This window comes from Rhinichthys klamathensis, unplaced genomic scaffold, assembly GCF_029890125.1.
Source record: "Rhinichthys klamathensis goyatoka isolate OS25496 unplaced genomic scaffold, OSU_Roscu_1.1 h1tg000229l_1, whole genome shotgun sequence".
NCBI classification, from domain to species: Eukaryota; Metazoa; Chordata; class Actinopteri; order Cypriniformes; family Leuciscidae; genus Rhinichthys; species Rhinichthys klamathensis.
Genome location: NW_026606753.1, coordinates 3386194 through 3445906, shown reverse-complemented (window position 1 = coordinate 3445906; position 59713 = coordinate 3386194). Strand labels below are relative to the sequence as shown.

General features: G+C 36.4%; 4 protein-coding genes across 4 annotated transcripts in view; 2 read left to right on the top strand and 2 right to left on the bottom strand.

Annotated features, from left to right (window-relative positions):
* Positions 1-1739: 1739 nt before the first annotated feature.
* On the bottom strand, positions 1740-16564 carry g3bp2a (G3BP stress granule assembly factor 2a). Its single transcript, XM_056265135.1, has 13 exons — positions 16160-16564; positions 15565-15682; positions 15395-15476; positions 15127-15300; positions 12075-12165; positions 10460-10562; positions 10105-10291; positions 9819-9920; positions 9598-9700; positions 9429-9488; positions 9158-9283; positions 8933-9051; positions 1740-2939 (listed from the first exon to the last, which is right to left on the bottom strand). Exons 2-13 carry the CDS (start codon positions 15657-15659, stop codon positions 2658-2660), a joined length of 1524 nt encoding a protein of 507 aa, XP_056121110.1. The 5' UTR covers positions 15660-15682; positions 16160-16564; the 3' UTR covers positions 1740-2657.
* Positions 16565-17383: 819 nt separating this feature from the next.
* Positions 17384-26891, top strand: ints12 (integrator complex subunit 12). The gene is made up of 6 exons (XM_056265133.1): positions 17384-17863; positions 17946-18107; positions 18190-18374; positions 24291-24450; positions 24694-24846; positions 26104-26891. The coding sequence occupies exons 1-6, from the start codon at positions 17708-17710 to the stop codon at positions 26710-26712; spliced, it is 1425 nt and encodes a 474-aa protein (XP_056121108.1). The 5' UTR covers positions 17384-17707; the 3' UTR covers positions 26713-26891.
* Positions 26892-26994: 103 nt separating this feature from the next.
* Positions 26995-43521, bottom strand: arhgef38 (Rho guanine nucleotide exchange factor (GEF) 38). The gene is made up of 14 exons (XM_056265134.1): positions 43012-43521; positions 39746-39930; positions 39296-39413; positions 38622-38769; positions 38517-38534; positions 38023-38222; positions 37681-37814; positions 37479-37583; positions 33266-33388; positions 32532-32843; positions 31743-31874; positions 31465-31666; positions 29855-30066; positions 26995-27445 (listed from the first exon to the last, which is right to left on the bottom strand). The coding sequence occupies exons 1-14, from the start codon at positions 43235-43237 to the stop codon at positions 27263-27265; spliced, it is 2298 nt and encodes a 765-aa protein (XP_056121109.1). The 5' UTR covers positions 43238-43521; the 3' UTR covers positions 26995-27262.
* Positions 43522-58053: 14532 nt separating this feature from the next.
* The window catches only part of ppa2 (inorganic pyrophosphatase 2), a 4437-nt gene continuing 2777 nt past the window's right edge, over positions 58054-59713 (top strand). Inside the window, exons 1-6 of the mRNA XM_056265046.1 lie at positions 58054-58288; positions 58702-58766; positions 58924-58962; positions 59042-59095; positions 59324-59443; positions 59604-59690. Of these exons, the coding sequence (XP_056121021.1) occupies positions 58114-58288; positions 58702-58766; positions 58924-58962; positions 59042-59095; positions 59324-59443; positions 59604-59690 (540 nt within the window). The 5' untranslated portion in view covers positions 58054-58113. The remainder of the gene's footprint in view (positions 58289-58701; positions 58767-58923; positions 58963-59041; positions 59096-59323; positions 59444-59603; positions 59691-59713) is intronic.

Sequence of the window (59713 nt, the reverse complement as noted above, 5' to 3'; positions counted from 1 at the left end):
GACAGAATGGAAATAATATGGCTTTTTTTCACAAAATTTCTGCTCAACAAAGTTGGTGAAGTTCCTACTTATTCAGAATTGTTACCCAGAAAATAATCGCAGTGTTTTGGATTGACCTCTAATTTAGTAAAAAAAAAAAAAAGTAAGTAAAGAAATCAAATTCTGTATTTGCCAAAAGATAGATAGACCCATTTTACATTATGTTTATAGTTATTTTATTGCTGCTAATTGCACAATTTTACAATCATAAATGTAATTTGTCAAAGAAAACACATTCTTTTGTTATCATTTTCAAGAAAGATATTGATATTTGAAGTACTTGAACTCTAAAAATCACTTCATTCATTTCAGAATTGTATGTATTGTAACCACCAAAGAATATTTTATTGTATAAATGTTTCTAAATTTGCCAAAATCGGCAATTTGTTACAAAAAAACCATGCTGATAATTCTTTCTTTTATGAGTCTAAATAAACAGACTGCAAGTGCTGCAAGATTTTGCACGGCACAGATTTCTGTTTATTGTATGTCAAGTTTAACACATTGAAATCTAATGAAAGTGAAATAAAAATACAAAAAAAAATCCCAGTAAAAATAAACACTCAGTTGCAACATATTTTACTCATACAAATATGCAGTCCAAAGAAAATAATTTGGTAACCACCTGATAATACAAAACCATGTTCATGTTCCACCAAAATAAACTACATCTATAAACAGAGCATCTATAAATGTCACAATAACTGCAAGGAAACCAAAGAAAATATTTCGCATTAGGATTAGAGGGTTAAAAGAATGATTAAATGATATGAACAGATAAAATAAATCAAAGTCTGATGCATATTTTTTTTGGGTTGAAAAGCACAGTTATTTGACCAAGCCCTATGGTGTAATGTCTTCTTTTTTCTCTCTTGTGATCCAAACATTTAAAGTATTTGGCTGATTGAAGTGCTTGAAGCCTAAATAGAAAGGCCATTGTGGCATTTATTTACACAGTAATCAAAACGTTCCAGGTCCCAAACTCCGAACACATAAGAACTAGGTAGAGTGGATGGGGAAAGAAGGCTCTATAGGCAGGACATATTGGCATACTTTCTTCCAAAATCTTCTAAAAGTAAATGCATCTGCAACCAAAATTTCTTTTTATAGAGAACAAGTTGTCCCCCAAGAAATGAACAAATAAAAAAAGAAATGCAATGTCCCTGATGAGGATTGTCCTAGAAATACTGCAAATAGTGCAATCTACCTGACACGGAAGACATTAAACATCAAAAATAGCGCTACATCAAACTGTACTTACAAAATCAGTGCAAATTTTAGACTAACACTGCAAAATGAAAACAGTGCCTACTGTACTTATGGTTCCTCCAATTCACGAAGAACGGCATTCACATGTTCCTCATTATGACCAAGGCGAAAATGGGTGTGGATATCAATCATATATATATATATATATATATATATATATATATATATATATATATATATATATATAAAAAAACAAAAAAAAAAAAAACTACTACCGGTAAATGGAAGGATTTTTTTTTTTACAAAATGTTCAGAAAATGAAGTCTCTTACTTTGTGCGTGTGTCTGAAAAAAAAAAAGATTTACAATAAGCATTTTGACAAACAGTTGTTCCAATCAGTGATATTTAAAATGTTATTTATTATAATAATTTCAATAAAAAATGTATGCAAAACTAGTCAGTTTGGGAAAGTGAGAAATACACCAGCCATGTTTCTCGGTACCCTGTATAAATCTGTCATGTTTTAATTAAAAAAAGAAGAACAATGCCTAGGATGTAAACTGAAACTCATGTCACAAAATGAGATTAAAGTTATGAAAACTGGGCAAAAAAAAAAAAAAAAAAAAAAAAAAAAAAAAATTTGATAAAGTGCCTCTGCCTTAAGAAAAACATTCAGCATAAATCCAAAACACCTTTACACAAAAATCCTGGTACCTTTACACTTTACAGTTGCTTCTATTGGTGCTCCATTCACTTATTCAGGCAGAACCAGAACATAAAATGCTGTCAAACATGTACATAAAAAAGACAAACACATAAACAGAATAGGAGAGCGGACACCGTCTTGTCTGCACTCTCACTGTCTTTCAGAACACAATTAAAGCCTTTCTTTTTCTTCTTTCTTGACAGTTCAATACAATTAAATGAAATACTGTTAGTTCACAATTGCGCCTTCATGTAGCCTTTACCTTATTAATGAGCTGATTAGTGTAATTTCCGAAATAATATGTATTAAAATATTTAAAAAATAATAATTCTTTCAATCTGCATATTTTACACCAATAGCAACTGGAGGGTAATTAGTATGAAATGTCAAAGAAATTCTAACGGCACTGAATACACCTGACTTGTTTCCCCATCAAGTTTGTAATTTTTACCATTTGATAAATGACAAACCAGAGGATTTGCAGCACAATTCCAATTTAAAGTGACTCGAGTGTTTTGAGTCATTAGGTTGTTCAAGTTGTTGATCTGTTTCACATGAAACAGCTGACATTCCTAAGGCAAAAATCCAAGTGTACAACATAAGGAGTAAGGAAATAAAAAGTATGTATATGTTTTAACATAGACTTCTCAATATCATAATAAATGAACATTGTACTACATCCGAACTACAAGGGGAGCTCCTCTCAACGCCTCTGGGGAGCAAACCGGCCCTCACTTGAAGCCGTGCCCCTCCCAGAGGCTATGCCTTGTTTAGGTATGGTGGCGACACGTGAAGGTGGGCCTCTGCCATCACGGTCTCGCATCATGCTGCTTCCGGCAATGCCACGCGGACCTCCTGGACCACGATCACTACGTCTTGCTTCCCGACGATCTTCTCCACCTCCACCACGGGTTTCCCTCTCACGCATTGCCCTCGTCTTTTTCTCCTCCACATTCAGACGTACCTCACCACGGAACATGATTGGCTAATCAACACAAAATGACATGGAGTCAGTTATGAAATATTCTCTCAATACCACATATTTACACCTGAAGAAATGTATTACAAAGAAAAGTATAGGGATGCCCTAGCCTGGTTAAAAACCAGACCATTCTCAGTTGTAACTGAGTTATGGTCTGGGAAAGCGTCATAGACAAATCATTTCCAGAGGGGCGTCACCAACGGACGTCGCGGATAGACCTAAAACCAATCAGAGCGATGAAGGAGATGATGTATGCAGAGCGGCGGAGAAACATCTGAGTGTTGTTCTTTGCTCGGTTTTTAACAAAAAGGAAACGTTCAAAGCGCTTAAAACAGACGTGATAGCTGATTCGAACGAGTGATGTTCGACGGCGGCATCCATCTTTGTAATGTAGGCTACAAAATCTGCTTCAAAATCCCAGCGCCGTCGTCATCGAGTAAAGCCCGCCCCGTCGTTTCTGATTGGTGCCGCGATTTCGACGGATTGGAAATGGGCTTGAATGAGCTCTTTGCCAGACTAACTTTCAGAGCAAATCTAAATTTGCCGGAAGTTGCCTGGGTTTTCCCAGGCTGGGGATGCCCGATTTATCAGTACCATTCAGCAATGCCAAAACTAGAGGTTTTTTTCCATTTATCATATCGACTTTTTATGGATATTATACAGTTGTGGTCAAAAATGATGTCCGGAAGGGATATTTGCACAATATTTGTTTTTAATGACCCTACAAGTTTGATTATGCTATTAAAGAGCATATTGCAGGTAAAAAAAAAAATCTAAATTAATATATAACCTTGTATGAAAATACCATATGAAAAGGTAATGCAGGATTTAAAATGTTTTAAAACGACATAAGGGCACTAATTTAGTAGATAAAGTGAGCGTTTCTTGGACTGCTCGTAAAAACGGCTTTTTTTTCAACATCGCGTCATTATACGTCACGCTAGGGAGCCTCAGCCTCGCCTCAGTGCAGAGTAGGCTGGCATTCAGTGAGAGCGGCCGTGAGTCAGTGTGTTTTCGGTAGTTTTTGTATTTCAATCTATCATCGTCATGGTAAATTATTGTGTTTGTGGAGGTTGCAAAAACTCCGCCCTGTCAGGACATCGAGTCCACAGGTTTCCATAACAAGAAAAAGGACGGTGCTGTATATCTTTCGTGCCTGGTGCGGTTTGTGCAGGTGAAGAGACGGGATTTCTCTTCCGCATCGGCTTCGAGAAACGCGGTCGTGTGTAGCGTTCACTTCAGATCGGAGGATTATCATCCCGGCGATATGATGGAGTTTAACATGGGATGCCGAAGCAAGAATATTGATCGTCGTATACTGTACCAATGGCATCAAATAGTGTGATATATAGGTAGTCATGCCCTAAATAGAGGCAACTTGTAATTGAAAAACAAAATTACTAGGTTGATTAAATATTCAAATCTTTAATTTTCTGTTTATGTTATAACCCAGATGAAAAATATGTTTTAAAAATGTACTTGAGTATGTTTTTAGTAACTTACAATAGAAATATACTCAAGTATAGTTTTTATACATTTAAAGGCACACTGTGGAATTTTTGGCCACTAGGGTGCGCTCGACCTGTAATTTTCACGTCTAGTGCCCCTAGTGGCCACAAGCGCCGCAGCATTGTCGCAAAAGTCAACAAACAGTCAACCGGTCAACCTCCCGTGTCTTTATGTGTGTGCAGACGGCATTTGATTTGTATGTTGGAGAAAGTTAATCGATTCACTACTGACCAAAATAATAATATAAATATAAAATTAATAATATAAATCCTATAAAGAAAACAAATTGAATAAAAGTAGCATACGCAGAAAACAATGTCTGATCAGGTAAGTCGCATTGACAAGGGTTGCCCAATCCTGCTCCTGCCGATCGTCTGTCCTGCACAGTTCATCTCCAACCCTAATCAAACACACCTGAAGCAAACAATTAACGTCTTCAGGATCTCTTTGCAATGGGTTGGAGATGAAATCGAGTAGTAGGGAAATCGTGTAACAAAACTGATATAACTCACTACATATTTCCGTTATTTGTAGTCTTCAGTTTGTTTTTCCTTTTACACAAATACAAACATATATGAGCTGAAAGGAAAAAAAACATTTACATTTACATTTGTATACGGCAGTATGTTGTGACTTATATCAGTTTTGTTACACGAATTCGCAGTAAATATTACATACACTTCTATGCCGATGTTTATTTTAAACTCTCCCTTTTTCTTTTTTTGGTCTCCTCTGACAAAATCTTTGCTTTCTTCGCTTTCTTCCGAGTAGCTGTTGATTCAGCCATGACGACAACATACAGACGCCGGCAATCAAACGCGAGTTGAGCTCTCACGCTAGAATTTGAGGAAGTTGGGGTGGTGGGGGAAGTGACGTATGCCGTAAAACGGTCGAATTTTGTAGTTCTTTTTGTGCTCGGGTTCCTACCCGAAACCCGAAGTTACATAGTGCTGGTAAAAGCGATACAGACACCTTCAGGCTTCGGCAGACGTGTCATTCAACCTATTGTAAGTCGATGTACCATCTCAATGGGTTTTGGTAATATATTATAAAGGTTGAAAAGTTCCACAGTGTGCCTTAATAGTATACATCTACCCTAAACATACTAATGTTTGCTGGCCTGATATACGATGGTAATAATCTGTACAATATTGTGAGCACAGTGTATCGTTAGCGAACGTGTATCTATAAGCACGTCTCTCACCAAGACACCTGTCCTGTTCTCCACTGGTTCTCCTCACACCACAACTCAAGTTGTCTCTGACCGTTCTGTCTAACATTAATCCTGGCCTGTCCCTACTCTCTTGGCAGCATAGCAGGCTCATAATTGTATGGCTGTAGTCCGTCATACGAGTAAGTATTTCCTCAGCGTCCGAAATGTCATTGCGATCCATTGTTTTCCTGTTGTTTGAATCGACCGCTCTCCCGCCCGTTACGTCACGCCCGCCACACCCATTTTCAGACGCGGAAGTAAAATTTTCTCACAAAAACGACTCCAGAAGCTTCTGTAGCGTATTTATAAGAATATTTTAAAGAAAATCTAGTTCCTACATTATTTTTCTATACATTGACTCGTTGGGTCCTCTAACCTGCAATATGCCCTTTAAATATGTGGAGTTAAACTGGAAAGAAGAAAACGCTAAAGTTGATCAAGATATTAAACTGACAAAATTATTTGGCATAAAAGGCAAACTACAGCTTATTATATAGGAATATAGGTTTTATTTTACAAAGCAAAAAAAAAAATGCATAGAAAGACAAAAAGCTTACAGGAAATAAAGCATACATTGACCAGTATTATTTTAGTATAATTTGTATACTATTATTGGTTTTGTTTATATTCAGAATTTTATTTTAATTTATGCTTTTATATTATAGTTTTAATTTTCAGTTCAAATTCCAGTAATTTAGTTTTGTTTTGTCATTTTTATTGTTGTTTTGAATGTCTATATAGTTTTATTAAGTTTTCGTTTTTAATTTATTTTAGTACTTTAGCTGAAATTAAAATGAGCATCTACGTTTTTTTTTGTATATTTTATTACAAGTAATGAAGTTTTTTTAATGGTTTTAGTTTTAATTAACAATAATAACCCTAACGTTGACTAAAATATAATCAATAACTAATTTAATTCTTCCTTTTTTTCTTTTTTTTTTTACAGCAGCCAGTCTGAGCATTGCTCAATAAGTTTTGCACATTGTGTTTTGTGTAATTTCTAATATTTAGGACCCTTTCATTGCTGCTTGCAGCTTTAAATCAAGTTATTTTTTGTTTAAGCTTTTGTTGTATGCGTGTTGTTTGGGATCTTTATTGTGTTAAAAATTAGTCAATATCCAGACAGATCCTTCAAACTTGCCTTGCAGTGCAAAATTAAATTGGAGGTTCCTCACAAGTGTATATCTGAAGTAGTCACATATAGTGGTAATGCTCAACCTAGTGACAAAACGCTCTGTAGTCTTCTTTGACCAGCCCAGAGCTTTACATTCTGGACAGTACCCGTCTCACGGACGGTGCTTTGCAATAATTCAATTGACAAAATTTATAAACTATAAACCATTTATATGTCATCAGCCAAAACACAAAATTGTGATATCTTATTATGTATAAAATACATCTTATTGTGACGGACAGAATTTTAAAATCAGTGCATCCCTTTAAAGGGCATATTGCAGGTTAGAGGACCCAACGAGTCAATGTATAGAAAAACAATGTAGTAATTAGATTTTCGTTAAAATATACTTATAAATACGTTACATTGGCTTCTGGAGTCGTTTTTGTGAGAGAATTTTACTTCCGCATCTGAAAATGGGCGTGACGTAACGGGCGGGAGAGCGGTCGATTCAAACCATTCAAACAACAGGAAAACAATGGATCGCAATGACATTTCGGACTTACTCGTATGACAGACCACGGATGACAGCCTTACAATTATGAGCCTGCTATGCTGCCGAACGAGCAGGGACAGACCAGGATTAATGTTAGACAGAACAACGGTCAGAGGAGACACACATTATTGCAAAAGTATTATTATAAAAAAACTTGTGTGGAGTGAGTGTACGCAGCCGCAGTTTATTGCATCACTTAATCGCGCATATTTTTGATTAGCCTAGCTGTCAGATACTGAGTAAATGTTAAAAGAACAGGCCTATTCAATCTTCCCTGGATGTTTTTTTAACGAAGAAATTAAATAATAGCAATCAGGACAGGAGAATGGAAGCAGCAATAAAAAATGAGGACTGTAGTGCTGTTGGCAAAACATTATACCACTGCAATAAAAACTGCACTGCAACAAAAAGGTAAGGCATATGTGTTTTTATATTTAATGCTGTTCCCTGTGAGTTTTAATTAATAGTGTAATAGTTAATAGTGCATCGTTCATTCTGTTTGGTAAAATGTGAGGTGTATATCGATTATTACCATCGTATATCAGTTAATAGCAAAGCTATTATTGGTTATCTAGGAGTATTGGAATTTACCAATAACAGAATAAACTATATTGATCAGGCGCATATGTCATGCTCATTAATATCCGTCCAGACTAACGTTACGTGATATAACTTAGCGGTTTCTCATCGAGAGACAGATAGATATTTTTATTCCTGATATACACGTTTTTGTTCCTCAGATCTGGTGTACGCTACACACGATCGCGTTTTTCGAAGCCGATGCGGAAGAGAAATCCTGTCTCTACAGCTGCACTAACCGCACACAGGCACGATAGACAACACCGTCCCTTTTCTTGTTAGGAAACCTGACTCGATGTCCTGACAGGCCGGAGTTTTTGCAACCTCCACAAACACAATAATTTACCATGATGACGATGATAAATTAAAATACAAAAACTACCGAAAACACTGATTCACGACCGCTCTTACTGACTTTTTTTTTAAATTCCATGCCACAAGAACATGTACATATTCACAATATCACATTAACATTAGCTGCCAGGAAATAAAAAATACAAAAAAAGTTTTGAATAAAATCCAGTGCTTTCAAAGCATTACATGTTTTCATTGCTTTTTGTTTTTGTTTGTTCCAAAAGATGTACATATAATGTGAAGTCATTTATAAAACGTGAAAAAAAGCCCAATTCTTTTTATGTATAATGGTATTTTCCTAATAAAACAAATAACTGTATATGTTGTTCTTTACATTCCAAATTGTCATTCTGAGTATAAAAAAGCAAATTTACCCGCTTGTACTGAATACAAACCTATCTGCGCTGCTGATGCTCCCTCCCTCTGGTGACGTAAAATGACGCGATGTTGAAAAAAAAAACGGTTTTTACGAGCAGTCAAAGAAACGCTCACTTTATCTACTAAATTTGTGCCCTTATGTCGTTTTAAAACATTTTAAATCCTGCATTACCTTTTCATATGGTATTTTCATACAAGGTTATATATTAATTTAGATTTTTTTTTAACCTGCAATATGCTCTTTAAAATAACGCTTGAAATACATTTACCATAAGACAAATAGCTTTCCTTACTTTGACTCCTAAAATTCTTTGCACCGGCTCAGAATCATCAAAGACAACAAAGCCAAAGTTGGGAATCTTTCCTCCAGTGCCTTTGGTGTTGATTCGTAACTCAACAACATTTCCAAATGCTAGTTTGGAGAGACAAAGAACAATTAAATGTGAAGATGATTGATTAATAAATATGAGAGAACAAGGATCAATGCAATGGTTACCATGACAATTTAAACAACTTACTCATGAAGAAGTCTTTGAGTTCAATCTCATCAATGTCATGAGGGAGATTTCCAACAAACAGCTGATGACTGTCTGGATACCGGACAACCCTTCTGCTGTCCATTTCACTCGACTCTTCGCCCCTTCCTAAGCAACATACAATATATTGCATCAGCTGTCGTTATTCATGACTATACAGGGACCAACAACACCAGTCTTTCGTTATCAACAAACAGCAGCATTGCCCAAACAAAACAGCTACAACATATTCACAATGGAAAGGCATATTTACCTTTATTTACAAAGCTGAAATGTGGTTTCCCAGTTTGAGATTCGGAAGATGAGATGCCATCTAATGAGAAATAAAAAAAATAGTGTGATTGAATCACATCAATCCCTAAATAAAATGATTAAGTTGTATGGAAGCATTGCTTTATAAGTATTCTATTCTAGATTCATACCAGATCTAAGCCCTCTTGAGGTTACTGAAGGTCTGTCACGGATGCGCTGGTCACGTGGACGGATTGTAGCTGACGACACCTCTGGCTTGGTCTCAACTCTGGGCTGATAACAGAAAAAAATCAAGATAGCATGCAAATGAAACATGGTTCAAGTAATGCTGGGTCAACAGCATTCTAGTAAAATAAGAAAGAAAGATATGAATGTATTCATAAGGGGCTACCTGTGAGTTTGGTGCTTTAACAACATGTGGTTGACCTCCAGAGGATGGAACAGTCCCACAGAGAGGCAAATTTTTGCTGGTCACAGAGGCCCAAGAAGAAGTCTGCCAGAGACAAGATCATTTTGCCCCAGCATGACTTATCAGGAATAGTAAAAATATACTACTAGTACAAATTGTACTGTGCATTCTTAAATAAACAACGTTAACTATCAAATTATCAAAATACCTAACAATTTTAACTTAAATTACCTACATTTTAGAAATGGCACTAAACGTCAAAATTTACTTTAGGTGGTTCTTGTATGTGAGGTGGTGATTCCATAGGAACAGGAGACGGTGCTTTCTCCTCAAACTCCTCTACAACCTTCTCTTCTGCCTGGAGCTTCGGCTCCTCAATCTTGGGTTCTGGGGCAACTTCAGAATCTAGTTCCATAGCTGCTTCCTCATGAGCTTCTTCCACACCATTGTTACAGCTGAAGGTGAAAGAGAGAAGGATAAAAACCATTAGACAACTCCTAAAATTCAAACAGAGCTTCGATTTACAATTTTCAAGATATTTACCCAACAGTACCATACTGGACTGAGAATCATCTACAGTTATAGTCCAAGTAGGCTTTCATTTTAAGTGAAATGTGGCTTACCTCACAGGATGGGGTTCATAGCAGTTTGCATTACTGGGGCTGTCCTGGAGGGGTTCAGGTGATGGCTGCCTGTCTTCTGGCTCATCGGTCTCTTCTTCTGACTCTGCAAAACATTTGTTTAGGTAAATCGTTAAAAAAAAGGAAAAAAAAAACTGAATGAGCAAGTACCATCCCCTTGCTTTAAAACATCTTAATTACTCTAGCTCTAAAGGAACCAATTCACAAAATACAGCTGCAAGATATAGGAATTTACCAGTGAAAAGCTCGTAGGTGACTTCTGCAGTAGTAATTGAGTCTTTTATGCCTGTCAGAACTGAAGTGCCTGAAGTGTTTTGTGTGGTTGAGTTTCGTCTATAAAAAGCATAAAGTTATATCCCAAATTGTATATAGTTACAAACAATTTGAGATGGGTTATAAGGAATGTCCTTGTTAAAGGTTTTTATTTGTATTTTTTTTAGATGTAGTGTGACTTTTTGTGCATGAGGGAAAATGCTGCAACAATTTGTGCATTGCTATGGCTACTGTTATAAATGGCAGTTTTAAATAATTAAGAGTAAACTTTTGAGGGATAAAAACACACATTGGGTTTCCATGTTTTATGGAAACTTTCGATAGACATAATGATTGTTATACTTTATAAACCATATATTCTATACCCTAAACCTACCCATCACAGAAAACTTTCTGCAGTTTTACATTTTCAAAAATCATAATCTTATATGATTTATAAGCTATTTTTCCTCATGAACACTAACAAATTTCCCCACAAGGACAAGGATTTCGAATACTGCCATCTTTGTGGAGACATTTTGCCATAGAGTTTACCAGGCCACACATGTCACGCACACACGTACACACACACAGAGACACGCACGCAAACACAAAGACATTCGGGATGTGTAACATTAAGTGCTTTCCATTGATAAACTTTCACCACACTTTAAAACATATCTAACAAAATTATTTTGGTTTTGCAAAACACATAAAACCATGTCCAGACAGACAACAAATTCAGATTTATTGGCCAAGCGGTTCATCAGAAGATTTGTAAAGGTTTGAGCTAATATGTATGTATAATTCATAAAAAAATGAAAACATTTTCAAGGTTGGAGTGGACTTATGGGTAATTGAAGCTAATTTGTTCCTGATGTGGAGAGAGATTTTCATGCAAAATGTTACGTTTCTAGTTCCAAGCTCAAATGGGGTAGCAGGGCTGATGTTCGGAATATTGCAAATGTGATTGCTTGTTGCTAGGCAACTACATATCACATCCATCTCAAAACTACACAAAATATTAATAACCACAGACCATTTATGCGCACAAAGGTGAATTTTCACTAAATGCAGATAAAGTTCAGAATCAGATTGACCAAGAATAATAAATGTAGCTGCAATTGGAAATCATTGGGGGCCAAGCAGATTGTAAAAGTGGAGAAAATGACTTCAAGCGTAACGGAGCCAGAGCAGCTTAGCCAAAAACAATTGGGAAGAAATACCAAAGTTAAGACATGTACCGCTAATACTTTTGGATATGAGGGGCTGTAGTCTTTTTAAAGATGCTGTAATGTAAGAACTGTATACCGGTGCATGTAATCATCTTTAATTCTCAACTAACCTTCATCAAGCTCAGCCTCAGAGTCACCAAAGACCTCATCTTCATATCGGAAGATGTCGTTGTGAACATAAAACTTGTTTGCCACAGAACCCTAGACACCAATTAAAAAGAAAAAGACTTTCAGATTAGCTCACCCACTGGCTATACAGGTGAAGTAAATATTATGCATGTCAAATATTATGACCATACTAGCAAACAAAAGATCAACTTTGTTCTTAGCATCATGGAGAAAAATTAACAGTAGATGCTTAACAATAAACATTAATGAAATGTATATATGATGCTGTTTTTTAAATACAGATTAAATGTCTTATGCTACAGTGAAAGGTTTCTTGTTGCTTTTTAATAAATGTTTTCACCATTATATTAGGCTTATATTTGTCACTTACATTTTCTTAAAGTCACCATGAATTCAAAATGGACAAATCTTATTTTTTATGGCACTACTTTATATATTGTATATTTTATAATATAAATGATTTATCCATGAAAATCTTTTTGTATATTATTTACATGCTCTCCTCTTTTTTCTGATGACATGTGAACTAGATTGAGGGCAGGACAATAACTGCTCCCCTCTGACAACCTGTCACTCACATGATATCACCACAGTAGCAAATGACAATAATCCAATCAATTCCAGATCGCCAAAATTAAGTCCCAGCCTACATTTTGTATCATTCGAGAAGCAGTTTCACTCAGGTATACGTCACAACAGGGAACAAAGCCAACTTAAAATAAATGTATACAGATTGAATCCAGTGTCTGTAACTTATCTGTGAAAACAAACTTCCCTGCCACTTTATCACAAATTCAGGGTCTTTCATGAATAACGTATAAATGTGGTGGTGTATAAATGTTGTGCTTCTTAACTAATAGAATATGTGACCACTTTTCTTTACATTGGCAAACTTGAGTAAATTTTCAAACACAAATTTTCTTAAATAAATAATAAAATAACGTATTTGTTACAGGTGGCTATAAACCATTCAATGCCTTTCCAGGAAGACAATGAACCCACTGAGCTGGAAAGCCAGAGAAACAACATGTTTAAAGGTGTAGTAAGCGATTTCTGAGAACCGCTATTAAATATTCAAATCAACACTGAAAAAAACTATTTTGTGAATATTTTGTTTGATGCCTGTTCTCTGTGTGTGCTAAAAAAATGTGTTTGTACATTGTCCTGGCTGTGTAAACAAGAGAAAAAACTAAGTGGATTGGATTGATCCACCGAGCACCAAAACACTCCTCAAACTTGCGTTAATACTGGAAAAGCTTTCCAGCACTGGAGAGGTTGCACTGTATCTGCTCAATACATGAGTAACATTGGTTTTTGCGATTTCACAGAACCAAGATATGCTGTTGCTATTGAATCACAGCTGATTTATCCATATTTGCGCGAGCTGTCTGATGCGCCGACTGCCTGTGTTGCATAGCGTGTTTGTTATTTTTTGGGTGTTGATTTTAAAATATCAACAGTGTTTCTCAGAAATCGCTTACTGCACATTTAATGTCCTGGTGTGGCCGAGTCCAGAATATCTGGGTGTATTATTTGAATAAAGGCTGTTCCACTCATGATCTCTAATCAACTTGATTGAGCTTGAAAAATTTCAGTGACCATATGTGACCCTGGATCACAAAACCAGTCACAGGTTGCGCGGGTATATTTGTAGCAATTGCCAAAAATATATGGGCCAAAATTGACCCAGCCCTCCCTAGTTACTGTTGCTACGCCTGTCAAGCTTTCGTGCCTGACACGTATTACAGTGTGTATGCACCGGTGTCAGACATTCCCAATGAGATAATTAGTCATTTTTGGCGAACATGTGAAATATCTGAGAGAGCAAGACAAAAGGGACTGCAGTATGCATTCGAGGGATATATCCATGACATAATATGCAACCAATTAGAGAATAATTTCATAAAAATTTAAGCTAAAGCCTATAGTCCCAGCGCAAGGCCTCATACGCTGACCATTCAAATGGGAAACACACAAATTGAGGAACAGCTATGTTCGTGCACAGCAGGGTAAGTGATGTGAAAATAATCTACTAATTATAAATCAAACAGGAAATAAATCTTGTGGAACAACACCGGGAGAGCCGCGGTCGGATTGGGTTAAAGTTAACGTTTCTCAGTCAGGGGTAGTAGGCTGTCGATTAAAAAAATGCAGAAATATATTTTAAAGTATGTCAGTGAGCCTCCATCTTGTCTTTAATCGTCTTATTTTACGTTAAAATATATGCATTATGAACAAAGAACCGTCATTATTTCCAACTTCCAAGCAATAGGTGTTTTTGTTAATCCTGTGGACATGTAGTTGTGAATGGGGTCTCACACACTGCTTGATCCACGCCCGGCATTTCTCCCCTCGGCTTTTAGATTTTCGGGAAGGAAAAAAATTCCACTCCCCCGTCCAAACTTTTAGGATACCGGGTATCAGATTTGCACAATCCATACGCACAACGCTTCGGCATGTTTCCCTCGCTCGAAAGCTGGCCAGACCTCCCGTGCTTAGTTACGGTTGCTAAGACACGGTTGGCCAGTGGCGGTTTTCGGCCGTGGCTTAGCGAAGGGTCAATTATAGATTTTTCTTTTCTGCCAAAAATCATTAGGAAATTAAGTCAAGATCATGTTCCATGAAGATATTTTTTACATTTCCTACCGTAAATATATAAAACATTTATTTTTGTGAGTGAATGCAGCACAATCGCGAACATAAATGGACAATTTAAAAAAAAATTACCTATGTGACTGGTTTTGTGGTCCAGGGTCACATATGTGCAAATCTGTATCTATCTACACAAATGCTATAATTGCATACCTACTACATATGGACTTGGGGTGAATACCTATACAAATGTTTATTTGGTGTTTACACCAATACATTTTGAACAAATCTGTAGAAATGTATCTGCAGTAATCAATTGTAAAAAAAAAAATCCTATGAGGTTTAATGAAAAACTTTCAAGGAGTCAATACCTTTTATGGGTACTGTATAATGCATTTGATTGTATGACGGCTACATATGGCACGTTATTATTATACACACCTCTGGAGCCAGCACAAATGTCTGTAGGAACTTCCTCATGGGCTGTCCATTATTGGAAAGTTCTCCCATGACCTGGACAACCACACCATCACTCAGAGTGGCATGGGCATCCACATGCCGGATTTTTGTGTGGCACTCACTGAATTGCAGGGACATTACCTTCTTATGTATCTCCTACAGATGAGGAAAACAGATGCTGGTGAATATCTTTATAATTTGGATGTGTTCACAGGTTATACATAAACAAATGACTAACATTAAGACTTACAGCTTGCCCATAGACTGCTTCTGAAAGCTTTCCATTCGAATCCAGTCCACCATGGACATAGGATGAGTTTCGTCCATAAAATCTGAATTATGCGAGTTTTGAATAATTTTAATGTTCAGATAAAAATGCAATGACATATGAAGTGATAAAACTATTTTTATGGAGCATACCTGTGCAGAAAGTCTGGCGCTTTATTGAGAAGTGTGTAATACTGTCTTACAAACTCCCGCCCTACCAGCAGGGGACTGGGCTTCTCCATCACCATTTCTTTGCTAAAAAAGTCAGAATCTGAAGAGGGAAAAAAATATTGTTAATAATAATAATAATAGCTAATCATCATCAACCTTTTTTTACTGACTCGGGGTCCAAATATATGAGAAAACAAGACAATAGACACAATAAACTAATAATAACAATAAAGAAAAAAATAAAACCCTTGAACATCATTGAAAACATTTTTTTATTTATCATCATTTGTACTATCATTAACATTCCAATAATGCTTTAAATGTATCTCATGTAATTTATTATAATGATGCTTACATGAGGGCTGTATACAATTCGTTTAAAAAAATGACAAAAAAATCTTTCAACTTTACTCTCTGATATCTGTCAATAATGTCACAATCAACATTATCTATACGAAATAATAAAAAAAGATATAGAATTAGAACATCTCTGATCGATTTCTGTTAGACTAGAGAGAAATGAAGCAGGTCGAAATTAACTGAAATGGTTTAGGGTTTATATATTTGAGACACTTACCTTTTCTGGGATTTATTTGATTTATCTACGTGATTAAATAAATAAGAATAATTATTAAGTCGTTTCATATAATTATAACAGTTGTGTGTGTATGTCAGCGCCAGCTGCTTGAAATCACAGAGAGAAAAATTCCATCTATGCTGTGTTATTAATGGAAATGCTGCTGTTTGGATCCTTATTGTCTAACCCCTGCGATCTGGAACAAGAACCCCCGTCACACTGGCAACAGCCAATCAGCTTCTTACACTCGACAGCACAATTATGACGCTCCAACAACGCATTCCTCCGACCCCTGTCAACAACGCTATAATCGACACGATTTGTCTTTAAATAAATAGCCTTAGATGGCTATATGAGAACAGGGTTTTAAGAATTCACCATAAGACTTTACTGACCCATTTCATCGAGGATATGACAATTCTACGCACTACGTAGCATTTCCTTGTGTTACAATTATTATTGTCCGACTCATTTGATTTTTAAATTCACTGACACGATCCCATTTTTGGTGTTGTTTTTATTTGTTAATAACTGTTTATACAGTGCTATTTATAAATCACTTGGAAGGTGATATCTTTTGTGTGGGGTGGTGTGGCTGAATATGATAGTTGAAACGCATCTCTTATATCGGTATGTTTTAAAAGAAACACAACGCGTCATCAGAGAGAAATAGGAGACTAGACTGCAAATATCACTATAAAATGGATCGTCCTATAGGGGGCACTTGACGGCTCAGAAAGCAGGATACTCCACATTCAGATCTCAGGAGTTGGTTGTCTTGTTAGAGAAATTTCTACACTGAAGTATAATAATTGAACTCAGTTTATTCCAAGTAATATTGTCTGACCCCCTCGCGAGTTCTCTCTCTCTCTCTCTCTCTCTCTCTCTCTCTCTCTCTCTCTCTCTCTCTCTCTCTCTCTCTCTCTCTCTCTCTCTCTCTCTCTCTCTCTCATAAATAATCCCAATCTGGTAAACGGTCATCGGTAAGAAAAGTTACAACTATCATGTGACAAAACCGTGCACGTGTTGCTTCAGCATTTATGTGGACAATAATTGTGTCAGTAATAATTTTCTAAATATTGTCTTGAATTAAAAATACTGAAGAAATGTGTTTATTAGAAGATAGAAGAACTGAAAATTGATCCATCTGACCAATTAGAGACAACAGTCTTGCTGCTAAGCCCCTCCCATTTAAGCTTCCTTATTTTATCAAGCGATTTCTACTCGTTCTATTTCTATTAGGTATAGGTAGGCAGTCAGACCATTTCAAGCAGCAAATTACTCATTGTAAACTTAATTAATCAGTGCTAAGAATAATATTTTCTACTGTTTATAAAACGTGTTTTAGTCAAAAGCTGGAAGACGTTAATCTCGAGTCAATCGTTTCAGGTTGCTTAGTTTATCTTAAAAATCCTAGAGATTGTACGAGACAGAAATGCGGGTTATCTAACGTTAGTGTTGTTCGTGTAAGTTATACACCACATTCATTTCCATAGGAAGAGGGCTGATTCGTTGTCTTATGTAAAGTCTTATAATAACTGCTAAGCAATGGCTGGAACAGTAAGTCTAGAGCTAGACCCCATCTTTCTGAAGGGACTGGGGTACCTTCACTCCAAGAGCAAAGACTCAGCAGAGAAACTTAAGGCCCTGCTGGATGAGTCTTTAGCCAGGGGCAGTGACTCCATCTATAGGACATCACTGAAGGTGATCAAATCACAAAGGTATTTTTATGTTTGAAATATAATTGTTAGATGTTTTAATTTGTGTCTCATTTTCCATTCATTAGGAAGCCGAAGTGAGCAAAGTGTCATTACCAAAAATGACCAAACAAGACTCCAAATCCTCCTCCAGTTCATCATCATCATCATCCATCACCAGCAGCAGCAGCAGTAAATCAAGCAGCTCAGAGAAGACCAAGAAAGAGAGCGAGAAAAGATCTTTGGAAAAGGTTTTTTGCACTATTGTTTATTATTGTAAATATGATATAACTTGAAAAGCTCATCCTAATAAAAGATCATAATGATATTTAGATTAGGGTTGATCCTGGAGAAGGAGCGGAGCCACCTAAAAAACCTCGTGTGGAAAAGCAGGACAGTCATCCCGCTCCGATTGCTTTTCAGACCAAGGACATTCCCATCCCAGATTTCACAGACATTGATGAAACCAACGCTGATGACTTTGCCATGGAAATGGGTCTTGCTTGTGTGGTTTGTCGGTGAGTAATGTAGAATATCACACCGGCCTAAACTAATGCCTGGTTACCACCAGATTACTGGTTTGCAAGGGCATAGATTTGGTTTGAACATTGGGGGGGGTTGAAGTTTGGGTATGCCTCCTGATATTGTTATGATGCACATCAGCAATGTTTTTTCTAAGGCACGTTTTTGAAAAAAAGAAGAAGCTATTTATATGTCTTAATTTAACTAAGGCCTAATCCTGGTTTAATCTAAGCCCTGTCTGTGAAACCGGGTCTTAAACTAGCTACTCCTGCTTAACTGAGCCTGTAAAGTCATTTTGGATAAAATATGTTAAATTACCATTTACTTTCTTACTCTAAATAAATGCATTTCAAAATAAGTACAACAAATTTACTAAAACCAAAACCAAACGGCAACCTGCCTGTCTCTCTCTTGAAACCAACACGGAAGTGACTTAAACTGCAATTCATCGACTGGCCGCTAGAGGCTGGATGCAAAAGACTATGGGATGATTTTAGTATCAAAATGATTAACACGTGCAAGCACACTTATCAATGAACTTGATACATGTTGCAGAAATGTTTTATCCATGCCTTTCAACTTGTGTGTGCAAAATTCAAAATTGAATGAATGTGAAGCAATTTGTACAAATAGAGACATTTTTGTGAATACAAATGTTTTCCTTTGTATTAGTGTATCATAATTTGCACATGCAACACAGAAGACGTGCATGTGTGGATCAGGTGACGCGCGTGCATTCATTGACTCGATTCATTGAGTCGATCCTATTTGATTCATTTGGATTTTGAGACTTTCATTTCGCGGGTTTCGCCTTGCACGATCCACACACAGCTGTCTGAGAAAAGCTGCTACCACTAGATGGCAGTATTCTGCTAAAACAGACAACGGCAGCATAATCAAGCGTTCTTCCGCATTTAAGACGCTTAATGAGAGTGATATTGAAGCACCAAATTTAGTACACAATAATATAGGCCTACCCTATTAATAAAGCATACTTTATAGAGGCAAACATTACGTCAGATTATGAACAACACCCATAGAAAACCATTATAAAACGCTTAACGTGCAATCGCGCGTTGCATGTTCAGTAAGGTGTATTGGCTACTGAGTTTAAATATCACCGTCTTACTGCATTGACGTTAAGCTTTTTCTTTATAATATGCTCTATGGGAGGAAAACTATATAGCCTACAGACAAGAGACTACATGAACGCAACGCACGGCGTTTCAAGTTAATACAATTTTCCTTCCTGTTAAAAAAAGGTGAAATTTCGCAGTTGCGTTCATATTATATGCTTATTTTTATCTGACTACACATTGTGTACATAGTATACAAGCAGGAATTTGAAAATGTCTGTTTTTAAATATTAAAGACGATTTTCGAAGTAGGCTACATTTGTTTTCCCTTGACCCTTAAGCCATAGGCTATAGTCTTACTATAGCACGATGAGTTTTAACAATATGCAACCATTGTATATCGACATGAAATATTAATTGAAAATCAACTGGCGTAGCGGGCCTGTAGCTGCATATTTCTACATGAGAATGCTTTGACGCGCTAACCACAGCTCATGATGCACAAGGGAACGTCTGCCAATTCCACTAACTGCGTTAAAACCACTGATCTATATAATGTCATTCTATATAGATCAGTGGTTAAAACGTATAGTTTGTTTTAATTCAAATTACTTTTTAAATTTAATAACAGACATTTTCAAATTCCAAAGCTCGTAGAAGGTTTCTGTAAGACTGACTTACAAGTAAAATTTGGACAATAGCCTACTTCCCTTCATGTAGCCTGTATTCTGCAGAAAAATACTGTAATTCACCAAAAGGGTTTTTTCATGTTCAAAATGGTTGTAGTATGTTCAGTGACTAGACTGGCTTACTACAGGTGAAATTGCCCCAATAACTCCCTTCATGTAGCCTATTTAGTAAACAATTATTATTTTATAAAAAAATTACTGTAATTAACCAAACGGGTTTTTGGTGACTTACTACAAGTGAATAATGTAAAATTTCACCTGACTTGTCACTAGGAACGTACTACAACCTTTGGAACATGAATAGAAAAACAATTTACAGTAAATTAAAAAATTGTAGGCTACTGTTCAATCGAGATATTGGCTGGACATAGTACAGTAACAGTAGGCTAAGTCAGTCTGCCCACTAGACTTCCAAGGTTATAATATAACCTTGGAAATATGTTCATTTGAATGAATGACTGGACGTTTATATTTTTTTGACTGTGAGTGGAGTTTGCAGATGGTCCCTTTATAAAATGAGGCGAATATCAAACTTTACTGCACTCTCGGACCGGTTGCTCTCCCATTCACATGCAAAGTTAAACGCAACTGCAGAATTTTTATTTCATGTTAAGCTTTTTCTTTTTAACAGGCTCGGGAAGGAAAATGTTATTAACTTGAAACGCCGTACATTGCGTTCATGTAGTCTCTTGTCTGTAGGCTATATAGTTTTCCTCCCATAGAGCATATTATAAAGAAAAAGCTTAACGTCAATGCAGTAAGACGGTGATATTTAAACTCAGTAGCCAATACACCTTACTGAACATGCAACGCGCGATTGCACGTTAAGCGTTTTATAATGGTTTTCTATGGGTGTTGTTCATAATCTGACGTAATGTTTGCCTCTATAAAGTATGCTTTATTAATAGGGTAGGCCTATATTATTGTGTACTAAATTTGGTGCTTCAATATCACTCTCATTAAGCGTCTTAAATGCGGAAGAACGCTTGATTATGCTGCCGTTGTCTATTTTAGCAGAATACTGCCATCTAGTGGTAGCAGCTTTTCTCAGACAGCTGTGTGTGGATCGTGCAAGGCGAAACCCGCGAAATGAAAGTCTCAAAATCCAAATGAATCAAATAGGATCGACTCAATGAATCGAGTCAATGAATGCACGCGCGTCACCTGATCCACACATGCACGTCTTCTGTGTTGCATGTGCAAATTATGATACACTAATACAAAGGAAAACATTTGTATTCACAAAAATGTCTCTATTTGTACAAATTGCTTCACATTCATTCAATTTTGAATTTTGCACACGCAAGTTGAAAGGCATGGATAAAACATTTCTGCAACATGTATCAAGTTCATTGATAAGTGTGCTTGCACGTGTTAATCATTTTGATACTATAATCATCCCATAAGTCAATCCATATATCCCCATGTTAAAATGCCCAACTTCACAGCAGAAATAAATGTGTTTACAGCCTGGTGCAAAAAGTGGTTTTGGACTATATAGCTATATTTGCCCTTCATGACAACTGTGAGGGGGGTGAATTATTTTATATCTCATCCGTTTAAATGATATTAAGCCCTAAAGTTCTGCCTAATTAAGGGTGTGGCCACTTGAGTGACAGGTGGATTTCTGCTGCTATCACTACTAGCCGTTTGTCTGCTGTCTGTTAGCGTCACGTCACCTCAGGTAATCCCGCCGTTTTGCCCATTTTCGTTTATCTGGGAGTGACGCACAGTGACGTGCTACCAAGGATGGCCACGGCTGGCTCCGCCTACTTTGGGCTTCAAAAATGCTCTTCATAAACCTACGGGTAGGGGTGTGCGATATCACGGTTTTTGATCGTGGACGATTAAAATGTCTCCACGATCTGCTTTTGAAGAAATATCGTAGTATCGTGCATTTTATCAGTTGCAGTTCTGGCGCCGAGCTCCGTCTCAACATACAACAAATGTTAACGCAGAGGAACGGGACACTGCAGTTCACAGAAGTTCATTATTTGCATGTGCTTTAAAGCCTTGCTGGTTAAACATGTAATTCACGTGCTGATGAGCTGTTCTGACGTGTGCTTTCTGAGCGCATACACCCGAAGCACACGGGCACTAAAAGCCTGTCTAACAGCGTCTGTTTACTGGACTACGTTATAAGTTATCTTTCGAGTCTTATTGCGCTAATATTGTCAAATACACACAAGGTTTACATAAACAAAGTTGGTTATGTCTAAAGTGAAAGCAAACAGAAAAAAAATGAGAGAAAATCGGCTTGTCAAATGCGTGTATATTAGACGCATCGCGTGCAGCTCTTAAAGCGACAGTAGCCAGTTAGTAAACAAGCTGCCTCTTGTCCTTAAAGAGATAGTTCACCCAAAAATAAAAATTCTGTCATTATTTACTCACTCTAATGTTGTTCCAAACCTGTATTAATTTCTTTCTTCTGTTGAAAATAAAAGTTATTTAGAAGAATGTGGCTAACCAAACAGTTGCTGGTCCCCATTGACTTCCATAGTAGGAAAACATATACTATGGAAGTCACTGGAGTACAGCAACTGTTTGGTTAGCCACATTCTAACAAATAACTTTTATTTTCAACAGAAGAAAGAAACGTATTCGGGTTTAAAACAACTTGAGAGAGTAAATGATGACAATTAAAATGTTTGGGAAAACTATCCCTTTAATGTTAATAAAACAACAAAACACAAAGAGGAAATCACTCACTGCTCTTGACTGAGAACTTTAGTAGTAGCTTTAATAATAATCAATGTATAATTTATACAGTGAAGTCTATGTTGTGTTTTATTTTCGTATTTGTTCATTTAGCCTAATTACTTTCTTCAATGCTAGGCTACTGTTAAATACCCCTACTGTAGCTGAAAAAATAAAGCACTGTTTATTTCATTTGTATATTAATTTGTGTATGCTTAATGTGTATCTTTGTTCCTAATTCTTAATAACAAAGAAAATAATGATAAAGATTTTTATTTTCGCCACTTTGGCCTAAATGTCTGCCATTCTTTTTTCTTTTGTTACCTATAAGGCTTTTTTTTTAAATAGGGACATTAGTTTGGCTGTAATGCTCAGTCACTTGCAAAATAGTAAAACCAACATGAAAAAGAATCGTGATAAAATCGTTAATCGTGATTTTCCTGAAAAAAATCGTGATATGATATTTTTGCCATATCGCTCACCCCTACCTACGGGTGACTTCACGGACACTACGTCCGTATTTTTCAGTCTCTGACCAAAACTGAAATAAAAAGTACAAAATTACTAAAACTTACCCTACAATTAAAATGAAAGCTAAAAATAAAAGCTAATTCAAAATTATAATACATACTATAATAGTATATAAAACAATATATAGAAAAGTATATCAATATTAAATAATATTAGTGTTATTTTGTTTTTTGACATTGCTTTGCCAGTATATTTGATAAACTTTTTTTGGAAATGTATTTGTCTCATGTCACTGTTGATGAGCCATGGACAGTCATGTGAAAAAGAAAGTAAACCTTTTTAAATTATTTGGTTTTATGTATCACAGCAGGACATAATAAAAAAAATCATCTGGTCCTTGGCAGGTCTCAAAATTAGGTAAATACAATCCCAGATGAACAACAACACATGACATATTACACCGTGTCTTCGTTTATTTAACAAAAACTAGGCCGTAATGTGTGACAAACTAAGTACACACTTACTGCTTCCATAGGAATTAAGAGGGTAAGTAAGTAGTAGTCAGGCGCTGCTAATCAAATGTATTTGATTAATTGATCCTCAGCAAACGTGATCACCTCTATAAAAGCAGAAGTTTTGGCAGTTTGCTGCTGTAGAGCATTCAGATGTGTGCTAACAATGCCAAGGAGGAAAGACATCAGCAATGATCCAAATAATTAAGTCCATCATTCTACAGCGAGGAAGATTCATTATTCACAACGATGGGAGAGACTGATAAAGTCATATAGAAAATTATTACTTCAAGTTATTGCTGCTAATGGTGGTTCTACAAGCTATTAAATCATAGAGTGAACTTTTTTTTTTTCTTTTTTTTTTTTTTACTATGCCCTGATACGTAATACCATAGAATTCAAAAGGGTGTACTTTCTTTTTCACATGACTGTATGTGTGAAATTAATCCAGCTTTCTTTTCTCTCAGGCAAATGACAGTCACTTCTGGCAATCAACTAGTGGAGTGTCAAGAGTGTCATAATCTGTATCATCAGGAGTGTCACAAACCTCAAGTTACTGACAAGGATGTCAATGACCCACGGCTAGTGTGGTACTGCGCTCGATGCACCAGGCAAATGAAACGAATGGTGAGAATTGTATGACAATAAGTTATGGGTATGGCAATAAGAAATTTTACACTGAAAAACTCAGAAATTGCTAATAAATTTCACATAGAAACAGCAAGTAATATTGAATTAACATGACATTTTGAAGTAGAAAGACTGAAGTAGTATTTTCTTGTAAACCATGCTCCAATAATATTTGTTGAAAAATATTTTTTTTACAGTGTAGTAGGAACACTCAATGTGATGTTTTTTTTAATGTCTCAGGCCCAAAAGACTCAGAAGCCTCCACAGAAACCAGCTCCTGCTTTGGCAACAGCTGTACCTTTGTTGAAAGATCCACTAGTGAAGAAAGCTGAACTAAAGCCTAAACCTGAAACAACTGGTTCATTCCAGGCCTTTAAGAGAACAGAGGTGAAGGTCAGTGTATTCACACACCAGTAGAGATTATAGACATGGGGTCTCAAACTCAAAGTACCTGTGTCAATTGAACAAAGGGTTAGTTCACCAAAAAATTGTCATCAATTACTCACCCCCATGTCATTCCAACCCTGTAAGACTTTCATTCATCTTCGAAACACAAATGAAGATACTTTAAATGAAATCTGAGAGCTTTCTGTCCCTCCGTTGACAGCTACGCAACTACCAATTCGTTCCTTCAAAAAGTTCATAGTTCAAAAACGAATCTGTATGAATCAAGCTGCTTAGTCCAAATCTTGATCTTAAAGAGACTTAAACGATTTATATGATGAACAGATTGAATTTAGACTTTTATTCACATATAAACATTCATCAGCGGGCATAAATGCTCAACCTGCGTAACACGCAAGAATGAACCTCATTGGTTCTTGCACACCGAGCAAACATGCTTGAGCTTCTGTTTACCACAACTGATGTGTGAGTTGATGAATGTATATATGTGAATAAAAGCCTAAAATTCAATCTGTTCATCATATAAAGCGATCGTGTGGACTAAACTGCTCAATTCATATGGATTTGTTTTACGATCTCTTTATGAATTTTTTTAAGCATCAAAGTGGTAGTTGCCTGAACTGTCAATGGAGGGAGAGAAATCTCTCAGATATCATTAAAATATCATTTGTGTTTCGAAGATGAACGGAAGTTTTACAGGTTTGGAACGACATGAGGGTGAGTAAATTGTGACAGAATTTTCATTTTTGGGTGAACTATCCCTTTAAAGTCTAAGAAAAATCACAAACTGGCTTTAATGTAATGGTCAGTAATTATTTAAATATAAAAGAGCTAAAATAAAATGCTGGATAAATCTACTGTCCCAAATGGCACACTATACACTGACTATACTTTGCACTCTACCATTTAATACATGAACTTTATAAGATTATTTTGTCATCCAACATCGATAGGCCATTAATAGGTCTGACAGCCCCTCACCCTCCAGTATGTAAGGACAGTTGTGCATGGAGTATCTAACATTGCACTGTGTTTTCTATGTTAATTAAGTGTATCCTTCGGGTATTTGATGTGCACTTTTTCTTTTTGGAATTTTCAGTGTGAAAACATCCAGTTCTATAGTTATCTATGTTTTTTATATACTGTGAGGAAGGCATGAGATCAAAAAGAGATCAGTACGCCAATGTCTAATGTCCTTTCTGAAGTCTCATTAAGTACTTTTTTTTTTTTTTTTTTTTTGTCCAGGCGCCTGCGGCATCAGGAAACGCCTCCGGCAGTAGCTCATCTTTGCCCCAAGGCCTTACAGGATGGGCTGCCTTTACCAAGACCTCAAATGTAGGACCTTCCAGTACCAAGTTGAGCACCAGTCAGCCAAGTAGCAGTAAATCAACCCCACCTCCCTCAGGCTCTAAACCTGTGGGGCTCTCTGCACTGGCCAATGTTAAGCCAGGTCTGGCTAATAAACCTTCAGGAGGCAGCGGTGGTGGAAGTGGTAATGGGAACAATGGCTCCAGCACGGTACCTATGAAACCACCCCCTCCACTCACACTTGGCAAGCAAGTGTTGAGCCGTTCAGCCAGTGGAGATAGCTTGGGAAAAATGACTGTGACTGGATCTTTGTCACCTGGGGCGGCACCCTCTAGCAGCCTGGGAGGCAACGGTGGGTCTGGAGGCAATGGAGGGGGCAACGGGGGCAATAGTGTTGGCAGTAGCGGCAACAACAATAACAACAGCAATGGAGCAAAAGCCTCAGCTGATGGCAAGACGCCCACTTCCCAGGAGTCTCAGCTCAATGCTATGAAACGCCTGCAGATGGTGAAAAAGAAAGCGGCGCAGAAGAAACTGAAGAAATGAGTAGGACGATGCCAAACTATTATGTTAAACAGCAAGTCAAATCCAGTTTTTCAAAACATATACTTGAATGTTACTGGTCTTTCTGAAGCGGTTTGGTTTGAAGATGTGCCTCATTCTTTCTAAACCATTCACATTATTGAAAACAAGCTGCTCATTTTAATGTGTTTAATAAATAACACCTTTTTTTTAAGAAAAATTGAATCTTGTAATTTTTAACCTTTTTAGAATTACTTAAATACTTATTTTAATGAACGACAACCAGCAAAAAAACAGACACGGTCATTTGCATGATTATAAATAATTTAATAATCACATAAGATTTTTATATATATATTAATATAACTATATACAATTAGTTAAACTTTTTTTTCTTCTAATTAGCATCATGTTGTCCATAACATTTTTTAATGTAGTTCAAGTAAACACTGTTGGTAGCATCATGTAGTGCAAAAATATTTGTGCGGTATTGGCCTTCATTAAGCAATTAATTTATAATTCATATTTTTCTTCCTTTAAATAAAAATATTAATAGAGACATTAAAAAATAGTTTCAGGCATATGACATCTTTCCAAGGTAGTTTGCTGGAACGTAGCCACGTTGTCCATTAGATTCAGCGAGCCACCAGTCTTTGTTACCACCGAGGTCTGAAAACTGAAGGATACGAACATGCTGGTACTCCTGAAGCGTGAGCTCTTGTTCACAGCGCGCCTGGAATGCATAAACTGCATAGAACTGCAGAAAAAAGAGAAGTAAAATTAGTGTCTTGTTGTTATTCTCTTTATATCATTCAGCTTGACGACAACACGGTCTCAAAACAGGAAAGCTGAACTTTAGAGATCAGGTGTCATTTTAGTTTTAAACCGCAAAAAAAAACTTTATTGCTACATAACAGTACAGTATCTGAAAATCAGTTTGTCTCATTTGAAATGATTTGTCCTTCTAGAGCCTTTCTGGGACATATGACCAGTAGATAGCGCTGTCTATCTATTCACAATATAACATTTTAAACTCGATTGACCCCATTCACTCCAGTCGTCTATTTATCTTATTCTAATAAAACAAAAAACATTTTCATAATCTTACATCAAAATGACTAACTAACTCTGCCTCCTGAAACAATTATATTTCTTCTAATGTTATAGCCAAGGTCATGTTGATAAACAAAATATTAATATGATATTCAGTGATGATTTAGTAGTATCATAGCCTAACATAGCCTACTTCAACCCATCACAAGACAAATCCTCATGTATACATTATTTAGGCCGCATGTACATTGCAGGTCTTGATGCCCAATTCCGATTTGTTGACACTTTCTGAGTTTTTTTTTTTTTTGACGACCAGCTTAAATCTTCTTTTAAAAATGACCCATATCCGATATCTGCATTTCCACTATACACTTGGCGAAACAACCAAAGGTAGACGTACTACCCGGAAAAGCTTGGGCCGAAAAGAAAGTAAAAATGGCGCGATTTGCAATGGACGCAGATGAAATGATAATACAAGCTTTTGCTTTCCGTACCATCTTTAAAGGTCAACAAAACATTGGGTTGAGCCTTCGTCCTCCATTACACCATTGAAAAGAGTCATGTGATCACGGTTGGTGTCCACCTGAGTTGATGTTATTCGCCAATGTTGCTTTTTCAATGACGTATGACTCGCATTGACAGGAATATCCGATCTGTCCGCTTACATGGCAGACGCAAATGCACGTTTCCGATTCATATCAGATTTTTTCCTTTTTTTTTTCCTGCTTACGTGTTTGTGGGTCATATCCGATCTGTGCCACATGGGAGGAAAAAATCGGAATTGGTTCACTTGAACCATGTAATGTAAATGCGGCCTTAGTGAACAATATTCTTTTTCACTTGACATACATCACAGTAAAGTAGTCGGAATGCCATTTCATGTTGTCTTTACTGCTTGACATCCATTGAAGTCCTCCAGGTAGTATTAAGTTTAAATTTAAGTTTAAACAATATTCTTAGATTTTCACAGTTCCAGTAATTTTCAATTAACTTTTTCAAAAATGTGAAACGCCACTTTACACAACAGTTAATTATGGTCCTCTTTAATTTGATTGGCTTTACAAATGGGCTGAAATTGCAAAGCACTGGGACATTCCACACAGACTGTCAGTGACCTATTCTGCAGGTCACATCGTTTCGCCAGTAAATGACTGTCTTTGTATCTTATGAGCGAGTCATTGAATCAATTATTTAACTGATTATTCTAAAAACATTGATTCACTCAGTGAAACAGCTCTGTTTTGCTCGGAGGCATGCAATGGTTGTTCCTGTTTGATGTAGTTTGGAACTATTTTCATTGGTGGAGCAAAAATGAACAAAGTAGCTAAATCATTGTGTCTAAAATAAAGTAAAATAATAAAGTAAAGTGTGTCCACACAGCTGACATGTTTACCTTTTGTAGCTTATCCATCTTGTGTGCTCGAAATAGACACTGACACATGAAAACGTGTCATCAGAGAAACCTATTAACTGTCAATGTACATTTGCCGCACTTTTTTAATTGCCTATTTTCCTTATCACATATTTTAGAAATCATCATAAATGAGGTCTCATCTGAAAGTTTAAACATTCAAAGTTCATCCTTTTGAAATTAGACATTGCGTTACCATGGAAAACGGGTACTTAAAACCTTTTAATATTTCAATTTGTATGATATAAACATCATCACAACTTGGTAATATGGCTTTGATTTTCTAGCAATTTTAGAGTTCAAATTATAGTGTAAAATGTATATTTTGTATAAAACAAAAAGATTTAGTTTAGTACATTTTGCTTTACAGTAAACTTAAACTATTATAACCTTTTTACACTTTAATCTTTTTAATATTTTTAACCTTTTGAAGCTGCTTTTACTTCTGAAATAATTTGTCTTCTTTAAAAAAGTCTAACCTTAGGTTTGTATTTCAAAGCATTCTCTAATTACAACCATCTGAGCTCAGATATGCTTTAGAAACATTATTTTTTTGCTGTTTCAGGTGAATATTTTCAGCTGGCAAAATTTCAGTGCATCACTAGTGCTGATATTTGGAACAACGGCACACTTGCATGTGTGAAATTGATTAAATATCCTCTAAGTCTTGTGTACCACACACACACTTTCCATGTGTCTTACATATTGGTCCTCAGAGTGGTCCGGCTCTTCCTGTGGTCCAGACTGAAGGGACATACTGTCTGAAGTGCTGTTCGGACTGAAGCTCCTCATACTACTGCTCCTGCTGCCCGAGACAAACAGACTCAGATTGTCAAAGTCATCTGGCCTCTCAGTCACCTCTCGCTGGGGGTTGTAGGCTTTCAGGAATGAGGAGTACACATAGCCCTGCGTAACTAAACACAGACAGACACACACACACACACAAAGAGAAAGAGAAAGAGAAAGAGAAATGTCATTATCAACAGCAGGAGCCTAATAGGAGCAAAAGAATGGCAGCTTTGTAAGACCACAAGAGTGAACGTGATCTCAGACAGGGGTGCGTTTCCCAAAGCCAACTATGGTCGCAAGTTCCGTCGTTACTAGTAGAGTTCAATGGAAATTACGATCATAGTTGGCCAACGATGCTTTTGAGAAACACACCCCAGATCAGTTTCAGACCTCAAACTAATTGAATGAGTTGTCTGAAGGATCGAAGTAACAAAGTTAGCATGTTGGTGCATAACATTATTTTTTGTGTAATATTTCAAGATTTCAAGGGCTTTAGTGGCTGAACTCTTTTTTTCTACTTCCAGTCACTGTTTTTTATCCCCCAATGACCTGAAACTCCTTTCAATAGTTGATAACAGACATGTTGATCACCTGACATAACAAGAATGCTGGTCCTGTTGTGAAGCAACAGTCTCTGTGGAGTTAATGAGAGGCTACTTTATAGACATGTGACGAAAGAAAATCCTTATGGGATTTCATTACTCTCTGCTGTAAGGTTATGAAGTTCAACAGCAGATAGATAGGATGCATACAACATTTCCACCAGCCTTATTAATGCTTTAGTTAATGGTGTCTACTATAAATAAATAAATTGTGTTTACAAGTATAAACTCTCATGTGAATTAATAGTGTAAGTGTGAGCAAACGTTAAAAGTCTGGTTACACTTTAAAATAAAATTCAATTTGTTAACATTTGTTAATGCATTAGGGTATCATTAACAAACAATGAACAACAGTTTGTTACAGAATTTATTATTCTTGGTTAATGTTAATTTATACATATTGTACATTGTTAATTCCTATTCATTCATAATATATTTAGTTAATTTTAACTTGATGCAATACAATGTTAAAATGTATTAATTTATGTAGAAATGAACATTAGATTTAGTCTAATGAAAACTATAAAAGTACATTTTAATGTAATGACAGCTACTGCATCAACAAATGTTAACATATAGATCCCTATTGTAAAGTTTTACCAAGAAATGTGTTTAGTTTTGTGTGCCATAACCATTCAATGAACATTACATTACATTCATATATATATATATATATATATTCAGGGGGGCGGGGATCTTTATTAAATAAATCTTGAAATCTTTAAATATTTACAAAAATATTTAGCAACACAACTGTGATAATAATAAGAAATATTTTCTGCAGCCACAATAGATGGCAGTGTACATCTTGACTTATCAATATTTAAAACTTCCCTCTTATATGCTGTGCATTATTATACATCTTTTTTTTTTTTTCTGAAATAAATGAAAGTGTATTTAAACACAAGTAAACAAACTTACTCCCAGTGTGTACCAGCCAGCGGCTGCTGCTGCCCATCGGGTCTTTGTCTTCCAGCAGGGCCACCAGCTCCCCCTCCAGCAGGCTGATGTCTTTTTCCTGACAGGCATTGCAGTTACGCTTGAGCTGATAGAGCCGATCCACTGCATACTCTTCCAGGAGCCATGCTCTGTGCTCCTCTGTCTGTCTGAGGATCTCTGGGGCCTGAAGAGAATTTTACACTCAACTGAGACCTTAACAGCAATATGGGTTTACCCATATTTATCATTTGTAATCATACCATTTTCTTGTCCCGTTTCTCAAAGCTCACTTTGCGCTCCATCAGCTTTTGTGAATTTTCTTTGAAGAATCCAAGGTTGTTCAGCTCCTCCATGATAGAATTTTGGACTTCACTAAAGTTCGACAAGGGAACCTGCATGGAATGACCAATGCAATGATTAAAATGCATAACAGAATTTTGGACATGCTGTAGATCAGTGATTCTTAAACAGGGAGCATCAGGAAACTTCCACGGGTGCCCTAATAAGTCAAATAAATGTATATTAACATGTATAATGTATAAAAACACAGCCATTGAATATTTTCTTGTACAAAGGGAGGGCCTTGGATTAAAAAAAGTTGAGAACCATCGTTGTAGATAAAACAACCACTGCAATGGTTAAAATGTTACATTACACAGTCTTTTGAATATTCTTTATATTTTTCTCCATTGGTACTGTTTTACAGAAAGTAACTAACAAATTATCATAGCCTACTGAACGTGAATTTTCACATTTCATGTTCTGTGGGAAGCTATACTTCTATGCGTAAAGATCCTTTATGCTTAGAATATAACAGGCTAATGGTTTTGGATAACACAAAGGTTGTAGGTTTGAATCCAACCATGGACCACAGAAGTAACTTGATATGTTGTAAAATCACCATTTTGCCTTTGAGCAGACACTTAAAACTGGGGTTTCCAACATGAAAAAAGGGCTCTGTCACTTTCTCTACATTTCAAAATGATTTTGGGATTTATTTTAAATAATTATTTTTTAGCATCATTTATTTTCTGCCTGCTTTAACTCACCGGTAGCTGGTGGACAGACGGTTGGGCTGCATCCATTAGCTTTCTAATTAATTTCACTATACAAATCAAGCAGTTGGTGAGGATGGTCCTGACAGCTCGGTTGAAACATTGCAGCTCATCGAGCAGTTGGGCATTGAGGGCCTGGTAATCTCGTTGGGCCAGGCCCTGTTCCTCTTTGGAGGATCGGGAATCCAACTGGCTGCAGTAGTCCAACAGTTTATCGTAGCGCTTCTGTATCAGCTTCTGTGGTGATGCGAACATTCCCTGCAGGCTGGAGAGAGGAGCCAGAACCAGATGCTCCATATGATCTTTCTGAGGAACACAAACCATACACATTTTTAAGCTGCTATTTGCAGCAGATGCAGACATTTAAAAGGTTTACAGCCCTTACAGACTAAATGCTTTGATTGAAAAGGAAGCATAACGATAACATTTTGTGTATGAAATATGAAAAATTAAGGGAATACTTTAGTGAATCTCACTTAGCCAAAATAGTAGAGTGCCGCAATCTGTATGATGGCTTTGAGCTCATATTGTGCATTATTGTACTTCCTGTTGCTTATATGTACTTTTAAAAAGAAACTTAGCTCACTTAAAAATTATCATCCATGACTGTTTGAGAAAGTTTGAGAATGTTTCTTAGTGCAGTTGCTGACAAGTACTGAGGGGAATTTTTACTCCATAGTTTATGCAAATACATTTTTTTTTGTGTGTGTGTGAGGGGAAACACTTACAAATTGTTTGTATGGGTCATTGCCATTCCTCTTGTGCTGAAAGCCATTGGTGTCTATTTTGTCTGGATCCTTCATTATAGTTTCTAGGTCCTGTGCATTTTGAACAGCAATGGATATCATCTCCTACAGTAAAGAGAAATATAAAAACAGGACATAGTACTGATCGACATTTATAACATTTAATATAATTCAGGTCTTATATATTCCAGTAGTTTAAGCCACAGATCTATATATATATATCAATATAATATATTTAGAACACATTATTTAAAAGTTTGAGTGCTTTCAATTAGTAGAAATGCAACCAAATTTACAGTAGAATGGGGCTAGGCCTTTTGGATGTTTTTCTTCTTCTAAATAAACCCTCAGTAGCCAGCACTATCTCAGTACTTTCCTATGCTGAAAAAATTGTCCTGAACCATGCAGCCATTTTAAGATTGGTTTTGAAATATTATGATTTAGCTGATTTAAATTGAACAAACTTAGTCATTTATATATTTTGTCAAGGTGATTTAATTAACAGTTTGTAGGAACTGTTGAATAAATGCAAGGATAGTATTAGAGGTACAAAATGCCCTATAATAATAAAAGACCTTCTGAGGCAGAAATGAAAACACCACCCAAAAACATTGTTTGTTTTTCACAAAAGGAAGATGGACAATACCTAGTGCAGCAGATTTTTTCTATAAATTAAATTAATCATATTTGCGAAGGATGTGTTGACACTGACTGCTCTAATCACAATGGAGATTCATTTGTGAAATATGTCTGTAACATTGAGGTTCCAAATGTGCATTGCACTGTTTTAAAGCAAAATAATACAACAATCGTTGAAATGTTATAAAGAGATGTTTAAGGCAAGACACCACAGGTGAATAGTGTAGGGTCTGGACCCATCAGACACACACTAATTATTCATTATATACAAAGTTTATGAAACTCCAAAACTAACATCCCAAATGAAACAAACACCAGGGCTGAAACAGTGTCATGTTACAGGGCTGATAAGGAGGTTTTTACGACCACATTCCTTTGGCCACATGCACAAGAGAGAGACAATGGGAAGACAGAAACCCTCTTTAAAACAGACTTTTCTGCATTAATCATAGACTAACTGATCTATAAATGAACATGCTTCATAGCATTGTGTAAATGATTTACTGTCTTGTGTACTATTATGTATATATTATGGTATGTACCTGGGTATACAACCAACTAACGGTCAATGTAACCTCACATGTATCATGGCTCCTACCTAATTAATCCTCATTTAATGACACACACTTTGATGTACATCACCTTCTTCTAGAATGCAGTGTGGATGTGTTATATCTATCTGAGCATTAATGAAGGTATAATCACGCTTGGGACAAAGACTCGTAAATTAACTGAAAGCAACCTTCCCACTCGGACATTTCACCTTGCTTATTGGTCCAGTCAACCCTTAGGGGTGGATCGTTCTCAGGCCTTTATTAGAGACAGTCCACATGTGACCTCCCTCTCTTAGTTTTCTCATTCGGCCGCAACACACTGCTACTGATACTGGGGAACCCCCTCCACGGGGGCCCAGGCCCCAGCAGGCCTTGATCCAACCAGATATGCAGACATGCAGGAGAGAGAAGACTCTCTCACAAAGAACCAAGGACAATCTCAGGAGTTTGTAACAAGGACTCTAACCCACCATGCAAGTTCATCATATCTTTTTCATCCAACAAAGAAGAAAATGATTGAGACTTCAACATATGACACTCGCAGAATCATCAACAACTTCAGTTTTCAACAACTTTGATAATAGTGTACGCTACTCAGGCATGCAAGTATACTTTTGATTTGATGCTTTGAAAATTAAATGCTGATGTTCTTCTCATATAGTTACATGGAACTTCTCAATAGTTCCGTTTTCGGTTTCGTTCTATCACTCACCTATTTATGTATTCATGTGTGTATGTTGTTTAGTTTGTTTATATTCATATAAATATCTATATTTAGTTAATAAAACTTGTACATAATATGTATTTGGTTCTGTCTTGTTTGCAATACAAAGTCACTTTTACGATCGCGGTTTTTGCTACTTGCTCAAAGTGCTGTACATGCTAAGAAATAATTATTCTTCTGGGGCCATGGAAGATACCCTTTTCTTAGAATAAATTAATAATCAAAAAAGTTCGTTGGACGAACTGATGAACTGATTGTAATATTAATTCAGCCACATCAAGTTAATCCAATTAACTGACCCAAATATTCATAATTAATAAAAACAAGTTGTTATTGATTATTAATATTTCCAAAAAAGCTGAGTTCCTTACAATAGGCAAAAAAAAAAAAACTAATAGATATCACTCACATTTCCCCAGGTGATTAATCAAAGTAGCTATAAGACAGTTTCATTTCATTTCATTTCAGTTTATTTATATAGGGACAGTACAAAAAAAAAACACTTTTAGTAATGCACTTTTACATTACATTACACTCTTACAGTGCATTTTAATAACATTTAAAAACTTTTACTTATACATATTACAATTTTGCATACTAAAATGGTCACATTTAAATATGTGAGCAGTTCTGGTTTATTTTAAACCACCGCTTTACCTTTAATGTGAAGGACTTTATTTCAGGCATTGCCTTATACTCATTTGGCAGCAGGTTCCAGAGTTTGGAGCCCTCAACAGAAAAGGCTCTTTGCCCTTGTGTGGTCTTACGAAAGTTAATCCTACAATTCCCACCTGCTGAACTCCTAGTGAATCTGTGTATCATCCTGTCTCTTTATCAATTTACATAAAACAGATGGTGCCTTATTGTGCAAACATTTGAAGATCAATTTTATATATGACAGGTTCTTAAAATTTTCAAAACTTAGCATATTTAATTTTTTTAAAACGTTGCAGTGATGCCATCGATTTGGCTTTTTATCCATTATTTTCAGAGCTTGATTATACACCATTTCAATTTTTTTAATTAAGGAATCACTTGTCTGACTCCAAACTGTAATACAGTATGAAATACGGGACAAGATCATTGCATGCATAAACAGATGTACTGCCTCAATTGAGATAAAATTTCTAATAAGTCTGAAACAATTTAGATTAATCCTTACCATTTTTGAGATCTTTTTTATATGTTTATCAAATTTAAGTTGTGAGTCTAAGACAACACCTAAAAACTTAAACTCATCTACCTCCTGTATTTCTTTCTTATTTACTCGAATTATTACTTTTTCTCTTTGTTCTGTCATGACAACTCTCGGAGAGACTGGCATGGTAATGGTAGTGGATATGGCAATGTTAATGTATTTAGTCTTGGCGGAATAGATCTGCTATGCTAAGACTTGCTACAGCCAATACATTCACAGACATTGCTGTGACATTGCATGCTGCTGCTGCACATGTAACATACATGAAATAACCCTAGCAGATCTATAGGTGGAGGTGGGGAAGGTGGAGAGTTCCTGAACGCTGCAGACTGCCAACAGCAACACTGTATTTGTTTGCATGTTGAGCTATGTAGATGACGATGTGATCGCAAATGAGTTAAGGACCTATCAGCCTGCACCATGCCAGAACTTGGTATTAATACATTGTTAGCATTAAGTTCTTAAAATGTTGTGTTTTTTTAACAAGCAAATTATGCATTATCTAATTAAATATGCACTAGTTTGCATACATTTCCAGAAGGGTTTATTTGAACATTGGATGAGGCCAGGTTCAAAATTCTGGTTTCATTTTGTTGGCATAATAGAGGTTTTGGATATCAACTTTTATCTCTCCATAAATTAGAAAATACTGTCAACAGCCAGAATTTTTTTTTTGGCATGTTTTAGGACTAAAATGTTATAAAAAATATTCCTAAAAACTTGTATATGAACAAACCCCATCTGTTAAACCTATATAATAAATATATGAATAAAACTGTGAATTTGTAGGCCTAAGTGATACTGAAGAGGGGATTTGCTCAGTGCATGAGAAAAAAAAAAAGACTCATAAAAAAAAGCCTTTAAATATATTTTTAAAATCTACAGACGCAAATATATAACTTGTAATAAAATAAACACTTAAATCTGTATTTGGATATTTTCTTTCCACTAGTCTGTTATGGAAGGAAAATAGCCCAAAAATCTCAAAATTTACCAATGGAAATACTATTGCCTAAAGTGTATTTCCTTAATTCCATCTATTTTTGTATAACTAAAAATATGTCACATGTTTCTTCATACCTGGGTATAGAGCAAGTAACAGCTGATGTTTTTCACTAGCTGTCTCACAGCTTTCTCAAGGCAACGGAAAAGTTTTTCCTCCTTGTCAAACGCTTCATCTCTCACCTGTGGAGAAGAGAAAAGCCGCAACAATACACACAGACTGCCTTTACAGAGGCCTGAGTAAAAACATGGTTATTTTTGCCTCGTTTGGTTAAAGTACCTGTGGCTCAACGCCAGTGAGCATCTTAAAATAGCTTGTCAGGCGGTCAGATTTCTTCCTGATAGAATGAATGTTGAACTTGTTGAGTTTAACCCTCAGTGAGGTTTCATCGTCACTCCTCTTGTACTTCAGCACTGAAACAAAACAAGTGTCATATATTTGGAAACTTGAATACTTACAAAGCAAACAACAACAAAAATCTTTTATATGTGAGTTTTAAAGACATGGTTGCTTTAACCCAAAATACTTTCTGAACCAAGTTTGCACTATTGGACAACTTGCAACCTAAAAACGTGTAGGCCTCTTTGATATAGTTATTACAAGATCCTGTGTATGTCTCACCTATGTCTTTCCTCCTCTTAAACTCATTAATGTTGAGGTTAATGATCTTCACAGTGGTCAGAGCTTCCTGTAAGGGCCTGTTGTCAGGGTGGTCCGTGGGTGTGGCATTCCACAGTTCAGCCAATAGCAGCGGGTATTTCATGACACGCTGCACTGGTTTAATGATCAGAGAGCCCATGTCAAGCAAATTGGGCTTCCCTCTAAAAAAAAAAAACATTGAATGAAGAACAACCATTCATATTTGGTGAACTCCACTTTGTTCACAATCTGTATAAATTTTATGATGTTTCTGTAGCTCAACTGAGCATGAGGCTAGCAACAACAAAGTCACAGTTTCGATTAATGCATAGCTTGAATTATAAGTTGCATTGAGAACTAAGCTGTCTATTAACATGTCTATAAAGTAACATTCATGTTTATATTCATAAAATGTCAGAATTTTCACTACTGTATATTATTTATCACAGAGTTTAAATCAAAAAATGCATACTCACTCCAGGTCATATATTTTCCTGTGAGAGAAGAAACAATAAATAATTATTGTACCCATCAGAGCCAAATGCCTGCTTATATCTAAGAGATAAATGCAGCATATTTACTTGAGTGTTGATATACATCTTCTAAAATGCTGCTGAATGTCCTCCTGTGCTTCATAAGACTTGAGTGAAGCATTAGCCTCGTCGTGATGATAGCAGTAAATTTTGTATACCTCCTCCATGACAGCTTTGGCTTGGATAAAAACTTCTCCTAAAAAATAATAATCAGTCTATAAATTATATGATCAATAAGTTATGGCAACATATGTTTTTACATTGCTTTAACTCATCAAAATAAGTTAAGCAATTTTCAACTTTTTTTTCAAGTCAGTTTAATGTAATTTAAGTTGAAATGACTTAAACAGCCAAGTTGATTGTACTTAAAATTTTAAGGCAGCAACTTTTTTTAATGTTTAGAAATCTATAAAAGTGTAATTAAGTCACAATATAGGATAATGTTTTACATTTATGAAAAAGTTTAAAACAAATCTTCATACATGTTAATACAATTATACAATAGTTTAATAATTATTTAACTGTTTTTTTTATTTAAAAACATTATTTTTATTGGGTTTATTAAGTTCATTAATCTTTAGTTTAATAATAACCACTAAATGAATCCTAATTTGTAATGTCAGTTGTTACGTAACATACCATTTATTATAGCCAACGTTTTTGTTTGTTATTTTAATGCTTGTAAGTCGAATGTTTCTATTTTAAATGTATTTCAAAATTACCTATGAGTTGTGTTTCAGGGTCAGGGTCAGCTATGGCATCTTGTAGCCTTTGGAGCAGATCAGCAGAGACAACACACACAGACTCAATGTTGGTGAACAGTCGATCCACATCCACCACCTATAACAAACCCATCAGACCCCAAAATCATGCATCAAACAAAATGTTAATATAGAAATAGCAAGTTTAGTAGATTCTTAACAGAAATGCACTACACATCGGAATTTTTTTGTAGTATTTAGTGATAACATAAAACCTCTATGTACCTCTATGGTGATTATGTGATGACATTACAAATGTAAAGGTGTTCTAAATCTGCAGTTACAAGATTGTAATGTGGTGTGTTTGTAATGGCCCAGCCGATTTGTACTTTAGGTTGCTCTTGATCATGTTTAAAAAAGACAGAATTTTCATATTTGAGAGAATACATCTCTATGAGACTGTGAACATGCCTGGGCTGCTCTGAGAGGAAGCAGAACCTCGCTTATGCAGAGCTCCAAGTCCTTCTGATAATCTCCCTCTGTCCTAACCAGCTCCTCAATGACCTTTGACCTTTTTATCATCTTCCTGTGGCGGATTTCTTCTGGATCCATGGCTGGGGATGTGGCTAAAGAGAGATCATGTGGGGACATTTTCTCTGATGCGAGGACAAAGAAAAAGAGATTGTACATACATTATTAAAAAAAATCCTGTTAAATTGGTAAAAAACACATCGGTGTTTGCCAGAAATTCACAGTAAAAAAATAATACTGAGATGTAAACAATTCTGACTTTATTTCTCACAATTGTGAGTATATATCTCGCAATTCTGAGTTTTTATCTCGCAATTGCGAGTTATGTCAGAATTGCGAGATATACGAGTTTATTACTCATAATTCTGACTAATATCTGACTTTATAATTTTAATTCTGACTTGTTTTCTCAGAATTGTGAGATATAAACTCGTAGTTGCGTGTTATAAAGTCAGAACTGCGGATTTATATCATGCAATTGCGAGAAAATTATGGGTATATTATATGATGGGTATTATGGGATTAAAAACTTTCTCTGTAATAAAAACTGACCTGAAAACTGACTTAGAGTGTTATTTTATAACAGTAATTTAATTTAGTATTTGAATAATTACATGCAATTAAGAGTCTTTTCAGCAGTGCAATTCTTATATTGAGTTATGAATCATCAAAATAGAATACATTAGCTTACTTAATAAAACTAAATATTAGGTATTGCTGCTAGCAATATGAAAGTTAAACAAAGCAAGTATGTACTCATGGGAAGTGAGATGATTCTTTGTTTCCTGGTCACCTCCATTTGACACTTCCTCCTTACAGAAAGAGACAGAGAGGCTACAGGCAAAGGTGGAGCCAGGTTTCACATTACTTTTTGGCACAGTGATGCAATGCTGAAAAGGCCTTTTATTTCTTTTAGTGCCTGCACATCTCAAATATACAGATTTGGTGTTTAAAATGACTAATAATTAGACCACATTTTAATAATTTTTAGATGTAAAAAAGGAAATAACTACAATAATGTGTGAGGAATTCCACCTTGCATTAAACATGTCTAAATGATCCAATCATAAATTTCACGCTTAAATTCTAAATCAGCTTTAATTACCCAGGAAACAAAACTGTGACTTATTATGTGTGAAAAAATAAGCAGTGGGCAGAAATGATTCAAGGAGCAAGTCTTAGACAACGAGTTTGGTTATGACAATAGAGGAGTTGTGTTTCACTCATTCCACTCACACAGAGTCATATAACTAATATCTGCCCTACAAATCACCAGAACATGCAGAATAAATTAAAACTCTTAAGCTAATACAGTGAATTCAAGATTCCTCATAGCAAATGTTTCATCAGTAATACATTATTCTCTTGTGAACCTGCATTTTGACTGGCTGAGCAATTTAGACTGGCAAAAGGTCCTCATGAAAAGAAAACACAAAGACTTTTCACTGACGGCCGGCTAATGGAAACCTGTGTCACACTGAACCGATCACATTTCTGCAGGAAAACATTACCTGACTGAACTCAAGCTTGGAGATGTGCTTTGAGCTCACTGTGAGTGTTGATTTAGCTCCAGTGCCTTTGTATAGCATCAATAATTATCTGCCTATTTCCTTTTAATTATTTTCTAAATTTGAAAGCCTCAAGCAAGACTCCCATCCTACCTTCTCCGCTTGGTTTGATTCAGTAACACAAAGTAAACATACAGGATCCAAACATACCTCTTATACACACGCACACACAAGTGGAACCTGCCCTGCAAGTGCCCAAAGAGCTTGTATCTCATATGATCAAGTGTTTGCTTTAGACATTTGTTTTTCTTTTTTGAAAGACATGAAAATATCATATTTCAAACACATTTATACAGTCATACTGATGTGCTAACACAACATTCTTGTTTTAGTTAATCTATTGTTTCATTATGAAGCATGATAAGTGATCCAGAACACTCAGTTTTATGAGCATTTCCTGTTCAGGGATCAACATTTCCTCAATGATGTCATCATATTTTACTTTAATTGTGCCATATGACATACAGCTGGCTGTCAGTGGCATACTATGCAAATGGCTAAATGTGTGAACTGAAGTGTCTCAAATTTAAAAAATAAAATTTTAAAATGGACAACCTCACTGTTGGAACTGGTATATTAATAACTAAAATAAGTTAATTTAACAACTAATTTCTAGAACTGAAAGGTTTTAAAAATGACAAGTCTCATTGCTAATGCTTTACACATAAGAAACTAAAACTGCTGACTAGTTGCAAGCATTTCAGTCATGTGCTGTTTGTTAAGTGAAATTCAAAATGGTTTGTTTGCTTTTTACAGATGAATTGTGAAGTCTCAGAATTCTCCTTGACATGATTTGAATGTATGACAACACATTTTATTTATATAAGGGCTATTGTATGAAAACTAAGAAGCTTGTATGACAAGAATGTCCTCATAGCTGTGAGATGTCCTCAATGTCATGACTTGGCAGCCCTGAAAGGCTTCATTCCCTGCTCAGTGGAAGCTGTTAAACTAGTTTTTCTGTCAGCTGATGTCATTCTCAAGTTAAGATTATGATGACATTCACATATCATCACAACCAGACTGTGACATGACATTCACAAGAAAATGAATGAATGAATTACTTCATATTTCTTATAATATATTCTACTCATCAAGTTAAATGCTTCAATAATGCAAAAAGAGTGCGATGCGGAATAAACCACATAAAAATGAGTAGATAGCAACTTCCTGATAAAGTAAACAGCGTAGGCACTGTGGCTGAGCTTGTTTACGACTGTTCCACAACCATGTTCAGCACTGTGGCCGAGGTTCAGTTTGCATATGTGACATCAGTCCAGTGGGAATAGATCTCTCTCTGTAATGTAACAACGCAACAGGTGCTAAGCATCAGCACACACATGGCCTCTTTTTTTTTTTTACTTCACTCTGCACAAAGATCTAATGGAATTTGAGATGGGACGCTTTAAACGAGTATAATTTGTATAAAATCAAGGCTGTGCTAACCTGCTGCTAGGCAGGATGTCAGAAAAAGAATTGGTGACAAGTTAAAACGTATTGATGTGAGCCCAACAACAGTCTTTCTAAGGTTATCAAGGCTTTACTACAAAATTATCTGATGTTTAACCACTATAAAGTCACAACTTCATTCAAATTAGCTGAAAAGAATATTCTATCCAGTTTGTGAGGAAAAATTACCTTTAAGTTTAGCACTATACTCTGTCTTGTCAGAATAGCTCCTTCTCACCAAGGTTGCGATGCTGATGTCACCTTTGGAAGCGTCATCTTCCACAATAGTATCTGTCTTCCTCCTTTCCAGGTATCTTACGAAAAGTCTATTTCTCCTTTTAATTCCTTTGTCCTTCTCTTTTCTCTCCACCTTTTCATTCTCTCTGTCATTCCCACTGGCCTGGTTGGGATCCATGTTGACCCCTTTCTGCTCCCTCTTGTTTGGCTGTCTGGAATAGAGGTGGTAAAAGAGAGGGAGAGTCTGGGAAGAGGAACAGGTGCAGTGTTGCTTCTATTGCTGTGTACTCTAACTCCATGCAGGTAAACCCTCCCCCTCTTCTGTTTCCGCCATACCTGTCTCACGAGAGCTGTAGCCACACCTCCTTCACTTCTCTCTTTACAAAAAAGACAGTCATGAAGCTAGAGATTCTGCTCTTTTCAGAGTCTGGTCTCCCTTAAGGCAAAGATAGATGGCATAAAATGTTTCACACAGTGTAATATCTTGCTAAGTGACTTGATTTGCATACCTGTTGAACATGTGGAATATGATAAATACTGAGAGCAACAGACCACCATCCAGCCAAGACACAAGCAATAAGTATCTATGTGAGACGCTTTACAATCCCTTTAGACTGTTGGAAATATTGTTTTGGATGAGTGCAGATAGAGTTAATATTAAACAAGAAGGAGGGTCTGATGACTTAACTTTGAAGGCCATGACAAAGGTCGACATATCAAACAGGCCTGTAAAGTTTTCGATTTGAGTCAACATTTACAAAGCATTACGTCAATGCTGGTGTATATATCAACATTAAGACCAAATGCGTAAACCCCGTGAAATGTCATGTGACAGAATCTGTGGGCTTTTAAATAATTTTAACTTTTGTTTTATTCAGATTCATATTTTAATAGATCAGATATTTATTAGATTTAAACCAGATTATGCTCTCAAAACTCAAATGTACCTTAATCAGAGATGGTTGTCAAGTCATTTTAACTCTGACTAACATGCATGATACATTCGGGTTCAGCTGTGTATTTGTGTACAACTATATTCAAAAGTTTCCCATAAACACGTGAATTTACCCTTCATTCAGGTGACATGGTTAATCTGGAACTATGAGCTACATAACAATGTGTTTTCTGGTGTAGATAAAGAATGAGTGAGTGGATGCATTTATCTGCCCACTACAGAGAGAAACAGAAACAGAATGAGTTTCTTTTCTTAAAAAATCCTTAAATCTTCAGAAAAATAGGTGGGCATGATGGCAGGGACTTTTCCACCTACATAATGAGGAAAGCATTTACTGTACATCCAAACAGGACGACAGATATGGTTCCTTTTCTATTTGGGAGAGAACAAATTTGCGATTGAGGCAGACTGAACCTGACTCACCAAATGGTTTGAAATTATAATGTAGTCAATCCTTGTTTAAAAATGTAATTATAAAAATAAAAAAAAAGTTATGGAATTCAAGTTGATTCGTCAAACCGTTCTCGAATACCACACAAACTAATTTTACATAGCGCTTGCAAAAACAGACGTAAGGCTGTATCTCCGCAACACTTTATCACATTCAGACCAAACTTGGTACATGTCATCACAAGCATGACCTGAGGCAACATGCTCCGTTTCGGCGCAGCACCACCTACTGGTCCGGAGATACGAAAAATGGCTATTTTTGTCCAAAAATCATATAAGTAGTCTTGTTAGATTTGGGGTGGAATGCCGAGTCAAATGATATCCAATTTTCCTATATCGGCCATTTTGAATTTTGTACTAAAATGCTGTATTTTATTAGCCTGGCTAACGCCAGACCCAATTCTCGTTGAGATTTGGGTCTGGCAAGGGGGTAATCCATCAGCCGGAAGTTGAAGCTGCCTCCGGGGGCCGCCATTGTAGCTGGCTATCACCTGCTGTTAGCATCCCATTGACTCCCATTCATTTTGGCGTCACTTTGACAGCGAATAACTTTACATCTGAGGCGTCCAAAGACTCCATTTGTCCATTATTTATTTCTAAAGAAACACGACAATGTATAAAAGGCTCCATTACTTTGTATCTTACGTTATGGCCCCGTAGAAGCCATTCTTGTAAAAATAGGCTAACGATTGCGTCATAACCACGGGACGCTCTGTCGCACAGTAGAGAAATTACCGTATAGACAGAAGTAGAAGCTCGTAGGCAATCGTTTACTGTCTATGAGGCAATCGGGTGGACATGGAGGCATAAAGTCAAGGGAGAAGCCCATAGATAGAGAGTTCATAAAAGCAACGGGACAAAATATTTCAACAACAGATTTGTTTCAGATTTCAATTCAGATTTGTCCCGGCACAGCTACTAGAAGGTCAGAACGGTTGCTCACGTGACAACTACGTCGTCAAGCTCAGTTTGAGCCTGCGCAGAACGCTTGGCTATCAGGAAGTGAGTGCCCATGTTGGGCTTCAACTCTCTCCGTTGAAATCAACGGAGTCGCTGTGTCCATTTCTTTTACTGTCTATGGGGTCTGGGAACCACATGTACATTTTCTCGTATTTGAGGCGTGGTTTACGAATGCCTGGCGCCGTTTATTGGGTGCTAAGAATGTCTATCAAATGCGCCTGTACGTAGCTCATAGCCAATCGTTTCAATTATACCAGATGACGTATGTAGTGCGACAGAAATTAGACAAGGAAGAAGACGATGGCCGATGGGTCAGAGATTTATGTGTACACAATGGTGTGTATCTAACGGCCGTTTCACACCGCATCCGTGAGCGGCGCGTATGTTAATCAATGAGTGCATTCACACCGGGAGCAGGAGCAGCGTGTGAGCGTCGCGTGAGCAGCAGTGAAGCGGGGGTTTCGGCGTCGAATCTGTTTTTGCTGCACTTCTCCACGCTCAATTAAAGTTGAAGCACACTTTTGATGGACAAAAATAAATATGATTTCACACAAAAAGTGCCCAAAATGCACAGAATAAGCATGTCTAGTGAGTTTTAACAAGAACTTGAGTAGGCAAATAAAAGAAAATAAAGACTCTAAAATATTTATAGAAGCTTTAGGCTACCCGGTAAAAACTTGTTTTTAATTATTCAGTTTGGGTGAAAGTTGTGTAGGCCTTTTATATATATATATATATATATATATATATATATATATATATAAACAAAGTAAACTAGCCAGAAAATATTATATATAAGCGTTCTTTTAGTTTATGTAACACACAGACAGCTACAGGCTAACACAACCCAAATCAAACCCGAGTGTGTAGTTTATTTGTGTGTGTGGTTTATTTGTGTGTTTGGTTTTTTATCCGCGGAGTTGCAGTCTTGTAAACATATCGAAAGTATGAGTGAAACTAATAGTTTGGAGCCATTTTCTGGGCTGTTTTGTTGTTTAACATTTAACTTATATGCGAATGTTGTACACCACAACATTACAAACTTTCAAGACTATCAATGTTATAAAATGACCAGCTTCTAAAAACAAATGTATAGTTGTCTTTGTAAAGAATTGCTCGCTTATTATGTAGCTTTGGAGCCGCTGCTGTGACACTGTACAAACGCTTCCAGTGTGAATACTCTCGCGCGTCTGCAGCTGCAGTGACGATGTAGTTACGCTGACGCGCTGCTCAAGTGCCGCTCACGCTTGCGGTGTGAAACCTATGTGTGAAACGACCAGGCTGCATCGAAAGGTAACTTTGCGTCTGCTGCCATGTTGGATCCATAAGTATAAACAAACTGCTTCGGTGTGTCGCATAGAGGTCGTCATCGTCTTGCTGCTCCCTCCCCGTTCTGTGATTGGTTCCCTAAATGAGGCGAAAATCTGGACCATGGTCTCCATACTGCCTTTCAGCGTGAATAAAATCGCGCTGCGGGAAGGCAGCATGGGGAAACCCAGACTAGTATTTTATGAACGCATGAACGTATCATTTCAAAACTTGGTATGGGTCATCGGCATGATGCTCTGAAAGAGTCTGAGAAGTTTCGGTGAGAAGTCACCTAAATATTTACATGCTTATAACTTTGGATTTGGTTGACTTATTTTCACGGGAGTCATCTTGTTACATCCCTGAATCCTTGCCGAGTCTAACGCTACCAAACATGCTAGGTTTTGCTTTATGGTTAGCGCAATGTTGTAAATTAGCGCTTAGAAAACATTTGCCAATATCTTCGAAATCGTTTGACCGATCAAGACGAAACCACCGTAGGAAGTTCGGAAATAGGTCGTTGATTAAGTTTAATTGCCCAAATGTCAAAATTTTTATAGTAAGTGGCAAAAAAATCCAATCAAAGTCGCCCATGGGTAATTTTTTATGCTCTCATACATATAAATGTCTATAACTCTAAAACAAAATGAGATATTTTCACCAAATTTGACACACGCACGTATGGGTTCACTCTGAGAACACATAAAAAAAGCGGCGGAACTGCACCACTTGGTGGCGCTATAATAGAAGATAACAAGGACCTTGCCATTAATTAAAATATAATAGCATGATATTAAATGCTACACTTTACGAATGCATGTGGCTCTTCAGCTATCAGGTTAACCATAAGCTACATTAGCATTAAGATATCTGAGATAACCTAATAAGATAGATAACCTAATCTGGTTAACATGCTTTTGTATGCTAATTCTTACACCGAAGCCTCTCCTCAGCAGTTTAATAAGTCAGCGTCAACTGAGTGACACAAGCTGCTAAACCCCGTACAACGCAATACCGCAGTACCGCAATTGGTACTGTGGCCAGAATTTGTGCAAAGATGCTTCAGTTCCAGACATGGTGTCTATCTGAGAAGGAACTCAATATATAAGACATGTGGTGCATTTATATAAAAATTCTTCATTGAGTTGATTCTCACTTGAAATATGGAACATCGGCATCTCGATGAGAATCTCTTCCCAGTGGCGCAACGAAATAAAGTGACAGGCATCTAATCCAGAGATAGTGATTTCGAGTCCTGCGTGGGATGACTTTAGAAAAATTGTGTGGAATATTGTGTCATTTTGATTCCTTTATTATTCAAGCTTTGTGCTGTTTTTGCTCTTCCTGCTCTGCACTGCTTTTGCTGTTGCTTCAGGGCCCTGTATCGCTGCTTGCAGCTATATTTAAACAAATTTTTTTGTATTTATTTGTTGTTGAGTCTTTGAGTCAAAAGGCAATTAGTTTTATTTTTTTCTGAAGGAAAATTTATCATTTCTTTGTGCTGATGACGTGATAAATAAAGGATTTTATTTCACAGTATCAGAGGAGTGATAAACTGCCTATCATTTGTGGTAACTGAACTCCCCTGTTAATTTGTTTGATTTGATTTGTTTGAAATTCCTTGTATAGTAAAGATTTTATGCATTGTGTGCCATGCTTCTGGCCTCCTTCTCCTTCCTTTTTTTACACTTTTATGTTTTTTTTGTGACTTTCCTGTCAATATAACTCACTTACCATGTGCCTTCATTTCAGAGAACACAATCCAAAGTGGAACGGAAATGTAACAGCTTTACCAAAAACTTGTAAAGACAATGACCGAAAAACAAAGACAGAAACACAGGGGTATACCATGCTTGCATTTTTATGCATTGTATTTTTAGGGCTTGCATTTTTATGGGCTGAAATTCAACATGGTTGAATATTTAAGCTGTGAATATTTCAATTAAAAACATTTCAAACACATTTTCATTATTAAAAATTCAATAATCCATATTCACCATTCATATTTAATTTCCAAAATATTCAAACTGTTTAAAAATACAACCAATAATATTCAACAGGCAATTTTCGGTCCATTTTATTTCGCTTTGCAAATTCGCTTCCACAAGTTCAGTGGTTCAAATTCGACAGTAAATTCAACATTGACGTCCAGGAACTGCAGGAAAAGCAGAAGATTGCCGAGCATACTCTCCATCTGCTGTTAGTCCACCTCACCAGCAGGGGATGCAAGCGCGTGTTGTTGACGAAGACCAGCAAAATTAGAGCAAGTGATTCATTCATAAAACTCATTTACAGCAATGTAAGTTTATTTGTGTGATTATTATGACGGCTGTTTTTGTTAAATTCGGTGCCTTCACGGTTACTTTTCCTGTGTAGCCTACATGCATATTTCTCTACCGTGAACGAGATAATAATTGTATTCCCCGATGCGGATATACAGAACCAATGTTACATTTTTGAGGTTGACATATATTTCTCTTGGTTGTTTAGTTGCCTTAACTTTATATTGTGGCGATGTGCTGCATGCAGGCTATTAGGGTTTCCCTCAATACTTCAGGATTCCCCTGCTGGACATATACGCTTAACGTAGCTTAATGGACTAGTGATGTAAAAGTCCAAACTCACAGGCAAGCAGAAGGACTCAGAATAACGCGCACAACTAAGCGTTTCCCAGTGATAGACTTGATGTTGGACATTCGCACATTTAGGGACCGTCTCTAAAGTGTATACGACTTTGGTATACACGTTTCTAAGGCCCAATCCCAAATGGCACACTTCATGTGCACTTTCGGTCTTGTGGACTTACAATGGCTGCCGCGTTCGCGTGTCCGTTAAGTCCGTGAGACCGCAGTGCGTCCCATTTGTCATTTTTAGATCTCAGAAGGGTGCTCGCGAGCGCCCCCGCTGCGGTCGATTTGCGCCCTTGATGCGCACTTTTGCCGAGCCCGCGCTGATGCGGACTCCACAGCAGACTTCCTCCCGACAGTCAAAGCGGCATTACCTTACGAAAGTGCGGACTCAGAGGAAGACCGCGAGTGCTTAGGGTTCCATTTGGGACAGGGCCTAACTTCAATAGCATTTGAATAGAACGACTTACAGTCATAAAACCAACTGTAAGTGTTCATGTAGTGTCAGGCATAATGCGCACCCTTTGGATTTTTGATATTTATTCAAATACATTTAAGTTTGCGATTGAAGTTAGAAACGTACATGCCAATGTTGTATGCAACTTTAGAGACGGTCCCTAAATGTGCGAATGTCCAATGTCAAGCCAATTTTACATTTAGTCATTTAGCAGACGCTTTTATCCAAAGCGATTATTACAGTTAAACTAACAATAGGAGGACAACAATATGCAAGTGCTATGATCCCAGTTTAAGCTAATGCAATACACGTAGGCATTTTAGGACTTTATATATATATATATATATATATATATATATATTATATATATATATATATATATATATATATATATATATATATAATATATATATATATATATATATATATATATATATATATATATAGAGAGAGAGAGAGAGTAGAATAGAATAGAATAGAAAGTGTTAGTATTAATTGATCAAGTGCTGATTTTATGCCAGTATATCACGAAACGCTCAGCATGAAACTTTGCGCGTAAAGTTTATTATCTGAGTCCATCTTCTTGCCTGTAGCCTATATAGTAGCCTACAGCCTACATCCCCAATAAGGTGCAAGATTGGTCTTTCATATCACTGTAGCCTATGTGTTAAGCGTTTTGTCCCAACGGAAAGGGAATCCTTGAGTATGAGGTATTGAGGGAAACCGATTATAATCCTGTTCATGGTAGAGAAAGCTGATGACATGTAGAATACACAGGGAAAGTAACAATGAAGTTATTGAATGAAACATAAACACTATGGGATGATTTTAGTATCAAAATGATTAACACGTGCAAGCACACTTATCAATGAACTTGATACATGTTGCAGAAATGTTTTATCCATGCCTTTCAACTTGTGTGTGCAAAATTCAAAATTGAATGAATGTGAAGCAATTTGTACAAATAGAGACATTTTTGTGAATACAAATGTTTTCCTTTGTATTAGTGTATCATAATTTGCACATGCAACACAGAAGACGTGCATGTGTGGATCAGGTGACGCGCGTGCATTCATTGACTCGATTCATTGAGTCGATCCTATTTGATTCATTTGGATTTTGAGACTTTCATTTCGCGGGTTTCGCCTTGCACGATCCACACACAGCTGTCTGAGAAAAGCTGCTACCACTAGATGGCAGTATTCTGCTAAAACAGACAACGGCAGCATAATCAAGCGTTCTTCCGCATTTAAGACGCTTAATGAGAGTGATATTGAAGCACCAAATTTAGTACACAATAATAGGCCTACCCTATTAATAAAGCATACTTTATAGAGGCAAACATTACGTCAGATTATGAACAACACCCATAGAAAACCATTATAAAACGCTTAACGTGCAATCGCGCGTTGCATGTTCAGTAAGGTGTATTGGCTACTGAGTTTAAATATCACCGTCTTACTGCATTGACGTTAAGCTTTTTCTTTATAATATGCTCTATGGGAGGAAAACTATATAGCCTACAGACAAGAGACTACATGAACGCAACGCACAGCGTTTCAAGTTAATAACAATTTTCCTTCCTGTTAAAAAAAGGTGAAATTTCGCAGTTGCGTTCATATTATATGCTTATTTTTATCTGACTACACATTGTGTACATAGTATACAAGCAGGAATTTGAAAATGTCTGTTTTTAAATATTAAAGACGATTTTCGCAGTAGGCTACATTTGTTTTCCCTTGACCCTTAAGCCATAGGCTATAGTCTTACTATAGCACGATGAGTTTTAACAATATGCAACCATTGTATATCGACATGAAATATTAATTGAAAATCAACTGGCGTAGCGGGCCTGTAGCTGCATATTTCTACACGAGAATGCTTTGACGCGCTAACCACAGCTCATGATGCACAAGGGAACGTCTGCCAATTCCACTAACTGCGTTAAAACCACTGATCTATATAATGTCATTCTATATAGATCAGTGGTTAAAACGTATAATTTGTTTTAATTCAAATTACTTTTTAAATTTAATAACAGACATTTTCAAATTCCAAAGCTCGTAGAAGGTTTCTGTAAGACTGACTTACAAGTAAAATTTGGACAATAGGCCTACTTCCCTTCATGTAGCCTGTATTCTGCAGAAAAATACTGTAATTCACCAAAAGGGTTTTTTCATGTTCAAAATGGTTGTAGTATGTTCAGTGACTAGACTGGCTTACTACAGGTGAAATTGCCCCAATAACTCCCTTCATGTAGCCTATTTAGTAAACAATTATTATTTTATAAAAAAATTACTGTAATTAACCAAACGGGTTTTTGGTGACTTAGGCCCCGTCCACACTACTGCGTTTTCGTTTAAAAACGGAGACCTTTTGCTACGTTTGCACCTCCCGTCCACACTAAAACGGCAAAAACGGAGACCCAAAACGGAGAAGTTTAGAAACGCTGCCGATCCGTTTTTCGTTTTGAAACTCCGGAGGGCGTTTTAGTGTAGACGGGTCAAGACGGAGGACTTTAGAAACGATGACGTAGTAGAGGCTCACGCTCGGCTCTATGATTGGGTGTCATCAGTCATGGCGTATATCTTTGCTAGCAGCTGTTGTACAAGTAAATTCTGCATTTTACAACGCTATAACTGCCTACATGCGCCGGAGTCTAGCTATTATTCGAGCGATCTGTGACAATTCCCGTGTGCAGCGGCGGCGTTGACCGTATGGAGCGTCGGTTTGGGGTTAACCCAGAGCATGGTGGGATAATTTTATCAATGAAGTTGTGTTTACACCGGCACGCGCATGCCCAGTGTTGGTGAATGGTCACGTGATCCGCGTTTTCAGTCGTTTTAATGTGGACGGAGATCAATTCTAATACGCAGCTAAAACGCTGGTGTGGACGAAGATCGTATTCGTTTTAATTCTCCGTTTCTAAACTAAAACGCAGTAGTGTGGATGGGGCCTTACTACAAGTGAATAATGTAAAATTTCACCTGACTTGTCACTAGGAACGTACTACAACCTTTGGAACATGAATAGAAAAACAATTTACAGTAAATTAAAAAATTGTAGGCTACTGTTCAATCGAGATATTGGCTGGACATAGTACAGTAACAGTAGGCTAAGTCAGTCTGCCCACTAGACTTCCAAGGTTATAATATAACCTTGGAAATATGTTCATTTGAATGAATGACTGGACGTTTATATTTTTTTGACTGTGAGTGGAGTTTGCAGATGGTCCCTTTATAAAATGAGGCGAATATCAAACTTCACTGCACTCTCGGACCGGTTGCTCTCCCATTCACATGCAAAGTTAAACGCAACTGCAGAATTTTTATTTCATGTTAAGCTTTTTCTTTTTAACAGGCTCGGGAAGGAAAATGTTATTAACTTGAAACGCCGTACATTGCGTTCATGTAGTCTCTTGTCTGTAGGCTATATAGTTTTCCTCCCATAGAGCATATTATAAAGAAAAAGCTTAACGTCAATGCAGTAAGACGGTGATATTTAAACTCAGTAGCACTTACTGAACATGCATGCGCGATTGCACGTTAAGCGTTTTATAATGGTTTTCTATGGGTGTTGTTCATAATCTGACGTAATGTTTGCCTCTATAAAGTATGCTTTATTAATAGGGTAGGCCTATATTATTGTGTACTAAATTTGGTGCTTCAATATCACTCTCATTAAGCGTCTTAAATGCGGAAGAACGCTTGATTATGCTGCCGTTGTCTGTTTTAGCAGAATACTGCCATCTAGTGGTAGCAGCTTTTCTCAGACAGCTGTGTGTGGATCGTGCAAGGCGAAACCCGCGAAATGAAAGTCTCAAAATCCAAATGAATCAAATAGGATCGACTCAGAAACGAGTCAATGAATGCACGCGCGTCACCTGATCCACACATGCACGTCTTCTGTGTTGCATGTGCAAATTATGATACACTAATACAAAGGAAAACATTTGTATTCACAAAAATGTCTCTATTTGTACAAATTGCTTCACATTCATTCAATTTTGAATTTTGCACACGCAAGTTGAAAGGCATGGATAAAACATTTCTGCAACATGTATCAAGTTCATTGATAAGTGTGCTTGCACGTGTTAATCATTTTGATACTATAATCATCCCATAAAACACAGCTTTTGTGTGTTTATCATCTTTTCCGCATATACTGTCACAGATAATCATTTCCATTTTATGAATGAATGTCTTCGTCAACAACAAGCGCTTTTGCACCCCCTGCTGGTGAGATAGACTAACAGCAGATGGAGATTATGCTCGGCAATCTTCTGCTTTTCCTGCAGTTCCTGGACGTCAATGTTGAATTTACTGTAAAATTTGAACCAATGAATTTGTGGAAGCGAATTTGCAAAGCAAAATAAAATGGACCGAAAATTGCCTGTTGAATATTATTGGTTGTATTTTTAAACCGTTTGAATATTTTGGAAATGAAATATGAATGGTGAATATGGATTATTGAATTTTTAATAATGAAAATGTGTTTGAAATGTTTTTAATTGAAATATTCACAGCTTAAATATTCAACCATGCTAAATTTCAGCCCATAAAAATGCAAGCCCTAAAAATACAATGCATAAAAATGCAAGCAGGGTTAATGCAATGCCTATTTTTTTCAAGTAGTGCAATTCAACAGGCTTTTTATTTCAAAAACGTTTGACATTATTTTACTTCCATAAACCGATACAGTTATCTTCTTTGTGTAAACTACAAAAACGCGACTTCGTGAAAATGGTGACGTCATGCCCATGCATAGTACGTGTTCAGTCTTGCATAGTGTTTCTTTACATCGCCAATTACTGGCCTGGCAAGCATAATACAGCGTTTGTAGACAGTTTCGCGGGTGCATGTGAACGGAACATTTTTTAGAACACTGTTGTTGTGTAAACGTACCATGCAGGAGTAAGTGCAGAAGTGCTAGTTTAATGAAAACAAAGCCAAAATCAAAACAATGGAACACAAGGAACTAAAGTAACTTAACTCTAAACACATATGTCCATGGACAACAACCAACAATGAACACAAGAAACACTGCATACACTGGGCAAATAGACTAACAAGACAACCTGGGAACAATCAAGACTAATCAACAGGGAAAACTACAAAGGACTACAAACATGTGGCACCGGAAACAGGATAAACAATATTTGGATCAAGAGTATCATCATTATTGCACTCAAATATATGCTGACAGCTGAAAAAGATCCTGAATCTGCAAACAGCTGCAACAGTAGTCATTCCACAGCTGGACTATAAAATAGGTCATAGAACATCTAATTTCTTATCGGTTTACTCCTCAGAATTGCAATTCAGTTAGCTTTTCAATGGGTGGAAGAGGTTAATGTCCTTCAAGTTATTTGCTCTGATTATTTACCAAGCCTTATAAGCTTACAAAAATGAAAATCTGACTCAAGACAGAATATTCTCACAGAAAACCCTTCCGACCCTGTTCAGAATTTAACATCTAATAAAATTCCTGCACACGTGGGGATTGTGGGAAATTAAATAAAAAATAAAAGTTGGCAACAAAAAAAAGGCTTTAAAGTATTCAAGAATAAATGTTAATGTCCCTCTGGGAAAAGCTGAAATAAAGGGGTTAGTTAACGGGATTATTAAGAATAGATGGCATGTTGTGGACACAGGAAAGAAAGGGAAGACACTTACATGAATTATATAAAGAAGTAGGGAAGGTGAGAGCTGTTTGTGCTAAAGAAGGGATGACCCAATAATTTCATAACTTCATATTGGACTCTCAACTTTGAATCAATAATTTTTCTTTAATTGGTAAAAATACTCGATTGTGCAGCAAACATGGATTACCAGAATCAGTCGGACATGTTCTTCTAAGATGTGTTGGTTATAATACTCATCTCATGGAAGAGGTTAAGGCTGTATCTGTAAGAATAAAAAGGTTAACATTAAATAACTTTGAAGAATAATTCAAAAGTGACCACAGCTTTATTATCTTAAGAAAACAAGTTTGAATGGAAGAATTTAGAATTTTTCTTTTTCTTTCCTTCTACAGCAACGCTTCACACTCCACCCCAGTAGGTGGCGAAAATGCACCAAAGCTGGTTTGCCATTAAATCCAAAGGAAGAAGAACAGGAAACAGGATTACAACTTCAGCATAAAAGTCCATGGACAGAACAAGATAGTAGTATGTAAATCAATACAAATAAAAAACATAAACATAACTCTGAAAAATAAAACATTAAACCATACAAAATAAAATAAACAAAAATGTAAAACTACAAGTACAAGGAATACATGAATACATTTACAAACTTTCACAAATAAATCAAATAATTTCACTGCCTTTTATTTTTCATTCTTACCAGGGTGAAAACCGATTTAGTTGTTTTTTTTTTAATAAAGAGTACAAGAGTGACTGAAAAATTTGCATTAAGGAATTTCACAAATATAATGAAATTATTAAATGTGGTTTGCAACATATCTGACATCTAGGCTTGGTTTCAACAGACAAGTCTCAGATTAAACCATGATTAGGCGTTCAATTAGGACATTAAGGTAGCTTTCATAAACATACCTGGAAAAAAAGCATTACTGTGTGCATCTAAAAAAAAAAAAAAAAAAAAAAAAAACGGCACTGACATATTTTAGTAAATGTCAGTGCAAATTGCTTTAATTTAACATCTTAAACATGCATTTTAGCCTGGGACTATAGGCTTAAGCCTTGTCTGTGAAACCGGGGGCTAGTCATAAACACTTGTATTCCATTTTCTGTTTATAGACAGAAACATGCTCTAGGCCTACCGTCCTCATACGCCTACGCAGCAGCTATACTGGACCTAATTGACCTTTATTGAATAGACAAAACAACAACAACAAAAAAACAACAACATAACAACATGGAAAAGCTCATTATCTTCAGTCAATATCAGAGTTTAATACTTGACTAATGTGCTTTTAGTGAGATCAGTCCTGCTTTATAGTGTTTATTGTATTATTCTATATTTGAGGTTGCATTCATAACCTCAGGCAACTCTGTTGTGGTTGATACACGATAGGTAAGAAACAGTTTTTAAGAAACAGAGATTTAAAGGGGTCATGAACTGGCTTTTTACATTTTTTTATATTGTTGTCTGAGGTCAACTTATGACGTTCGCTTGGTTTTTACATTAAAAAACATCAAAATGAATAAGTAATAGGCTATTTTCTACCCTAGTTTTGAGCCTAGCTCAAAAACGCTCGGTTTTTATGGGCGTCTCGCATTGAAGACTTGGAAGTAAACGCCCACTGCTGTGAGTGGATAACAGTTTTGCATATTATAATGAGTTTCGTGTAATGCGCGAATCGGTGGGCGGGGCTAAACCGGCCGTGTTGAAGTAGGCGTTGATCTTCTTCTGCGGGGGTGGCGTTTTATCCTCTTTGTCGTCATAGTTCCCCACTTTGAAAAACGAGTCGTTTGCTGAGCCTGGTGTCAATAAAAGCTTTTATTGGACTAACAAGGACGTTTTCAGTTCTGAAACATACAGGATATTCTTATAATATGATGACCTCTTAGATGTCAAAAGCTCAAGGAAAATTTGATTTCTCAGTTCATCACCCCTTTAAGTTTTAAGGTTTAATTATTTACTGAAAGACTCTCAAACATCATTTGCAAAATTTTAATGGGTTACGACTTACGACACATGAGATTTTAGAAGTGCAGCTGAGGAATTATCAGCGACAAGTTCAATTTCAGTCTGCTCCTGATACAAAGCTGTGATCTCATAATTCTTGATATATGATTTATTTACGGTTTATGATTTTTTTTTTGACAGCTCATGGTCACCTTTCACTTTTAAAATATGTCAACATTCTACTCTTTTCTACTTTCTTGTATAGGCTACTATAGAATAAAATGAAGATTATTAAAAGGTGATTTCTTAACTTTCTAACAGCTACAAAAAATACGAAGAGCGCCCCCTACTGAACTCTCATCACATGGAATCCTCATCAGAAGACCAAAACATCATTGCCTTCTATTTTACATTTTTATAACAAAATTGATATTTTTTCATAAAAAAAAAAAAATCTGAATAGAAAAACATGAAGGTAGACTTACAAAGAATATGAACAATTAACCTCAATTACAGGCCTACTTACTTCCCTCTTATAGCTAATATTGGCACTGTTACCCATACTTGCTTGGATCCTTTTGTGTAAATTACGGTCATCTGACGATAGGTGGCAGTATTAAATAACTACAAGAGATTGTGAGCGTAACGTGGGAGACGTTTACACGCAATCAGGAACTATTATATTAAATGTAAATGTAAATAATGCGTTCAGTTATTTATACTGCTGCGAAGTTTTCTGCAGCTTTTCTCTGTTCGCAGTCCTCTCGGAAAAGCAAGTCTTTCATTTCAGCTGCTTCCTTTCATTTGAGAAAAATGGTGCACTACCTAACAGAGCAGAGGGGACGACCAAACTCAACTGACTACAGGATTTATTTAAGTAAGTTTGCCCTTCTCATCTTTAAATGTCATTCATAAAAAATGAGGACTATAAGTTAGGACTAAGCCCCTCCTCAAATACATTTATTTTTGCTGACACAGTGTGTTACCTCGCTGCGAATTTGTGAGCGCCAAAACGGTGGGAGATTGTGAAAGACGTAACATGCACTTATTCCCGGTTTAGGTTACACTCAACTGCCTTGAAAACCAAACTATTGAACTATTCAAATTCCTTGTTGTGCTCTTTATGCTTTCTACATATCGTCTAGCAACGACCATGGTCTATCTCTTTGTTTGTATCAAACACTAGTATGAGAGAGAGGGGAAGAGCCTCATTTAAACACAACCTGAGTCTGTACCTTGAGATAAATTGAATTTGGACGACTGATACAGGTTGTAACATTTGCTTTGCAGAAACTTCCGGTGGAAAATACATATCCCCTTTTCATGACATTCCTCTGTATGTTGCTGATGAACAGGTTGGTATGTATTATGTGGATGTCTACTTCAAATCAGTGCTATTAGGTCAGGTGATAATAAATAATGAATTAGTCCAATAACCTAACTGCATCAAGATAACTGGCACAATTCTTACTCAGTCTTTTTTCTAATGACATCATGCTTCTTATATTTCAGGAATGTGGCGTTCCACCAAAGAAATTAAAAACGAATGAGGTTCAATTCATCAATATAAGCATTTTGGGACCTTATTGTTGCAAACTAGATGCTAATAATGTTGGTTTGTCTTTAACAGATCCTGTTTAATATGGTCGTAGAAGTTCCTCGTTGGTCAAATGCCAAGATGGAGGTAACGTTAAGTATATTTTTCAACATTAAAAACTGTTAAGTCTACCCCACTGTCCCACTGTGGTGTAATTAATTAATAAATTAGATTGATAGAATCTATCAGTAGAAAAAAAATAATCTTTTAAATACAGTATTGTATGTTCTTATATTGTGCTTATGTGCAATACAATAGTGTGTTATTTTGAGCACAGAATTTTTAAAAACACTACATAATTTCATTTACCCATAGATAGCAACAAAGGAACCATTAAACCCGATCAAGCAAGATGTGAAGAAAGGCAAGCTACGATATGTAGCTAACATTTTTCCGCACAAAGGTTACATTTGGAACTATGGTGCACTTCCACAGGTGATGTCCTGGTTTTGATTATGGCTATGAATTTCCAGTCTGATTTGAAAAATCAATGTTTTTGTTTCGTCATATTAATTGTTGTAATATTTTTTTATTACTAATACTCTATCACATTTTAATATGAATATAATCTTATTTTTTTTACCAATATATAAAGACATGGGAAGATCCCAACCACACTGACAAGGAAACCACGTGCTGTGGAGACAATGACCCCATAGACGTGTGTGAGATTAGCTCCAAGGTGAGTGGAACTGCATAGTTAAT

Coding starts and splice junctions, on each gene's coding strand:
- g3bp2a (XM_056265135.1), bottom strand. CDS start 15,659: ATGGTGATGGAGAAGCCCAGTCCCCTGCTGGTAGGGCGGGAGTTTGTA. Junction 15,301..15,394: donor AAGCAGTCTATGGGCAAGCT/GTAAGTCTTAAT, acceptor CCTCATCTGTAG/GAGATACATAAGAAGGTAAT. Junction 10,563..12,074: donor TGAGGCTGAGCTTGATGAAG/GTTAGTTGAGAA, acceptor AATGTTTTGCAG/AGTCAGAAGAAGAGACCGAT.
- ints12 (XM_056265133.1), top strand. CDS start 17,708: ATGGCTGGAACAGTAAGTCTAGAGCTAGACCCCATCTTTCTGAAGGGA. Junction 24,451..24,693: donor CCAGGCAAATGAAACGAATG/GTGAGAATTGTA, acceptor TTAATGTCTCAG/GCCCAAAAGACTCAGAAGCC. Junction 24,847..26,103: donor TTAAGAGAACAGAGGTGAAG/GTCAGTGTATTC, acceptor TTTTTTGTCCAG/GCGCCTGCGGCATCAGGAAA.
- arhgef38 (XM_056265134.1), bottom strand. CDS start 43,237: ATGGATCCCAACCAGGCCAGTGGGAATGACAGAGAGAATGAAAAGGTG. Junction 31,667..31,742: donor AGAAACGGGACAAGAAAATG/GTATGATTACAA, acceptor AATTCTCTTCAG/GCCCCAGAGATCCTCAGACA. Junction 27,446..29,854: donor ACCACTCTGAGGACCAATAT/GTAAGACACATG, acceptor TTTTTTCTGCAG/TTCTATGCAGTTTATGCATT.